Genomic DNA, 72,089 nt, shown 5'->3' on the forward strand with positions numbered 1-72,089 from the left:
CCCCAGGATGCCATTGGCCTTCCTGGCCACAATGGCACAGTGCTGGCTCATGGTCATCCTGTTGTCCACCAGGACCCCCAGGTCCCTTTCCCCTATACTGCTCTCTAACAGGTCGTTCCCCAACTTATACTGGAACCTGGGGTTGTTCCTGCCTGGATGTAGGTCTTTTCCAACCAAAACGATTCTATACTTCTACGAACGCCAGGAGGGGACAAGGCTGTTTCAAACCCCTCCACAGCCTCTAAGGGCTGTTTTTAGTGTCAGAGGCGGTAACGCCGGCTCCCGGCTTCTGGCGGTACTGAGGCCCCATCTAGAGCATCGCCGCTGTACTGCGCACAACGCCCCGCCCCACCGGGCATGCCCCGCCCATCGGGACACGCCCCGCCCGCAGTCGCCACCGGCCGTGCCAAAACCCGTCCGTGGCTTTTAAAGAAGCGGAAAAGGGTAAAGGAGCAGAAGCCAAAACAGTCTGCACAGCAATGGCCGCGCCTCTGCGGTTCGGCAACGCTGCTTCCATTGTGGGATTGCCAGACGTGGTGTAGAAAAAGTTAATATTGAACCCGTATTTTCAGACAGTAAGTATAATCGCTTGGTTAACTACACGCAGCTTCAGCTGGCGTCATCAAGCAAACTAATAGAACTGCTGACATGGGATACTAATGAAAGAATTAACAGATTACAGATTTATTAATGTCAGTTGACATGGTTTCCCAGGAAGTCAGACTCTCAAACAAATCTGATACTGTTTTAATGAGATTAAGCATTAGACTGATAATGAAGATCGTTGTTGAAATAGTGTCTTTACCAAACATATAACAAAATCCTGCATTAAGAAATAACTCTAAATAAAATCAATGTAACACATGTTAAATGATAATTCTTAAAACTGGTTAACAACCAGGTCATAAAAATATACTACAGTTGAAGTGTTTTCATTCCAAGCGATTGCATATTTTGTGAGCTTGTAGAGGGATCTGGTTGGGCATTATTCTTTTTTCAATAAGCTTATCAATGCCCTTGATGAAAACATAGCATTACTGTACGTAAAATTTGCACACAAATTGCTAATGTGAAAAACAACAGAGGTGGCAGTTGTGTTATACAGACAGACTGATCATTTGTGGAGATTTAAAAAACGGCCAGTTTTGTTAATGCAGATGTGAATGCAAATGCAAGCTCATGCACTTAAGAACAAAAAATATCACCAAATTTCTAAATCTGGAGCTGAGTCCTAAAATGCAATAGGGCATGGAGAAAGAACCCCATCAGAAGATATCCCGAGGGATTAATCAACAGCACTTGGGTGTCATAGTGAAAAGCCCTAATCAAAACATCGCATGCAAGAGAATCTGAATGATAAAGTGTCTTATTAGGACCAATGAAGTCAGCCCCAGCACCCCTTGCATATAAGATGCGTTTGGGTATCGCAGAATCACTGAATGGCTGAGGTTGCTGGGACCTCTGGAGATCACCCAGTCCAACTACCCCCTTGCTCAACCCAGCTTATCCAGAGTAGCTTGTCCAGGACTGTGTTCAGCCAGGTTTTGAGTATCTTCAAGCATGGAGACTCTAAAACTTCCTTTGGCACACTTCTTGTCTTTGATCACCTGCACAGTAAAAAGTGTTTTCTTATGTTGAAATGGAATTTCTAGTATTTCAAAGTGTACCCATTCCTTCTTGTCCTGTCTCTGGGCACCACTGAGAAGAGTTTGTTTCCTTTTCTTTACTCCCCACATTAGGTATTGATAGGCATTGATGAGACCCTCCCTGAGCCCTCTCCAGGCTGAACAGGCCCAGCACTTTCAGCTTCTCCTCGTATGTCAGATGCCTCAACCCCTTCATCAACTTCATGGCCCTTCACTGGACCCACTCTGGTATGTCCGTGCCTCTCTTGTACTGGGGAGCCCAGAATTGGTCCCAGCACTCTCGATGTGCCACAGCAGTGCTGAGCAGAGGAGAAGGGTCACCTCCCTCACCTGCTGGCAGCGCTCCCACTCCTGCAGCCCTGGGTGCCAGTGGCTGCCTTTGCCACAAGGGTCCATTGCTGGCTCATGTCAATGCTCATATATTGCACGATATATCCCAGCATGCACTTAGTTATAAGTGATGCTGACATGATCAGTACTTAATTATCTCCCTGGCACAGGTGCCCAGCTATCCTTGTCACACAGAGGGTGGTCCAGACTGGAGAAGACCTTAGAGCTAGGATGCAGTTAAAGCCACAAGGTTAGCTAATTTCAGCATCCTGCTTCTGAGAACCATTCCGGCCTGCTTCATCACAATTACTTCACCAAGTGACATGCTGTCAGAGTCAGCCAGGCCTTTCACATCATTGCCATGGTGTAACAAGGACACAAAGCACCAGTTCTGGCAAACACTGGTCATTTAGCGTGATACAATTCCACGTTCCCCAGAACAGCAGCTTCAATCACCAGTGAAGGTGAATTTGACTAAAAAAATACCAGATTTATGCCTCCTTCTGAGGCTCTTGTAAGAGCAGTTCCCTGCAGCAGTGGGGCAGAGCAGACAGCTGGGGGCACTCACAACTTAAAACTCCTCCATCTCTGCTCAGTTCATCTGGGTGAAAGCACTTCCACTGCTAAAAATGTGCACTTTCTTGCTTAGAACTTGCTCCAACTTCTAACCAGTGAGGTTCATTGCACCTTTGTACTGCCAGACTAAAAGCCTTTTACCAGCAGGAACAACAGAGCTTGCTATCGAATGATTTTTTCAACTTTTTTTTTTTTGTATTGAATCTTCTCTTGGGTGCCTCCCCCTGTAACATTGAGTTTAACAGACCCCCAGTGATTCCTGAAATGTGTTTGTGAAGCCTTTTTAGTTTTTCAACACCTTTCTTCAAGTGTGGACCTGAGAACAAAGTGCTATTTCCTGGTGGTTGCCATGGAGTGAACTGGACCAAACCCCCAGTGATCAGCACCTCTTATCATCTTTTTATTACTTTAACTAAATGGACTTAAAACCCCAGTTACAAACTGACACTTTCTCCAGCTCCGGAACTGCAGTAAACTTGTGAGCCTGAAAGGTGCAGGGCAGAAAGAAAGGAGAAGAATCTGCTCTATGGTACAGGTGAATCCAGGCTTTTCTGGAGGAAGCGTTCCCCACCGCTGCCTTGTCCCATCTTCTAGTGGCTGGTTCACCACACTTCAGGTGGTGCATCCAGCAGGGAGGCAGTTCGTGTCACTGTACTGGGCTACTAGAAAGTTCCAGAAAGAGATAAAGCAAATGAGAGTAAAGCCTACTTCACCTGCCCTGTCTGCATGGGCATCTCTCCCTTTTTATTGGTGATACAGGTTCTCCAGAGGACTAGCCCCTCAAGCCCAACATGAACCTTTGTACACATCCCTTGTGCCATCCTTCAATCTGTCTGAGCAGGCCCAGATTTTTTCTTAAACTATTTGAAATATCCCTCCCCTGTTTGTTCACCCACAGTCCAGGGTTGGTTCAGTCACTGTACTTTGCTTTTCTGTTGACTACACAGTGATTGATCTCATTATTTACTAGGTCTTAGGAGAGGATCAATGGTTTTGGTTATAAAAACAGAAAGGGAAAAAACATCCAGAAAGCAGTTTTCATCAATCAAAGTACCCTTGAAGCTCAGTATGAAGGCACAACATGAATAATAGAATATTCCAGCCTTTTTATTGCCAAAAAAAGTTAAACCACTCCAAATCCTGAGAAGATGGAAAGGATGTTGGTTTAACATTATTTAATTCCAATAAAGAGAATCCCAGTAAGCTGATGCATACATTGCAAGAGTTCATACACTTCACACTGTAAAGGTTCAGACTTACCCTGAATAGGATTTGAACAAATTAAGGTAATTAAGTCAAGAATGCTGCCTCCACATTGCCGTCCTTACCAGTGGTGCCCAAGGCTCCCAAGGCATAGGTTCTGCTCAGAGGCACCTCAGCCTTTGCAGTGACACAGCTCAGAGTGTATCTTACGGATAACCTCTGTCTGTCTACACTCCCTTAACAAGCTTGGCTCGGAAGGCACATCCAGAAATCCAAGGACCCAAATCTCAACTTTCTCCTCTGAGTGGGCACAAAACCCTACCTCCTACCTGCCCAAAGTCTGTGATATGTAAGACTGTGGGCTGAGACGTCACTTCTCCCTCCCCACAGGAAGCATTCCATTTTGCATAACAAAAAAATAGAAAATGTTGATGATACAATCAGGTGCCTAGGAGTGGTGTGAGTTGCCTAGGTCTCTTTCTGAATCTAACGCTAACAAGATGTCTTTATATTTTGAATGAAGATTATGTTTGAAGGGAAGATTTTTCTTCATCCCTATATGACGCTTGTGTAATTGGGACAATAAAAATGCTTTCAGAGCATTTGCATTCAACACTGAGGCCAATGTTATTCTGATATTACATCCTTTCTTTTTATTCATTTCAAAGATACATTTGGTGTTATTTCTCTACAACATAATTTATATCACTAAACTCTACAGACACAGAACAAAATTAGTTTGCTGTCCCAGCAACAGAAATGAATTTCAAAGCTAAAAGAGATGGATGTTCAGAAGCAGCACACATTGGTTTTGACTAAATAATATGCATTACCTTTCTCAAATATTAATACACATATTGTGAATACAAAAATGTGTATTATGCAATAGCAGTAGAAACAAGTCCACAGATACCACATTTGTCCTTCAAAAAGCAGTTTTCTGGAAAAATGTTACTAAAACCTACTAAGAACAAATGCAGCATTTAACATAAAACTGCCAGATCCTGAACAACCTGTGTGAAATTTTCCTCCCAGTAGCATATGTATTCTGGAAAAAGAAGTCTTTTGCCGAAATGTCTCCTTCAAATATTTTTTTTCCTAATCAAACATTCAATACTTGTTTTCTCAGCATCTTTTCCACCTTCCCAGGCTTTACTGAGCTGTTTTGTTATTTAAATTGGTTATAAAATACTTGTTGAAGCTCATAAGCAATAATTATCTTTTTTTTCATCTGGGACCTTGTTAAAACATACCTAAATCCACAACATGAGCAGCTGAAGTTTCATATTGTAGTAACGAAGCATCTTATTTTACTACGTGGAAATGTTAATTCATCACTTTGTAAATTATATTGCTGTGATTCACCAACAACCACTTTTGTTATTCACTTCATATTTCTCCACAAGTCAGTTGTGAACTCAAATTCCAAGCAGGTTTACTAAAAGAAAGAATTTTAACAAATTCGTAAAATCCCAGAAATCAACTAGTGGTGTGAGGTATATGTAAATGTTTCTTTCATTGCACTATATTTTCCCTTTAATATTTCAATATTTCACAGCCTTGGCAAATTGTAATGTTAAAAACAATTCCCCATGAACATTGTCCAACATGCTGCTTTCACACATCTTCAAGTTCAGCTGAGTTCAGGGAAGCCCATTCTCCGCTGCCTGTCAGAGACACAAAAGGGGTGTCAGGAACGCCATAATAGCTCCAACGCCACCACAGCAAGAGAATGCTCAAGAAAATCCCCTCAAGGGGGCTGCAACTAGTCATAATATGAGAAGTGACACCAATAGACATTCTTTCAAAGAGTTCTAACACTAAATTTTAAAAGGTAAGCGGTCACTTTTCAGGATTTGACTCAGGAGCACTTGAGTAAAGAAACAGTGAAAAGATTTCGGGTCACTTTAGAGTCCAGGGCATGGGAGACAAACTTTGAAGGAGATAGTGGGCTTTGTGTTTCTCAAGGTAGGTGAGCATGTGCTAAGAACAGCAGCCGGTCTCCAACAAAACCACAGCTTATTATAACAAATGCATTACGAAGTACAAGGAGACTGAATATTTATAGCATTGAAACAGACTGACATTTAATTTTATTTGCATTAGAACTTAAAAATATTTTGATGATACAATTGCAGACAACTGAGAGCAAATGGAAGCGTGTGCTGATACACAACTTATCTTGTAAGCAGGAGAACATTCCAACATGTATTAAGGAAAAAACCTTCTGTTGGACCCTAACTACACCCATACTCATGCTCTAATCAGAGATCTTGGTCACACCTTTCTAGCAGTAGAGAGAGGGAACAAATATCAACCTTGCTACTGGGAACAGCAGCCTGAACTGACACTGTTTGCTACCCAGATCTGCAGAACCACTTTGAGCCAAAATCTCTTTAGTGTCAGTCCCTGGATTTTGAACAAAGCTCTTCTGCAAGTGCAGATGCAACTTACTACCTGTGGGGTATATGTAGAAAGATGCGTATAAATGTTTATGCATCTGTTCCAAGGTGCAAGGTAGTATCACATCATATAGACTTATTTTGAGGGAAAGCATCAGAAAATGGGAAGGCTGAAAGAGCCAAAAGGGACCTTTATTGGTATTTCTTACTCAATCTGATGCTTTTCACCAGCCTTTGCTCATTTGCAGAAATTGAGTGTCTAAGACTGAATCTCGCTGGCAAGTTTCACATCATGCCGTACTCCTGGTTAAAATTAGCCGTGTGTCACTTTCTTTCCTGCATTTATATCATCGTGCATAAATCCCCACTTCTTCTCCAAGTTACGGTGTTCAAAGCAACACCATGAAGATCTTCCCTTTCTGAATCACAATGTCATCTTTCTCCTGGTGACTCAGGGAATCTGTTTTATTCAACACATTATATACAGTCATTGTAATAGTTCCCGCCCCATATGCCATAGCCATTGCTACGCTGAAATGGAAATCAATAGCATTATTTCTGTGCATCAGGGATTTCCCATCAATATTTCTGTATAACAATTAAATGAGCATGGGTGCCACTCATCTGAATAAGCCTGGGGGCTTTATCCTTGTTGGTGCCTCTGGGAATGTCAAACTGTGTGACACTATGACCTGATGTAGTTTTTGAAGGTTTCCACCCTCCTTGCTGAAGCTGCCCTCCCCAAAGTTAAGCTCTGCAGCCAGGGCTGTCCCTTTCAAGCCTTCTACCCCTCCCCATCCAGCTCTTGAATGAAACACTATGTTTCAGCGACCTTCCCATCTAAGCAAGCACTTAAGACATCAGACTCCCCTTCACAGAGACAGAAGAAAACTGCAAAACATTATTTCTTGCTCAGGTGACTCATAGATTTGTCCTGTTCAAGGGAATCTGAAATGCCACCCCATTTATTCGTACTGTAGCAACTGTTACACAGAGGACAATACCTTAAATACATTACTTGTAGGTTTTAGATCAACAAACTTCCATCAGTTGATTCCTATGCTGATATTGCACAATAACTTGATTCCAGCTCAGCAGCTGATACAAATATGTTAGCATTATTCTGGATGGAGCGATTGATGGAAAAATGTGGTGAGATGTCATTCCTTCTAAACAAGAGACCTGTATTCAGTATAATTCAATACCTGTGTTCAATACCTATATTAAATATACAAACTGCCTAAATTCAATACCTGTACTACCTATATTTAATAACTAATGATTAGTTAGTTGCTAACCAAGCCCCAAATGGTTAGTCATGACAATTAGTCTATAAATTATCAAAACAAAAATAGTCCGTTCCACAGTTTAATGCCTTTTTTTTAATTGCTTTTTCTGCTTATAATTTTCCTAGCTACAGTGGGCATGGAGATGGATTATGAATCCCTTTCATCCTATTTACAGCAGCAACAGCATTTCAGATTCCAGCCTGGCCTGCTGCCAGATACAAGCAATACATTTCCTCCAGTTGCAAGCAATAAAATGATTCTGTCTTTGTTATTCCACATTTCCCTGGATCTTTTTGAAGGACATCAATGATTCTCTGCCAGTGTTGCTGGTGATGAATTATATGCTTTAGCTGTTTAGCACAAGAGTGAATTATACAAAGCCACAGGAGGATGAATTTTAAAAATATCCATGAGTTTTTATTGTTTTTTAAAACCAATTTCATAATAGTAATGCAAATATAGCAAAAATATAAAGTGCAATTAGGGAGACAATCAAAATTAGGAAATGCACAGACTGGTTGGGGTTTTTTGTATGCTTCATGCCTGTTTTCTGGGATTTCAGGATCAAAAAATTAAAAGCTCTGTTCAGCTCTGGAGACTCCATGTCAGGTCTATGCTTCCCAGTAGCTTTTGTGCTTTTGAAGCATCTGTGCCCATCTTCTCTTCTTTTGCAGGAGTTTATGCTGACATTTCATTATTGCATTCCAGCCTGATCATTAAATTACATTTTCAAGAAATTTGATCAAGCATAATCAGAGTTCTAATGCACAATGTCTAAGTCAATTTTGAGAATCTCTCAATTCTGACTTTCATAATAATTTTTTTTCCTTTTCCATTGAAATGGATACAATTCTTTCTCAAAAAATGTGTATTTTGGAGGGATGGCAATCTTTTAATTTCAAGCACATTAAAACTTTGTCTCACATACTTCTTTCTATTTTACTGTGAAGGTGAGTTTCTTTGCCTGAAAACATTACCTTGGTTAAGAAAACTGGTACTTTGTCCTGTTGCCTACTTCTTTCTTTCTTTCTTTCTTTCTTCCTTTCTTCCTTTCTTCCTTTCTTCCTTTCTTTCCTTTCTTTCCTTTCTTTCCTTTCTTTTCTTTCTTTCTTTCTCTTTCTCTCTTTCTTTCTTTCTTTCTTTCTTTCTTTCTTTCTTTCTTTCTTTCTTTCTTTCTTTCTTTCTTTCTCTCTTTCTCTCTTTCTCTCTTTCTCTCTTTCTCTCTTTCTTTCTCTCTTCCTTTCTTCCTTTCTATTAGCTGACAATGAGTATTAATTTTGAACACTTGGAACTGCAGAGAGGCAGTTCTGTCAAGTGCAAGTCTGTCTCCCTCTTCTGAATGTCCCATTTATGCCTTCCCGTGCAGGCAGGTTATAATTTTCATATGAAATATTCTGGTTTATTCTACTCCACCTGAATTCTGATATCACTTTCATCACTGCCCTATCATAACATATTCCATCAGTAAGTTAAGTGAGACATGCAAGATCTGCTATTTGTTTCTTTTTCCCTTCCTCTCTCCAGAAAGTAGTTTTCTTGACTACATTCATTATTAAGGGTTAGCAGTAGGGAGGAGAAAAACAAACACAAACACAACCACAACAAAACAAAAAAGCACAGCAGTAAGTCAGAGTAATAAAAGCCAAGGTTTAGAAACTTTTCTTTGTGGAATAAAATACAACAGCCTTGATAAATTGGGCCTGACCTTTAATTCCAGCTTACTTGCTAGCTTTCCACAGTACTTTCATCCTTTTGTCAGTATAATCCATTTTGCTTTAAGTTTTGGGGTGGTTTATAATTTGATACCATTTCTCTTTCTTTCCTTCCAGTTCAGGGGAGTTTCGCTTTTAATTTATATCACACACACAGACTGCAAGTGCAGGGATATATATATATATATATATAAAAGTATATATGCATAAAACCTGTCATATATTGGTTATTCATCCAGCTTCCCATCGTACTTAAATATTTGAGCAAAGAGTACTTTTTTTCCCTTGTGCTTTCATCTCTGACCAGCCAGTGCTGCATTGACCTCATTAATGTTTATAAATATGCAAAGGATGAGTGTCACGAGGAGAAGAGCCAAGCTCTTCTCTGTGACAACCAATGATAGGACAAGGGGCAATAGGTATAAACTGGAACACAGGAGGTTCCACTAAATATGAGAAGAAACTTCTTCACCGTGAGGGTAAACAGAACACTGGAACAGGCTGCGCAAGTGGGTTGTGGAGTCTCCTACTCTGGAGACATTCAAAACCCACCTGGACACGTTCCTGCGTAACCTCATCTAGGTGTTCCTGCTCCAGCAGGGGGATTGGACCAGATGATCTTTTGAGGTCCCTTTCAATCCCTAACATTCTGTGATTACTCCCAGATGTCTCTCTGACCCAACACCTCGTTTCCAAACCCCAGGTGAGGGTGAGTGCCTGTGGCCACCAAAGGTTTCCCTCGACCCTACTCCCTGCGAGGTGTGCTGAGGGTAACAGCACAAGGCAGCACGCTGCCCTTCTTCCCCCATGCTCCTCTCTCATCTTGCACTTGACACCTCCTTCGATTTCACACACGGGTTCCAGCAGAACCAAGATGGAGGCGTCAAGGCCGGGCTACGGAGCTGCCGGCCCCGGGACGGCCACGACCACAAGAGCTTCCCCGCGGAGTGGGTAAGGAGTAAGAGGTCACACGGGGCAACGCCGGGCCCGGTTCCGCTCAGCTCGATATTGCTCCACTCGGCTCAGCCCGGCCTCAGCCGCCAGCCCGAGCGATCACCAGCCGTTGAGCTTCTCTCACGTCTCCCCTCCAGCGCCTCAACCAATCAGCATCCAGAATGTAGCCTCCCACCCGCAGAGAGAGACGTTTCCTCTCGACCGCTACCAATCAGCCTCCGGCAGCCGCTGCCAGCCGTCGAGTTGGCAGGACGGGTAGCCAATGGCCGGCGAGCAGTGCCCAGCTTCTCCTCCGCCCCGTTGCTCGGGCAGCCGCTGTCAATAATCCGCGCGCCGCGGCGGCGCCTTTAAGCGTATCGCGGCAACCGCCGGCGCGTCCGCTGGGCGGGCGGGCAGGTACCGGCAGCGACACTGCTCGGGGTTCGGGCCGAGGTCGACGACGGTACCGCGGGGCGGAGGGAGGAGCTGGGGGGGGTGGTGGTGGTGTTTGTGGGGGTTGGGAGCCGGCCTGGGCCTAGGCTCAGCCTCCGGGGTGGGGGGGTGTTGGGATCCGCGGCCGTGGATCCCGACGCGCTGTGTGGGCCGGGCTAACCGACCCGGACCCGGGCAGGCAGCGGGGACGGCGGCGTGGCCCAGGCTGGGCCCTGGGGCTCCCGTTGGCGGAGCAGCGGCGGGATTGTGCAGCAGCGTCCCGGGCAGCCGTGTGCGTCAGGCCGCTGCTGCCGGGCCCCTTTCTTCACAGGTCATTTACCATAGGGTTAAACGATGGCCCTTAAAACGCGCTCTCGTGTGTAGTCCTTAGTTGTTTTAAGAACTGCAAGTTAAAATTAATGTTCAGTGTGTTCTTTGAGAAATTCTCCCCAGTGAAGGGAGGTTGCTGGGTTACACTTTGGGAAGCGGAGAGCTGCATTCAGGAACGACTCGGTAAGTCTGCTCACAGCACGGGGACAGGTGGAAATGTGGACAGTGGCACGAACCTCCTCGATAGAGGATTTAGAAGCATAATCTCTTCTCCTGCTTGTAGGACTGGCCCATGTGTTACCAGTTTGGACAACCCTTTCCTTATCTCTGACCTGGGACCTTTCAGCAACTGTCTCATTTTGAGGTCTGCTGATTAAAGTAACCCTAAATATTACTGTCACAGCATCAGATAAATTTAGCATTGATTTTTAAAACCGTACAGCGTTTTAATTCACCAAAAGCTGGTAAACCTGAAAGAAACACACACAGTTACGTCAGCAACTGCAGAAGGCTTCCCTAATAAAATATTTGCTCTTCCCTAACGCCTCATCAGTGAATGTGTTTTGATGTGACACAAGTAAATTCTTGCTCCTCTCTTCTCGGGAAAAACTGCAGTATATGGATGTGAAAAACATGTGTGAAGAAAAAGGAGGGAGACAAATTTATTTTGAAGCTATTCTTTGTTTTTAAGTTCAGCACTTTAATAATTTGGATTGATGCTTTTGTACTTGTCTGAAGCTGGCGCATGCTTGTGCCATACATCTCAGAATAGGTGGAAGAACTCAGTGGACCATTAGAGGTCAGCATTTCTACTAAAGAAGTGTCAAATGGTGACCAGTAAAAACATCTAGCTTCTTCTGGTCTCTGAAGGGCATTAAGATTGAAAAGGACTTAAAAAGTTTTATGGGTCTTGCCTTACAGAGCTAAGCTCTGGGTATACTGTGAGACAAGAATCACTGGGTTATTTTCCTTTATTGCTTAATACCTTAATCCAGCAGTTCAATTTCTGTTTCTGTGATTTACTTAGGAGTGTTAGGAAGACAGTATTCCGTAACTGTTGCAATTATTTAGTATTTTCTATTTTGTCTGTCATATCCTTCTTGACTGGTTTTTGTAATAAGCAGCATGTTTTCCATACAAAATATGTAAATAATAGCAATAGTGTAAGTTGCTGAAGTGAAGGAGTATGAAATTCTGAAAACAAAACTGTATCTAAAGTTTGTACAATCCCAAGACTTACCTAGGTTGTTATATACTGATCTGATCTTGATGCATTATACTTCTGAAAGCACATGTGGAGCTTTTGGAGAGAGGGGGTTGTGGTGTGGTGGTGGTAGTGGTGAAGCTTAGTAGACTCATTGTTAACCCACAGTGTGTCACTCCTTACAAACATATTAGATATACCAAGGAAAAATAGATATCTTTGTGGATCTTACACAAGTTTAACTTATTTTATAATCAACTCGAACTAGTTGGTAACAATTGAGAAGTCAATGAACCAAAGTATTCCTTAATTAGACAGTCCTTAAGCTAACTGAAATAAAACTCAAATATCCTAGTGATTCATTTGTTCTCAAGATAAATTGTGTGTTCTTTATGTTCATCAAATGACATTATAGACTGAGGGAAAACTGAATTTGGCAAGACTCGACAGACTAATGTTTCTTGTTTTGTATGTAAAATATTATGATATTACCAGTTGATAAAACTGAAAACCATTTGAAAATTCGGAAAATGTTTTGGTGGTTCCTCAAGGGAGCTTTTATTGGTTCACCTTTTTCAATTTGTTTTCAGTCCATTGCTTTTCTGAGTACTTCCAGAACACATCAAAAATTACTCTTCATTTATGTTGCTGTATATCAAAATGATACTTAGCAAAATACTCCAAAAAGTGGGGAATATCCAGTACAGAAGTGATGTATAATTCTAATCCTCCAGTTCTTACAATTTGTCTGTTTTAAATACACAGAGCTATGAAAAGCATTCTTCGAAAAGATTATCGCCTCTTCAGTGAATACTTGTGAGACTGTAAAATAACTGATCAGCTTTAAGTCAGTAAGTGAAAGTGAGTGTTCTTGTTTTATGTATGTAATTAGACATCTTGATGATTCAACTATAGGCATTTATGTTTTCCCTAAATGCAGTCCAGTTTGTTTTCATTCATATTTGTTTTCTTCTCAATAAAAAGCCTGTGCATGATGATTTCTTTCTGGCCTTCTGTGTGCTGAAGGCAGACAAAATTTGGGTGTATCTTGGGTATATCTACACTGTGGAAGATATTTGCCCCATAGAGTAATCCCTGCCTCCGCCCAGGGTGAGGTTAACACCTCTAGATGTGGTGGTGCCTCTAACACTGATGTGCCCACCCGCTCCAGCAGTCCAGGACTCCTCTGGATGCCACACGTGGCCCTGGGACAGAGTTCCAGCCAAGTAACAGAAAGCTGCTTGAATTCCCACCAGTTTGGTTTTGGCCTGTTGTTATGAGCAAAACAGGGAACACACCTTAGATGCAGAGCCAACAGTTGATTGTTACTCTAATTAAAATCTTAACAGTCTAATCAAAGACTTAGTTCAGATACAAAGACAGTTCAAGTTATATACGGTTACAGTGATATAGGCACAAACTCTAGTACCAAACCCTTTCTCTCTTGTTATTTTTGCCCACTCGCTCTCCCCCTGGGACCTGACTGGCTTCAGCTGGGAGAGGGAATTCTTTATAGCAAGTCATCAGCATCCCAAATCCTTCCTGGGCAGGAAGAGGATGGTGATGGTTTCTTCCTCCTTGCCTTGCATCCATTTGGGTTAATTTTTATATGCTTGGCAACACACTGTGCACCTATTTTCTTCTTCCATTCCATTCAAAGATTCATGATTCTACATTACATCTGAATTTACTACATGTAGTGTGTGCTACATATGTTGACTACTTGTTCTTTGTTCTATGTGTTGCCTATGAAACTGGTTTTACCCAGCTACCAAGACTGCATCCCCTTGATGATCAGTAATTACCCCAGGTGAGCTATTACAGCTTAGGGTGGCAGTATCCGCTCGTGTTTGTGCTTTCAGCCCCATGCCTATACCCTCTCTGATGCATTTTTGCACAGGTTGTAGATAATTCACTCTGCACAGAATAACTGCTTGTTATTGCTGTCTGTTAGTTATAAACATACATGTTTATGTAACTGGACAATTGTACAAAGTTAAACAAAATGTTAAAACAAATTATGTAAGTTCCCTAGTTGTTCACTAATTGTGTTGCAGCTAAATAAGCTATAGCAAAGTTCCAGGTTCCCAAGATGAGTTTGGATGAAGTGTGACAAGTTTTGTGGCCCACGTTAACTGGAAACAAAGCCTGTGGCTTCAATGACAACACCACACTTTGTGTGGGTTACGAATGCAACTACTGTTTTTTTCAGTCAGGATAGTGGTGAAATGAGGTCTGTGTTACAGCCCTCCAGAGTACTATTTTTGTATTATTTAATATTTTAATCTAAATATATTACTTTATATTTTATTTTCTATTTGTTGTATTCTCTGAGATTCTGTTCTGTGGATACAGACCTGATGTAGTCTTGCCTGTGTACCTTCTAGAGAACAAATTGTCCCCAAAACTTTTTCCTGTGTTTTGACTTGGGCTTGGGTTGCTCTTCAAGGAGCAAAATAACACACATTCTGCACAGGTGTTTGTGAGGCCAGAATTTAGGAATGGAGCTGTCTGGGAGCAGGGATAAACCCTGATATATTCTAATATTCTTACGTGATCTTAGTTTTGCACTCATGACCATATCTGAGGGTCTTCATTACACTTAAAGACTAAAAAGATAACACAATTATGGCTAGGTATATACTTTTGAAATATCTTTAATAACTGCATAATTTCAGAAGAAAAATAAGAACAATCATTACTGATCATTTACACGTTCACAATGACTGATACCTTCCAACATGTATTCATCAATCTCTAGGACAAGTCATCTCAAGCATAGCTTGTCTTCTTTCTGGTCTTCCCATTGTAATTTTAGTTTTCATCAGAATCATCTCTGGCATAGGTTTTAGGCATCTGGTTTATTTGTACCACATTGAAAATATTTAGATGCTTATACTTTATTTTGGAAAGTTACTCCATAAGTAAAGAAAAATGCTTTTCGCAATAATTCAGTATTGGTTTCCCAGCAGCTTCCCAGTTCAGGAATCTGTTGGGATATTTATTCCTCTAATTCCTTCTGTATAGATTATGATGGCAAATGGATTCCAGTCCCTGGAGACAGAGTTATGCTAACAGTGAACTTGGCCAGAAAGCTGGAATTTGTAGTGAAACCTGTCTTGGCAGCTGACATTTCTGTTCTGCTTGGCTATGCAATTCTGCATGTATAGACAGTGGAACAGAGGGCTGAGAAGCATTTATTTTATCGGGGAAATAATACAGTGAAAATTTACAGCTCATTTACAGGGATGTTGTATGCCCTGCAGTGTAGAAGAATTTTGACTGAAAGCTGCTAATAGGCAGGAGCTTAGAAATGGGCAGGCGTTTATGTCATTGAACAGGCAGAACTGATGGGCTCTGATGCAAGTCCTATTTATTCACCTGTTAGGGGCTTGAGGTCTTGAAGTTGGATAGGAGGGAGGTAGATGGTGAAATAAGCTTGAGAGCTGTGAAGAGTGGTGAGAGAGACAGAAGACATGGGAGGTTGAGCAAGGACAGTAAAATACTTTCTAAACTGATGAGAAAATTCTTTTGACTGAGAACATGAGGAAAATTTTGGATATATTTGCTCCATTGTATTCTCAAGAAGTATCTCCAAAAATGAGAATAAGATGATTTTACCTTGAGTTTAGGGGACTTTCCAGTTTAAATCGAAAGACAGGCTGCAGCATCAGCCCTTCTCATTTTATACCTGCTGCCGGTAGAATGTTTATCATATACCAGCAGTGTGGTCTCATCACATGGAAGAAACTCAAAAGGCTATGTTTGCATTTTCCTACAAAGCACATGGCACAAATGTGTGTGCTTTTGCCAGTTCTTGAAGGCACGAAACCCTAGATGTTGTAGGGTGGGGTTTTGAGGACAAAGACTGTGATGTGTGGATACAGTCTCATTAGCAGTTAGAGACAGAATGTCCTCCAGACGAATGGGACAACTGATTTTCAAGTCAATTATTTAACGTCATCAGGGTGTCAGAAATTGAGATATGGAAGATTCTGCAAATACTATGTTAATTCTAATCACATGAACAAGTTGTTAATTTATCTGGTTAAAAAGTTTTAAAATATGTTTAAATTAGTTTCCTTAATAATGTCAAACTTTCACTTGTCATTTGTTTTCCAAATATTTCTTTTCCCCTCTCTACCCTGGGAGTAATTTCTTATTCTAGATTTAGCTGTGTTAATTTTCTGATTTCTCTTTTGGAGGATGAGGTGCCTCAAACTACTGAGTGTAATCCTAGTAGCATTCTTAGAGTGATGCCTGTCACACTTAATATAAATAACAAGGGTAATGTAGCACAACACATGGCATACAGTTATAGGAATCCTGAATAATTTTACAGTATTCTTGCCTTTTTTTCCTAACTAAACAGCAAAATCATTTTCATTTTTTTTTTCTCTCTAAATTGTTACAGAAAAACGTATTCTGAATGATAACTACTGCTTGCTGAACTGAACTGCAAAGATCTCATGCTTTGGAGATGAAGATGATAAACCCAAGGAAATAATCCAGCTGCTGCCATTGTGACAACTGAAACGTCCTTTGTGTCAAAATGAACAGTCTTTGAGAAAAATCTGGAAAGCAGCTAAATCTGAAAAATGGGAGAAAGAGTAAGGAGCCCAGATTCTGAACATGGCAGGAAATCAGATGGGGATAAAAATAGTGACTCCTATTATTCAGATGAAGATAATGCATCTCATTCATCTGGCCAGTCGCCAACACTCAGCTATCCATCCACAAGCCAAGAAAAAAGAGATTACAAAACACAAACTTCAAACAGCCTTGTGCACTACCAAGGTAGGTAGATAGCAGAAATTGCTGCTTTGTAACTACTCCAAGGAGTTAATTATCTTTGAAAGCTGAAATAAAAGTGGGAAGCTACCATTATGAGAATCTATAAATAAGGTTCATGTGAATTATGCTATAGACAGCAGGTAGACTGTAACTGCTCTGTTGACAACTGAAATTAACCCGTTCCTGCATAAGGAGGATTTTTGATTATTTTCATAACTTTTCTTTTTTTTTTTTTTTTTTTACAAGTAAATGTGGCTGTTATACTGGATTTCTGTTGAATCATGCTGATACTCTCTTTTTGTCTTTGATAAAAAGACTTCAGGCCAAGGACTCAAGGCAAGTCACAGAACCACAGAATGGTTGGGGTTGGAAGGGACCTCTGGAGACCATCTAGTCCAACCCATCTACTAAAGCAGGTTCACCCAGAGCAGATCACACAGCAGTGTGTCCAGGCGAGTTTTGAATGTCTCCAGAGAAGGAGATTCCACAACCATTCTGGGCAGCCTGTTCCAGTGCTCTGGCACCTTCATAGTAAAGAAGTTTCTCATATTCAGATCGAACCTCTTATGTTTCAGTCTGTGCCATTGCCCCTCATCCTGTTGTTGGGCACCACTGAAAAGAGTCCTTACTATGCAGTCAGTAAAAGAGAAACAATTGTTAAAACTTCACTGGCAAAATACCCCTAAAGATGTCTCTCTTGCAAAAGTCTAGTTGACTAAGCTTTACAGTGTAATACTGGATACTTGCAAAAAAAAAAAAAAAAAAAAAAGAAGAAAAAAGACCACTAATATGGCAAGAGAGAGAAAATGTCTTGGGTGAAAGTTAGATGCATGTGGAAATGAAAAGGAAAGTTTTTCCTGGTCCTTCCTTGAGGGTAAAATATCCCCAATTTGAGACAAAGCAGCTCCACTTTGAGCTCCTTCACACACCTCACCTTCAAAAGCTGCTGTCTTGGTTGAGATTGTGAGGAAATAAACAACCCTACAAAAAGGGAGAGAATGGTTATACGGGTCCTGCACTGAAGTAGGGATGTGAAGCCTCTCTGACACACTTTGACAGCTTGTTCCAAATAATTGCACACGTTTTCTGGTGATGTCAGAGCATATGCTGCCTTTCAGAAGCCAGTGCTCTGTTTCATTCGTAAGTGCTTGATTAGCCTGTGAATCATTTGGTCAACATCATGATCCAGAGTGTGCCAGAAGATCTAAGGGTAACTGTTGAGATTGTCCAGGGAGCGTATCTCTTCATATCCTTGACCGTGATGTTGTCCTGGTGCAACTCGTGTTTTGCTGAGCTTTTCTGTGTTCAGAAGTGGCATCTTCTCTGTATCAGTCGTGGGTTAGCTTTCTCAGAAACAAAAACTGCAGTTCCATATGCTATTTAATTTGGAGGGGAGAAATATATGATTAGTTCTTCGATTATATAGCCAGGATTGAACATAATTATTACACGAAGGTATTGTGAATGTCATGTTGTTCTTGAAAGACACTAGTCCCCAATTTAACTACATGGTCAAAAGTGAAAACTTGGTATTGGAATTTTCTGTTCTGCCAAAATGTGGAGAAATTCTTGAAGGGGGTGGAAGTATAGGGGCAGTGGGAATTCCCTTAGTTGGTGATAGAAGTGGCATCATTCCTGCAGTGCATGTATTAGATAATCTTTTCACACCTGAATGTGCCATAAGTGTTACTTGTAAAGGAAAAAACACCAAAACGTTTTTATGTTTGCCCAAGCTGTGGAAAAAATGAGCATCAAACAGAAAATGAAAGAGTATTTGTGCAAAATGTTTGGAGGAAATTCTAAGAAAATATTATACAGCTGTTATTTTTGCTGTAAAATATTCGTTGTAGAATAGAAACACCGAAAAGAAGGAAGAATTTGTTGTCACACACACTCACTGTCTGTGTGTCGGTAACTGCGCTATTGCTGTATCCCAGCTTTCAAGCCTGAATTATAAGCTGCTGCTCAGTATGTTTCTTCCAAACACTGATGTACCTTAATGAATTATGCACACTCTATATATTCAGTTGCTTTAAGAGATATTTTTTGTGGATTATAATGCTTCATTCTTTGAGTGTGGCTTGAGAGGCAAATAAGATAGAAACAAAATGTGTAGCATTTTTCTGTGGGGATGGTAATAAAATAATAAGATCAAATGGGAATGCGAGTGATGCATACTAGTTATCAAATAAGGATACTGTGTGGAAAATAACTTGTGATACAAGAATAAATTTTTCAGGGAGAACTGAATTTTCATGGGATTTATAATTTTGCTTCATAGGCTTTTTGCATTGAGTCTTGAAATCTGCTGTTTTGTCTGTAATCATGGCAGCTGGATTTGAAAATACTACTGCATTTGTCTTAGAGAATTACGTCTTGCATAATACATAACTAGCTAATGCTCAGCTAATTGTTGCCATTTTAAAAGCATTTGATAATATTGTATGCATAAGAGTACAGTATTTCTAAAACATTTTAATAAACATCATCAAATATTACCAAAATATTACTGCTATTTCTGATACTATTTGCAGATTATTACTTTACAATGGTACTATATTAATGGCTGCAAATATTACCTCTTACAGTAGATCACAAACATAAATTCCATTTTTTTATCTATCAAAAGCATAAATGTATCATAGATATGCTTTTTATTGTCTGGTTTGAAAGCTGCAATCTCTGCTAAGTATTGTAAAATTGTTTCAGGCAGAGCACTTTTCCAGGGAGGATGTCTGAATAGACAAATTGCATTGTCTTGTAGTAAACGTGCTTTTTATTTTTCCTCTCTTAGCCACAAAGAAATTGGTTTCCAAATATGCACCGAGCAAAAGAGGGACGCAGTGGGGTTTCTGCTCTCAGAGCCTCACTAGAGATTCTCCTCCGAAAGATATAGATCTTGTTACAAAAAGAGTTCTTTCTGCCAGGCTGCTGAAAATCAATGAGCTCCGAAATGAACTGACTGAACTCCACATCAAACTGGATGAGCTGCAGAAGGAAAACAGGGCACTGAAGAGGCTTCAGCACAGGCAGGAGAAAGCCTTGAATAAGTTTGAAGATACGGAAAACGAAATCTCTCAGCTCCTTGCTCGGCACAACAATGAGATCAGAATATTAAGGGAGCGCCTAAGAAAATCTCAAGAGAAAGAACGTGCAACTGAGAGACGGCTGAAAGATTCGGAAGATGAACTGTACAGAACAAAAACTGCCTTGCAGAAACTGAAAAAGCTGTCTGCAGATAAGCACCTTGCTGAGAGAGATGACCTGGCAAAGAAACTGGCCTATGCAGAGAGCAGGCTAGAGGACAGTGAAAAAAGAATTAAGGTGAGATGATTTTTTTTCCTAAGAAATTTGGCTACATATATTTTTTATCATAATGAGCTTAATGAATTGCATTTTTTTCACCATTGTGGAGCAAATAGAAAAGAATGTATTTATTTTTTAAATATAAGTAGCATGAAGTAAAATATTTCCAAGGTGATATGTAATCACCAGTAACATACCTGGTAGTCGTGCATTCAAATTTCTGCTTACAAATTAAGTATATTTTGTCAGCATATATATTGTGGACTTGTGCTTTTAAGTGTTTCTGTAACTGGTAATAACATTTCAGAAATGCATGTGGCTATAATACAACTTTCTGCAATCTGATTTATCCTCTTGGAGGGGAAGCATTTGTTAACAATTTTCTGGGTATTTAGGGAACTGTTTACTAAAATTCTAAAACAACACATACATAGTAATTCTTTCTCAATTTTGTGAAATGCACTCATGGAATGTTTGATTGTCCACTATTCTGCACATCTGAGAGCTGAGCTGGACAAAATTACAGCATTTTTTTAAAACCAAAATGAACTTTAGAACATTTTACAGGTATCTATTTTAAGAACTTTGTGCAATATATTTTAATTTTGTTCAGCAAAAATGTTTACATTTTTGTAAACATATCTACATTGCAAATATGTCTAAAAACTCATTTAAAAATAATTGTGTTAACACTATTAAACTGTTGGTAATAGCATGCAATACTATTTTTTAGCTGAAATTATGTTGGTCATTAAAATGGTGTTAAAGTTTGATGCCTATATTAGTAATTAAATGTAAATTACATTACAGAGACAATAGAAAGAATTAAGCTGGAAACTAAGCTTTCATAAAAAATAAATCCCCAAATACCAAGATATAGACTGCTGAGTTACTCAAATCACCTCGCCCTGTAGTGTCACCATCTGGCATCTGTAGTTTTATGATCAGATACTTCAGCGTGTGTGGGACTGGATAATGTTAAAATGAATCATGCTCTAAAAAGTAAGGGATTTTCTTCTACTTTTTTTCCTTCTTTCATCATCTCAGGTTCACATAAAACAGCTATTGCAAGGTGAGGGTATGTACATGAAATCACAATCACAAATTTGTTTCTAGTAGAGAAAAAAAATAGTTTTTTATCATCTTCCTTCTAATCCTACCCTTTCAGGGAGGTGTCCTGCTCCTTAACCATCAGTTTGAGATTTGTCTGAAGAGATTTGAAGGTCCACTGTGCCAAAAGCCTGGCAGAAAGTAGTGTGTGTTCCCATTATGTCCTCAAGTCACCTCTCAATACTCCAGAAGGATGAGCTGCAGCATCTGCAGGTGCTCTGTCTGCCCCCTCAAAATTAGGATTAAGGCTTTAAAATGTATTCAGCATTAGAGTAAGGGTGGAGCAAATATATGAATCCAAGATGCTGGTTTACTGTAATTTTACTTAAATAATGTGACTATTAAAAAGTGTTTCAGTTATTAAAAAAATATTTTGTCTTAATTGAAGGATCTGGAAAAAAATCTTGAATTGAGTAGTAGCAGTTTTCACCGAGAGTTACATTCAAAGAAAAAAAAGATATATGAGACTCAAGAAGAAAACAGAGTTCTCCAAGAAGAGCTTAATCAACTAAATCAGAAGCTGAAGGTAAAATGGGGAGCAATACGAGTTGCTAACCATGTTCTGGCATTTTATCTTTGGAATTATCTGTAATCAGGTTGGAATAGTTTACCAGTGACTGCGCTCTCTGATGTGTATTTAATTATATACCACATGTGAGTTCTTTTCCTGCTTTAAATTGAAATGTTCTGTGCTCTGACCTTACAGTGTTTATAGCAGGAATGTCTCTACGTTAATCATTATTCTTGGCATTAGTCAAGAAAAGCAGGATCAAGTATATAGCCAAGTGTTGTGACTAAACCACAAGATCCACTGGAAAATGAGGTTTTGAAGGCTTGTTTTTTAAATTTAAATTTGCAAGTATATACAGTACTTTATGTTACTAATGTACTTGCATTACAGTAGGCTTGTGTAAAGATTAATTTCACGTGTTTGTGATACCCATCTGTGTTGCTAAATTTGTGCAAAGGTTTATTTGCATCCCCCATCCCATTGTTGCCCAAATTCTAAATTTAAGAACCGAAAACATTTTTATGTTCTACCTAGTGAGTAGAAAAAAAAAAAAAATACTTGCACTAGAGTACTTAGTTTCTAGGAGAATTTGCTTGGAACCCTAAGTCTCAAACTTACTTTTATAATTGAGATGCGCCAGTTTAGCAGCTTACTAGCTATAAAGCAAGTCACAATAGCATCAATAACTCAAAAACTTATTTGTTTAGAGTGTTTTAAGCCTGATTTGTTAGTGAAGAGTTTAGTGTTTTGAAAATATTTTCATTATCAGATGATTTCTGATAACTCACTGTTCATTTTTTGTATTTTATTCAATAAATGTTCTGAAAGAAGAATATGCCTCTACCCCTATGATGCAGTGGGTCTCTGTTCCACGGTACTGACGTGCCCTGTGACAAGTAGCATTGCTAGCATTGAAATGTTTAACTGTTTACAATGCTAAAAATTCAGTTGTGCAATCTATACATACATTGTAAGTCTTATTCAAGTTACGGAGGCATTGGCATTTAGTTTAATGCAGAGATGCTCTTTCTGCTAATGATTTTTTGGGGAGGGAAGTTCTATCTGCTTTCTTATAGTATAAGTAAAGTTGGGAATATGATTGTTCTTAAAACACAGGCTGTAACTATTGATTACCTCATTCTGTTTCTATTTACAACATGTATTTTTAATTTAATTTACAGCTTTACTAATGACTTGTAAATGGAATGTTAGTAACTCATTGTTATACCTACCTCTTTCGCTCACAGGAAAAAGAAAGAGAGCTTGGAGCAAAAAATATATATGCTAACCGTATGTTGAAGCTATCACCAAGAAAAGACATGGATCTTATACAAAGAAAAAGGGGTAACTTATATAAATCAATAAAGGCAGAAAAATTAATAGTGACACTTTTAAATTATTCTACTAGGTTATATCATACCATTCAGTGTCTGACGCTACCACTGCTTGTTCAAGAACGTTGACTTTTTTGCACTGCTTTCAACACAGCACTGCTTAGAAAGAAGGACACATTGTTTGACTATTGTATAACTGCAGCAGAACCAAACCCAGAACTTTACCAAACAGCGCTCTTGACTCCTTTCATACCAGATATTCCTGGGTGAAGGAGGAGGGGGAGATTGTTTACTAAATTAACAGATCATAGATAATGTCTACATGACAATAAATTACAGAGTCTTTAGAAATATGTAAAATATGTAAAAGTTCACTGCTGTGAATATTTTGGCAATGGTTTTGATTTATTTTTTACTAATTCAAATATACTGTCTGTCAGATGAGCTGCACTCTTTTTTTTCCTCAAAGAGTACATATGTCCCAGAACATTATCTTCGGAAAGTATCAGTGCAGTGATTTGTTCTGGTGTAAGAAGGCAGCCTCGGGCCTTATGCTGCCCACATAAATATGCGTGTATGTTTTTGTGTGTCTGTGTGTACTTAAACTGTTTTCATTGAATCAGTAGAATCTGCTTGTCAGAAGAAACAGGAATTTATAGGACTGTTTTAAATATTTAACGTCAGCATTTTAAACAGTTTGTCTGCTGCTTGGATACTCTACTATTACTCCATTTTAAGTTTGGATTTTTAAAAATGTCCTTCTGTAGAGATAAGCATATGTGTTTCAAAGATGCAATTAAGTGAATTTTAATTTTATGGGTTTGCTTCTCTACATGTAGCTTCTGTGACAAGCAGTAAGATGAGTGAAATATTCTTGGGGAATTTTTAACCAACTATTAAGTATACTGTAATGACTTTAGATCTTTAAGGCTTTAAGGTCTTTATTTTTTCAGCAGAAGTTTTGCGTGCCATTTTTTCTTAATTAGATTTTACAGGTGCTGAAAACAGCTATGTGAAACTTGTCAATACCGATACAGTATATAATGTGTGCTGCAAATCATTAAAAATGAGAGATGGGTATATAGTGAGATATTTTCAAGTGAAAACATGATTTAATTAGTTTGTATTTTCTACAGCCAACAACCAAACTATTAAAAAAGGAGCACAGCTCACCAAAGGTGTACAGACCAGTGGGTACTTCTCACCAATAGAATTCCTTCCAGAATCAGAATTTGTCTGTGGTGACACAGTAAACAAGAAAGAAGGGATTCTTCCTAAAAGAGTGAGTTCCATAAAAATTTGAGACTTGCTCCACATGACTCATCTGTCAGACTGAATGTATAATGCAGAGTTTATGTTTTAGAAAATATGTGTAAATATACAAATACAGATATATAGAAAATGTAATTTAGAAAACACTGTGATCTTTAAGAGAAACTCTGCCCTTCCAGAAATATCATACTCCATTTTTGTGATACTTAGTTCATCGTATTCTATGTCTTACTGATAACCATTAGCTCAGTTTGTTTCTTTTTCTGCCTCTGTCATTTCAGTGAAGTTTTTAAGACTTCATTTTGGTTTTGTCTCCTTTCTTTATTTCTAATGCTTATTTGAGCAATCTATTGTAACAGTACTGGCTGCCTTTTTTTCTCTTTTTGTATTGGTCTTAATTATGGTTTCTTTTACTTTCCAGACTTATTTCACAATGCATAAATCTAACACTTCCTCTTATTGTCATAGTCCTGGTATTTCTTCTGTCATTTTCCCAGCTTTGTTGGTTTTAATTTCCCTTTTTATTATTAAAAAAGTACCATTAGAAGTATTGCTAATACTTCCGTGACCTCAGCCTAAAATAAAAGAAATTCAAAAGGTATTAAAAATCGGAATGATACAGATTATGGTACAAATTGTACAGATTCTGATTACATAAGGCTGGGACTATTTGTCAGAAATAATGCTCTGATGATGGTCTAGACTGGCTTCCTGCTAGGACTGAAGCTTTTTCATTGTTGTTTCATTCATATGTTCTCTCTTCCAAAATCCTTTCTCTAAGTATAGATGTAGTTTAATGTATACATTCTTCCATATACACTTTGGTATGTGAGTTACGGAACTGTACAGTTGGTACAAGTGTTGCTCATAGAGTCTAACTATACGTTATCGTAAAAACTTCTCTAGTTTGTGTATGGCCATTGCTTTTATGTAATGTAGATTAGGTTGGGGTAGCCTGTACTTTCATCTAAGTCAAGCATTTTAAATACTTTGCTGCTATCTCTTTATGAAGTTTATTTTTTTAACATAATAATGATAATCTTGTACATGAAGGGAAAATAAGTGAATGTGTTTTGGCTAACAGCTTGATTTTCTTTCTTTGTGAGGTAGTACCTGTTTCTCTTATTTCTAGTAGAAGAGTGTATTTTAATCTAGTCACTTACCTTACTCTAAAATAAGCACAAGCTACAAAGTTAGAATCCACATGTTGGATTACTCTGGTTTCCACTTCATGGCCACTACTTTTCTGTATTAGTCATTTTTACTGCTGGCATTAGAATATTTTCTGTAGGTTTTTTCCTTTTAAATGTGTATGTATACTCACTAGCTGATTTTTTTCAGCCAAGATTAAACCTTTCTATTTCACTGTTCGTTGCTTAATACTCTATAAGTGCCATCATGGGACTTTCCAAATCAACAACCCACTCCAGTAAAAAAACTCTGTTTCCACAAACCGATTAACTGTTTGCTTGTTAGAAGAACGAGCCTTCTATGAAAGTCCTTGAAAAATACTTCTGATTTCTATGGAGAACTATCCTAACACAGTGGTAATTTTGCTTTGGAACCGAAGCTTTCCTGAAATGTTTAGTACAGAACAGAGCTGCTTGTCTATTAATTTTGTTTCAGGTACATAGAACTATGTTAGAGACGATAAGATTTGAGGGCCCAAACCCCTGGCTTGGTTTAGGTGACTTGCTCATTTTTATGTGTAGCAGGAAGAATGTGATTTCAGAATGACACAGAAGTTCAAATGATTTTGTTTGTTTGTTTTACTGATTATTTTTACTCATCAGTTTCTGTTTTATATCAACTTGTTTCAGGAAAAAGAAACTAAAGACAAAGCATGGAAAGAGCAAGCAGACCTCCTAAGACAAGACCAAGACAGGGAAAGGGAAGAGAAACTGAAGCATTTTCAGGAAATACAGGCTTTAGAGGAGAGGGTTCAAAAGCTGCATGATGGTAAGGAAATGGGCAGCTGGAGGCTGGAAAATACACCATAGAATACTAATCAAGTGAGGCTGCTAGTTTCTTGTGAGAAGAGCAAAATGATTTTGCAGAGATCACTACAGTGGAAAATTATTTTCAGTTACATTATGCAAAGAGAATCAGAAAGAAATACGGGATATAGAATAACCTATGCCCTGTACTCAGCTGTGATTAAGTATGCAGCAGCAAAAATTGCTGTCTGTGAAACGGTATTGAAGCCGGAAAGATTTTGCTTTACAAAATAAGGATGACATAGCAGGTAAATGCTGATGTTATCTCTGACTTTCTAGATGTTATTGAGGTAGGCAGTAGGTTTTTACATTCTGCTTTCCTTAATATGGCCTGTTTTTTCAGTACATATATACTTCACTTGTATAATTTGAAATTGTAGTTTCTCTTTTCACTAGTGGCTATGTGAATCATTTGGTGTGGCTATTTGACAAATGTCAGTTTCTACCATTATTTTAATACTGCTTTTTTATTCATTTAGTTTCCACAACATCTTAATGATTTTTATTCATAGATCTCTTAATCGAAACTATTTCAAAATAAATTCAATTAATTTTAATTTAATCTGAAGTATTTATAAAGATGGACTGCATCCTGTCATGTTAAAATACTCTTTCAGTCAGTGATTATAGTCAATGAACAGTAACACTTATTCTAGATGACAAGGAAAAATTCTAAAAGTCTATAGCTGCTTTCAGAGGTAAATTCTGTGTAAAATCTTCGGCCTCCACTGGCATCAGTGCACAACCTACATAAGCCAAGAATGTGCTGTGTTATGTGTCTAAGTAAGATGGTTTGACCACCTTACCCATCTTACAGCATAAGCTGCTATTTTCCCCACCTTACATTCAGAAAGGTAGCTCCTTACTTAACTTTGGATAATGCTACGCTATTGAAAATATATATATATACTTATTTATTTATATATATTTATTAACTGACCTATTGCAGTTATTTCTGTAAGCTTCATCTGAAGTGTAATAGATAACATGGAACTTTGTGAAAACATCAGTCCGAAATTTGGATAATGTGTTCGAAGGGGGATGCCAGTATGTTGAAGGGGCCAAGTACTCATATTCAACTTTTGGCCAAACACACGTCTGTTGTCTTCATAGAAAAATATTTTTAAGAGAGAAATATTTGATAAGCTCTTTTTTTCTTATACACATAACCTTGCAGGTTCTGTCTACAGGTTTATTAAGTAATAGTTTTTCACCTTTGGTGTCCCATCATAGCTGTGCAAACTGACATCTGGTATTTGCACAGACACTCCCACTGAGTTCATGTGCTGATGCACAGAACACTTGTGTAAAGGTGTTTTCTGTACGCAGCAGATGCAGTATATTTTAAATCATTCCCCACTTGGAACCGGTAATGACTCCCATGACTTTATGGCCTGACAACTTCACAGGAATAGTTCCCTTTATGGAGGAAAAAAAAAAAGCCAAACATATATCCCAGAACCATTCTTATGTCAGTAGTGCTGACAAAGAAGAATGGAGCACTGTGTAAGTGAGAACTATTAAAGTCAGTGATGTTGTATTCATTTTCATTCAAACCCAGGAAATGGGAAGGCAATTGGCAGAAATTAAATTCCTCTGAAAATTCTAAAACATGGATAATGTCCTAATCCCTTTGGAAGATGACAGTAAACTTTTATATCTTAGCAGAGCACCTGGTGTGAATTTAGTTGTAATTTTTGAAGAATTTATTTTTGCAGTAGGAAAACCACATTATGCATAGAAGAGCATATTAAAAACTCCATGACTTTTGCTTGCGTTATTTTCAAAATAGTCTTTTAAAGATATTTTAAAAATATTTAAAATAACGTTTAAACTTTTTTCTGCAGAGTGGGAAAGGGAAGAACATGACAAAATGAAAAAAGAAAGCACCTTTTTATTGGAAAAAGAAGAGAAAAAGATGGAAACTCTAATCCTCAAGCCTGGAGTAGAGAGAGAAAGCACTGAAATACTGGAAGAGCGGCGAAAAAGAGAGTTCCTGCTTGCTAAAATGCAAGAAATTGATAGAGAAACTCAAAATGTAATGAACATGAAACCTGCTTCCCAAGCACCACTCATAAATACAGCAAGAAAATCTGATTCCCTGGAGAAAAAAGAAAAAACTAATCAATTCTTTGAGATTCCCAGGAAGGTCACTAATGGATTTCCTGGGGATGACAGCCGGGATGATGCCACAAGAGAACAAGAGCAGAAGCAACGAAATCTGAGGACTGTAGATTTAAGTAGCGAGTTAACATTTGGTAGTTATGTACCTTCCTTTGGGAAAGGATCAGGGAGACCAAGTTGGCTTACTGAAAAAAGTGACAACTTAGAAGAAAATGTTAAGGAAACTGCAGATTTCAATAGCAGGAAAGAAAAGAAGTCGAATTTAATGGAACAACTCTTTGGAAACAGTGCCAATAACATCCTTCTTTCTAAAAATAACGATACAACACCTTTTGACATAGATTGGGACTCTGGTAAGACTCTTCTTGTTGATAAAAACAGTACACTCAAAGTGAAAGAAGACAGTGAGGTTTTTGGTGAAGGAAGAAACCTAAGCAGACACCGTTTGCAACACGTTGCAAGCAAGCTAGGAGTTAAAACCCTTGGTTCTTTAGAAGATGAAATTGAAGAAGTAATCTTACAATGATCATATTATTTTGTTTTATATGTAAATACTGAAAAAATATTTTCATGTAGCATTTATTAGATACAGATTTGAAACATTTCAAATATATTGTAAAGCCTTATGAAGGAATAATTTACATAAATGGGTTTATGTATAGAGGAAGGATGCACTTTGATAGAACAGCCTAACCTATATGCAGAAATTTCTTCTGAAATGTAATATTCAAATACAGGTGTTGGAGATCTGGCAGTGACTCTTTCGGCAGAAAGGCAGAGAAGGTGTCCTGAGGGACCTTGATAGATGAGGTAGGCGCTGGCTGGCGGCTTCAGTCAATCCAAGAAGACACTTTTGCCCCAACTTGGGCTCCAGACCGACTGTCACTGTTGCTGTGTGCCACCATCTGACTTGTGCAGCTGTGACTCGGGCCCAAGAGGCTCGGTAATGCGGAGCTGGTATGGATGCCAGAGGAAGGGAAGGACTTGCAGAGGCTTAACAGTCACTCACACCCTTTGCTCATGCCTTCTCACGTATCCTTCATGCTCATTCTCCCTCTTGCTCTCTTGTGCGCTTGCTCTCTTCCCCCCCATCCTTCTCTCTCTCTCGCTCTCACCCTTTGCTTGGTCTCACCCTCTCTGTCTTGCCATCACTTTCTAAATTTCTGAGACATACTGAAGTGTAGTGGTATGTTAAGAAAAACTGCACTTCTCACAAGGGGGCATTATTATCTTACTTATTGCAGAATGAGTTGGCTAAGAAGGTGGCAAGCTTTTATGTGGCAGCGCTGGTATTCAGGCCAGCTGGTAGATGAGCACATCTACCTACCCAGCATAGGAAGTGTTGGGCTTTTTCACCTGTAGGCTGCTCCACACTACACTGTTTTTCATTTGGAGTACTTCTAGGCTTCAGATATTTTCTTTTGCAGGCATTCAGAGCGCCTCTTAACTGTGCCAGGAGAAGGCATGTGTAACATCAGTGTCATGAAATGATTAGAAGAGACATACCTAGGACAAAGGCTCAGGTGGAAGGAGAATGTTCTACACTGCAGTCATGTTATCTCAGAAGAACATCAACAGAAACACAGTTAACTCAGGAACAGCTGATCTCTTTTCTGCATAGGTTTTCCATAGACCTTACTACCAAATTTGTCTAACTGTTCTTATATATTCAGGTTATATTTGTTATATAATGCCATTTTTTAGTAATTTCTGATTTTTCTATGTAAAATTCCAATAATTACGAAGTATTTTTTAACAAAATAGTTTCATTAAATTACTTGAGTAAAATTTTTGTGTGTAGATCATCTTTAACACAAAGTTCTGACTTTTTATATCATGTTATTGGTATTGGGGTGGGGAGGGAAGGTTGGTAACAACATTGCTAATGATATTAATCCCTGCATGGTACCATGTACACAAATTAAGAAGGTGGGCAATGAAGGAATTAGTAGAGGCATTCCAAAAAATAAGCTGAAGGTCATTCCTTACTGGAACAACAGATTTTGACATGCTGCTCTGATATGCTCCCTATGAGTCTTATTCAAAACATACTAAAATACAGAGAAAGATTCTATTGATTTCTAGATGCTTTGAGCCAAGATTTCTCTGAACACAATGGCTCTTCTGAAATGAAAGGCTGATGTCTGCATCATGCAATAGCTTTGTTTGCTCTGTCATTCCGAAAGAAAATTAGTCACAGATCCAGACCTAGTGTGTGGGACCATTCTCACTGGTAACCCTGTAGCAAAGAACAATTCATGTTCACCTGCTTGCTTACAGTCCAAATTATATAGGTTATAGTATTAGAGAATTCAGCTGGTTCATTTTGCTTGCAGATGGTCAAACTATCAGGATGATTCTGACCAGCAACAGTGAATTTAACTGTCTGTGTTACTCTTCTGCAATGACTTCTTTGGGAGAATACTCTGGTGGTAAGAGATGATAGAAGTCTGAGGTTAAACACTGTGGGTATTTGTGAGTGGATGGTTATTTGTCTTAATTTTCTTGTCCTAATTGTGAGTGACTGATGCCCTCCTAGAAGACAACGCTTTGCTCCTGAAGACACTCCTGGGGTGGGTTGCCTGTGTTTCTTTCCTGTGGTTGAGGATTCTAAGGCATAGAACAATTATGCAACTGCTGGGGTTATTAAGGATCATGTAGTAAATGGAGGGTTGTTTTTTGTTTCTTTGCAAGGCAATCCATAAACATCTGGTGAATTCTAACTATCATGCTGAACTGATGTGCCCTTCTGTTTCAATTACAAATGTGTAGTTTCTAAGCTGTTTCACGTAGTCAGCCCCTTCTTAAGTTCACAAACGTTCAGTCTTGTTACCAGACCCTTCCTGAAGCAAACAACTGCGGTGACTTGCACAAAAAACAAACAGGTATGTGCATTAGGAAGGTGGAAATAAATTAATCTGCTGGGAACAGTATCACAGATGTAGTTTTCCTTTTCCCCTCATTGCTGTTTATCTCTACAGCTTATTCATTTTTCTTGCTGCACTTTCTAGTTTTAGGCTTTCTTGTATGCCAATACCGTGACAGTTACAGTGTGTGAAGCCAGCACTTTGTGAGGGAATCTTCATGGGGGAAACCTTTGGGTCCTTCTAACATCTGTAATGCACGTTTCTGCGTTTGAGTAACAGTTTTCCGCTGACTGGAAGCAACTTTTGCAAGGTCTTGAAAGGGTCTATGGACTTGAGGATTTGGCATATTGATCCCCTGTAGTCCTCATGACTCCTGGTCTCAACTACTGTATCCAGGTAGTCTGCATGTTGCTTTTAGTGGTGGCAGTATTTAATAGAATTTGATTGACTGCAAAATAATCTTTGTGGTAAAAAAGAGGTCACAAATGTTTTTATGATGATTTGTGTATGATTTTGATGTTTATGTCCAGTTGTAGACTCTGTTTGATAGACGTTCAGATCATATGGCTGTTAAATCGGTTGTGTTTTGCTTTCCTTCTGAACCACCAGAGGTGATGGGAGAAATTCCTCCATTCCAACAATAAAAGATGACTGGAGTTGTGTTTTAGTGGAATACTCAGAGAAGATTGTTACTGCCCCAGGAAAACTGATCTTCCAGTTCTGATCCCCAGGAGAGTGGTCACCAAAAAAAAGTACTCAAGCAGAATTTGATGAAGGTGGTGAGGTGTCAGGGCTCACCTAACAGAACAGGAAGTTTTAAGAATAAAGATTTTGAGAGAGGAGATGAGTGGTGAAGGGAGCATAGTTGATCTCCTGTAATTCAGGAGAAGAGATATAAGCTGTAGGAGGTGAACTTGGGATGCCCTTCACAACGCTGAACTGAAGCCTGAAGAACACTTCGGTGGTCAGAAATGTGAACTGGGAAATGCTTGAACTTATGGAATATTTTGTCTCAGATCTGTGGTATCTTTGGGCTAGCTAAAGAGTAAAATAAAAAGTAAAATCAGTGATTTTTTTTTCAGAGTGCTAATAAATACTGTGTTTCCGACTTTGCTTCACCTGTTGCATACATGCCTAAAGATGTGAACTGCAAATCTATGATGCTTTTAAAATGGGGACTTTACTTGGAGAGCATGTGATTAGGCTATTTGGTACACTCAGGTTTGTTGCTGGTGCTGGTACAGAAGGTCTAACCCAGCTAACCTGGAGCCTATTTGCACCATTGGGAAAAGGGAAAGAATATCAGATCTACCACAGTAGGAATTTGTTCAGGGAAATATCCTGGGGCAAATAGCTACAAGAGCATCAGCAGGGCTTGGATTTCGCTGTACTTGTGGCATAGAGAGTGCTTCAGGTGAGCCTTCGCTATTGAAGAAAATAGTAATAAATTCTGTGTAGTGCTCTGTCGAGGGTTAAGATTGCGGGGTGACAATCAAACCCTGTCAGATGTATTGTTAACCTCCTCTCCCCCCCACTTCCCCCTTTTGCCCCTCCCTCTCCCCCCTTCCCACTCAGGACAGGCGATCGGGAGGAAAAGGACAACAGAGAGAAGAGAGTTGGAAAAGTCAAAGATGTTTTACTAATGCTACTAATAAGAATAGAGAAAATAATACAAAATATACAAAACCAATCTTGTAAGTCTCAGCAACTGCAGAGCCAGCACCCAAAGTCCTGGATTAGACTCTGTAGCCAACCGGAGCTGGATTCAGTCTCTCACTAGGCCTCAGTTCGCAGGGATGACCAGCAAGGTCCTCTCCTAATGTCAGCCATGAGGAAAAAAGGGAAAAGGGACAAGATCCTCGTGATCTCCCACTTTTATATGAAGTATTCACGTGAATGGAATGTTATACACCATTGGTCAGCCTCTCGGTCATCAGTTTCTCGTTGCCCCTCTCGCGAGATGTCCATCCGTGCTTATCAATAAGTTTGCATTCCATTGCTGGGTTTAACCAAAACATGTGTTGGGTTCTCCAGGAAAATGCAGCTAACATGAAGGCTTTAGCTGACAGGCAAATTCACTAAAAGAGAAACTTGTTTTTAACAAAACCAGGACATGTTCGAAAGCGGACACCAGCAAAAATCGACACGGCAGAAGCGAGCACCTTCAGGAGAATCGTGCTGCCAGCTGCAGGAAGAGAGGTTTTGTTCCCGGAGCTGCATGGCTTTGCTAAGCCTGACCTCTTCTTCCGAGATAATAACTTTAAAAATAAGAGATGCCCTGAGTAACATCGCTCATTTAAAAAATTCCCTTTTGTTGGATCAAATTTAACATAGCCTCCTATTTCGAATTATCTCTTTGATTAGCTGCAAAGTTTTGATGTCTGCAGGAGAACAATTGCATCAGTGTGCACTGTCAGCTGGGACTTGTGGCTGCTGGGGAGTTGCTAGGATACCTCGCTAAAAGGTACGATTCACTTGATTAACCACCAACCCAGTTTGCATGAGAAATATTTTTCCTGTCTTTTGTTTTGTGCTGGCTTCAACTGTGCATTGGATGTGCATGCGTGTTTAGAGCAAGCTACAGGTTGATTGTCATGTGTGTCTTTTGCCTGATTTTGATGTGCAAAAAAAGCCTTTGTGCTCCATGGCAAAGAATCCAGGGCGTTTATAGTAGCAATTCCAGTAGTCTGTAAGATGAGCACTGCTTCCAGAACGGAACATCAACCGTAGAGAACCAAGGGAAGGTCTGACTTTGGATACACATCTCTGGCATATAGCCAAGGCTTAGCTTGATATCTGTGAAGATGCAAGGAAATTTTCCATGTCCTATGCATTATTTTCTTTCCCTGCTTTGAGCAGGGGGTTGGACCAGATGACCAACCAAGGTCCCAACCAAAGCTGTTCTATGATTCTGTCATCCTTGCCACATCCCACTGGTGTTAGTGCTCCCTTCCAGCACAAATCCTTTGCACAGGGCTCCTTCGTGCTACTTGCACAAAGTTGCCTCAGCCGCCTCCTGTGTGTCCGTCTGTTCTTGGATATGACAGCATCGTATTCAGGACACAAATCCTAACTCCACTTTCTCTCGCTCCACAATAGCTGCTTTGTGCATGCGCATCCTTCCAATACCCTTTTTTCTTCATCTTCCTGTTTCCTGAAACATTGTGTTCAAACTTTGTCTTCACCATCTTTTGTTGTCATTTCTGTGAATCTTCCCTTGTCCCGCAACCCTCTTTCTTTTCTTTCCCTCTAACTTTCATAAACTCCTTTTGCTGCTCCCACTGTGTCTTTCTTATTGAATGATCATTACTCATTGAATGAGTGCCTTTCTTATTGAATGACAATCACTCATTCACTCTGTCTGAACAGGCTTCTGCTTTTCATCCCCTAAACACCAGTTACCTTCTCCCTAATATGTCTTGAGCTCCTTTTCTCTCCTACAATTGCTTCGTCACTCTGGAGCTCCTTACCAGCCACGCTGTGCTGTGTTTCTTCTCATCTGTGGGTGGGAGTAGTGTTGCAAGAGAGTAGGAAGGGCCTTGTAGGAAGGGGAGATGACATTACTTTTCACTTTTACTCGTACACCCACATATGAGCACTGAGTTGCAGGTACTCAAGTGGTCTGTCTGGTAGCTGGGCACCAAGACACTTGTACCCAGTTGGCCTGGTCAAGGATCATTACAGCAACCCGGAGAACAAGGCTTGCCTGCTTTGGAGTCCTCCTCACACCTCCTGGTCACTGCTTTGGCTGGGGAGGGTGGCTGTCTTGGGAAGTTCCCTTAAGGAGCTGACTTTTGTATGTGTCCTGTCCCACCTCTGTGAGTCTCTAGGATTTCCTCACTCTCTCACTAACTCTGAGCTGCCAAGGGCTCCAGCCTGTTCCTTATCTTCCCACCATCACCCTTCAATGGCTTAAGTCTTTATTTTAGTCTAGCTATAGGCCACCCCTTCTATTACAAGTAACCTGAAAAGCTGTACGTTGTTGTGCTCAGATCTAGATGCTGCTCTTACAACACTTGTGCCCATCTTCCTGCTGCTCCCTCACCCCATACCTTCCCAGTCATCTTCCCTTCACACCAGTTGTCTTGTTTCCATTGTTGTTATCTACACTGTGATATATTGGGAGTCTGTGAGACCTGGGCTATGTGCTGCTGCGTTTTGCAAAGCTTCTAATGAGCTGTTAGCTTCACAGCTTGCTACTTAATAATTCTCCTGGTAGCAAGGACGGATAACTCAGGTGCTGTAATTCACTCGAGATCAGTTAATTACTAGTACTCAGCATAAAGAAATCGTGTTTGGATTGGCAAACTGAACTCCCATACCTGACCCGCCTCTTGCTGTAAAGCTAAAACTGGCTTTGAATTCTCAGTCAAAACAAGCACTAAACTAAGCTTTAAACTGCCTGCGTGAACCAAGCACCCGACCCCTGGGGAGCGGTTCTTAACTGGCAAGTGTTTGTTTGCTTGGTACATGGTTTTCCTTGTGTCATCACCAATCTTACAGGATAATAGCAACAGTGCTTGGGTTTCTTTATAGGTTCTCTAAACCTATTGGGCAGAAGCCACCCATGTGGAAACCCTGAGAACATTAGAAATACAAAAAGCTTTCTCCAAGTCACACTGGTTGATGACGGAAGTTAGACTAGAAATTTCCTTATTCTCATGCATTACAAGGCACTGCACTTGTTTTCATGTGTGCATACAGACACATGGTGTGAATTTCGGGGTTAGTCCTATGCAGGGACAGGAGTTGGACTCAATGATCCTTGTGGGCCCCTTCCAACTCAGGACATTCTGTGATGCTATAGGCATCCTCTTTCCAAATCTCAGGTATTCTAATGAAAAAGGTCTTCAACCAATCTTCAGTCCAGGAATGGGTTGCAATGTGTAATTTCTTCTACTAAATAAATGCATAAATATAGGGTGAAAATGTACCAAAAATTCTAATGACTTCTAAAAATCCTGTCTCTTTGATTGTGCTGTTTGTTTCAAGTGAATGTGCCACATCCAGTGGCACATGGATGGAACTTTGTTTTAACTCATAAATCACAGCATCCTTATGATAATATACCTGCAACCCAAAGAACAACCACCACAGTTAAACCATGAGCAACATCTACATCATTCACTAGAAATATTTAATTCTAAGCAATATTAATATTTTTGTGTTCTCAGTTATAAATTACACTCAGATCTAGAGTTCCTCCAAAACCTAATCAAGTAAATCCTCATTTTAATGAGTGGCAATCACAAAACCTAGGAGTACTTGTCCTGACTTACTGAGCAGCAAAGCATTGCAGTGCCTATTGAATTCAACACAAGATTAATCTTCCTGGGCAGCAGAGTGTTCTGAGATAATGTGTAGTCCTGTAGAAGATCTGCACCATCAGTACATTGGAGATCAATAGTTTTTGCCCTCATTTGGCCAAACGATGTTCTTTGGCTGGTGCAATCAGCCAGAGCTCAACTGAAAGTTTGAAACAGAGTATGTGTTATTGTCCATGGTACTTCGTATTTCTTGAAAGAGAGCATGTTGAATTTTATAAGCAAATTGCAAAGTAATGGCAGATTCCTGTTGGCTAAGACTGATAAAAATCACTGCTTAAAGAGCCTTGTTTATTCAGACATGTCAGTCCTGAGCAGCTCTTGTAACTGCTCTCTATGTATCTGCTGCTCTTTTGTGTTGTCTAGCTCAGGATAAAGTTTTATGAAATATATCATGGCCCACTTCCACTTGAGCACACTGTCTTGCTAGTTCAATGTTGGTTTCTCTTCTGAGCCATGATCTGAGGTCTTTTTCTCACACTATTTACCTATGATATGGGACAAAGATGCCTTCTTACCACAGACTAATAAACATTTGAAAAAAATGAACTTTGCGCAGGATGTCTTTTCCAAATTCAAAAGGGATATTAAGTATTTTGTCATCTTACTGATAATTTAAATTATTGCACAGAAGTAGTTCATGGATTATTTGGTGGCTGTATAGTCAGTGGGCACAAGAGCTGTCAAGAGCTCCTGTGTATCACAGGAGTTTCCTTTAGAGGGCACCATTGACTTCCCTGAAGTTTACATAAATGTCTGTTCTTACTGTTAATGAGGCTTGTTATCCACATCTGGACGTTTGAGGTCTATGTCTTGAGTATTTTCGCTCTAAATACTTGAGATGCCATGGGCTACTGCGCATGGTCTACTGTACACAAATACTTGATATAAAATACACCTTCCATTGATTTCTCAAACCTTAGCTATGATAGTTTTCTTAATCATCAAGCAAAACGTTGGAAGCAACAAACACTCCAGGATGCTGAACTGTGTATTTTAATAGCAAGGACCGGAAGGCTGAGCTTCAAGCCACAGAGGCCAGCATACAAATCAGCCTTTACTCCCACCGTGTCATCTCAGAGATGCAAGTTTTTCCACCTTGTATGACTCCTATCATGAAGGAAATTGCTTTCAGATTTCTTAATCTTTTTTTTTTTTTTCCCACGTCTTATTTTTTAATGAAGCACAGAGATGAGAGAAGTATAAAAAGTGCCTACCATGGCCTCCCAGCTTGAGGGAATGCAGGATTTAAGAGAGGTCCACAGTCAAGTAAGCAGGATAACTAGGTAAATAAATGTCTGCTCCGCAACAAAAAATTAGCTTAATTTTAGAATTTATATGACAGAAGGATGTTTCTCCTTTGTCCAGATAATTATTGTAGTTTCATGGAGATGAAGGAATATCAAACAAATGGTCATTCAGATGCTTACCTTCTCTCTCTCTCCTTATTATGGTTACTTATACACTCTTCCATGCAATTGCATCAATGCAGTCCTGATAATGTAGGTTCATATTTTATACTTACATGCCTAATTAACTGTAGAGCTGGAGCAAGCCCATCTCTAACATTACAGATGACTGGGGACTGTTCAGTGCATTTGCAGCCCATGAACCAAATCTTTGATCACGCTCATAATGTTGTCTTCTTTCATTGACTTAAAAGGTACCTGTAGCCTACAGCGGGAGCAGACTGACCGGCACAGGCAGAGCAGGAGGACTGGGTTGAAGTAAAACCAAGAAAAAGAATAGCTCAGATGAGGGTGGAAAAGCCATCCTTTGGTGGCTCACAAAGCATTTTTGCAAGCACCATGGGCAGCAGGAAGAGCTGTAGGGCAGCCCAGCAGAAGTCCTCAGGTATGCAATCCCATGAATCTTACCAGCCCATCACTTACCTCTTCTTTCACCTCTGCCACAGCAGATTAAACCTCCTAGATGGACCTGATATTCAGGAAACACCACATAAACTTGTGTTAGTGGAATTCGCTGTTACACATTGATCTCCAAAAACTTTCAACCTTTCTGTTACAACACATTGAAAACAATGTGGTTTTTTTTCCTAGTCGTATCAGCAGAATCAAGCTGGAAAAAAATCTAATTCTCCCAAACTTCTAGTTTATTTGGGTAGTCCTCTACGGCAGCCATGGTTACATGCCTGTGATCCTAAACCTCAGGGAATTGCATGTCATTTCAAGGCTGCTCAGTCTCTACAAATCCCGTAAGATTTTTAGCTTTGATTTTGGAAATCCAGGGTGTTTTCCTATGGTTGTCAAGAAAACCTTGACATTTAGAAGTTAGAGGCCTCAAAAAACACAAGTATATTTAGGAAATAAAGCATGATAAAATAATAGAAGTTCCAAATGAATATTTCATCTTGTACTTCAAAAAAAACCCACACACACACCAAAAAATACCACCACCAAACCCAACAACAAAAAACCCTGAACAAACAAGCAAAAAACCAACAAACTTCATTTTCCTGACAGAATATGACAACTCATTATTTTGGATTTGCTCAGAAAAACAGTTAAAGTCTCCATGAAGATAATCATGAGTTTCAGGCCGGTTTGTGCTGTTACACTGAATGCTGTATTCTTCCCATATAAGAGAAAAATTAACCAATCAAATCTAATCCATTTATGTAATTATTTATTATCAGCACCTCCACCTTACAGGAGAAGAACAAGTACACAGAATCTGACTCTTCCAGAGCTGCAAGGAACATTTGGCTAACTGGTAGCTTGAGGGAGGCTTTGCCTCCCAGTAACTACACTGCTTGGTCCAGTTTCAGACTTGAGGAGTGCTGTGTTTTAATCTGAGCTCATACGAGAGTCAGTGAGGCTAGTGACAACCTCTCCGTAACCACAACTTCCTTGCACCTTTGTTCCTCCTTCCTCCAAAAGGTGAGAACAGTGATGTGTCTCAGGGAGGTGCTAGTTAACTTACAACTGTTTGTAACCCTTTCTGAGATCTTCCTTTCAAAGCTCAAGGGTCTAGGACACCTCAGAGTTAAGATCATGCCAGTGAAGTACAACCTAAATTTAAAGGAAATCGCTTACCTATTGATCTAATATGTTCTTACCTCCTCTTTTTCAAAACCATTTATAAAACATGCTTAAACCAGGTTTAAGAGCACTCAGGCACCTGACCTGCAGAGAAAGCAGTGGGTAGTAGATCCTGAAATACTTCTGACACACCAGAAGGCTGTGCTGTCATCCAGCGAGACCTGGACAGGCTGGAGAGTTGGGCAGGGAAAAATTTAATGAAATATAACAAGGGCAAGTGTAGAGTCTTACATCTGGGTAGGAACAACCTCAGGTTCCAGTGTAAGTTGGGGAACGACCTGTTAGAGAGCAGCGTAGCAGAAAGGCACCTGGGGGTCCTGGTGGACAGCAGGATGACCATGAGCCAACACTGTGCCATTGTGGCCAGGAAGGCCAATGGCATCCTGGGATGTATTAAAAGGGGGGTGGTTAGCAGGTCGAGAGAGGTTCTCCTTCCCCTCTACTCTGCCCTGGTGAGACCACTTCTGGAATATTGTGTCCAGTTCTGGGTCCCTCAGTTCAAGAAGGACAGGGAACTGCTGGAGAGAGTCCAGCTTAGAGCTACAAAGATGATTAAGGCAGTGGAGCATCTCCCTTATGAGGAAAGGCTGAGGGAGCTGGGTCTCTGTAGCTTGGAGGAGAGGAGGCTGAGGGGTGACCTCATTAATGTTTACAGATATATAAAGGGTGAGTGTCACAAGGAAGGAACCAGGCTCTTCTCAGTGAGAACCAATTGTAGGACAAGGGGTAGCTGACTTTGAGGGCTGACTTGGGCTGCTGCCTTTGCCAAGGTCCCAGCCAAGCATAGAAATCCCTGGATATTTATACCCTTACAGACTATTTACCCACCCCTCACACCATGATTCAGTCCAATAGAAATAGTTGAGTCTAGGAACTTCTTGCTTCTCACTGGATGCTTTGCACTGACTTCAGACAGGCCTTTGCTTTGTGCAGCTGTACATACAGTTTACAGTCCATAGACACTTCATGCCAGCCTTGAATGTGGTGTTTTCTCTGAATGAATTTTATTTGTTCAGAAAACTGTAAAAGAGGACTTCTCACAGGTGTCCATAGTAGTCTGTAGCTGCTTTGGTTTCCTTTAAGTAAAGGCAATAAATTACAAGTGGTACATTCTAGTCAAGAGGCATTTTCTTAAGCTAAATGACTGATATTGACAACATGGTCACATGTAAAAAAAAAAATTGTTAAAACACTTTGTCAATGAAAGAACAGCACACTACAAAAAATACTAGTCAATGCTGGTCTTGAGCTTTGGGGTGCTGTGGGGCTCTGTGGCAGTATTGGTGCTGTGGGGCTCTGTGGGTCACTGTGGGTGACTGTGTAAGTCAGTGTGGGTCTCTCACCTGCAGGGGGTTCAGCCTAATCGCTTGATTAGGAGCTATATTAAAATTTTATGACAATTACTAAAATATTTCATAATGAAATCTGTCATCCAATCTATTGCTGGTAACTAATGGGACTTGCAGATGAATGTACGCATCCGATATACAGCCACAGTCCCTGATGTTCAGCTTCACAGCCTAACTGCCTGTTGTACCTATCTCACATGAGAGCAAAGCACTGATATAATGAGCAACAACTTCCCATTGTTTCTACTGAGACCAGAAACATTATTTTTCAAATAACTGGTGTCAAACATAGTGCTCATAGAAGCCCCTGCTCCTACTCAGTGTGCCATCTCATGTACATTTAAAGATTGTGTTAACCATTTAAGCTATCACCTTGTGCTGAAGCTTTGTCGTGAGCTCACCATCTACAGTGATTCCTCAACTTCTTTTCTTTTCCCCAAGACATAACCTCTGCTCCCATAAGCACAAATTATATTCTTTTTCCAGGTATGTAACTATTTGGCTTCACTGCGACTTCTGTTGGCTCGTTTGTTCCCAGTTTGTTGCATCTGCTGGAGAGAAGACCAATCCTTTTTGTTATTTAATCATCCTCCAATTTTTGCTTTATCTGCAAACTTTATCAGAAGTATTATATTTCCTTCCCGTTCACTAATAAAATTTAAATAATGTGAAGAGACATGGCAAGACACAAAAAATGTGCTTCCTTAGTGAGGATTCCCCAGGTATGGTTAAGTTTGAGATCGGCCAGTTAACTGGCTATACTACCTACTGTTTTAGTGATGATTCATCTAAAATATAATGTATAGTAATGTAAATTTCCTACATATATATACTTTTCATATATTGGATTGGCATTTATGCATGTGTCAACCAAATCTGTGACATGACCAAAAAGGTACTGAGTTGCTTTGGAAAAATCTGGTTTTCTTATTTTCTTCCTGGTGTTGATTGTATGTCTCTCTTTTCCATTTTTAATAATGAAATCTCATATCTACTCTTTTGTTAGATTTACTAGAACTGGTATTAGGTTGGCAGAAGAATGGTTAATTTTTTAACCCTTTTAATGCCTTCTACATTATTGTACATAGCTACATATTTTTTCTTCCTGCTTCTCTTATTAAAGGCATTTTTAAACTCCAAAAACTATGTCAAAAGAGAGTTGCCATTGGCATAAACCAGCCTATCGCCTTCTTTTCAGTTTGTGACCAGGTGAGACCACCAGAGTGTTCTTTTCTATAGTTGGACATGACAATCTGAGTGAAATCTCCAAAACAGACAGAGCTGTATGTATTTGTATACTGAGTTCATCTATTTCCAGAGAGCACCCTTTAGTGATGATTTGTGTCTCTTCATCTTGTGGATGACGGTCCCTGTCGCTGTGTCTTTATACTGATGCTTCCCCACCTTGACATACTGTTGTTCTCTTCTTTCTTCTTCAATTTCAGATGACTACTGCTCTCATCTCTGTTCTCAGCATCCTTTGTTGCTATTTACAGAGTGGGAAAGTTGGTTTGCTCTCTTGAGACCTACTTTGTTAATCCTGGCAAGATCTCATTTGTTTGTCTGAGAAAACAGTTGGGACCTCATTGTTTTTCTCATCAGTCCACAGTGAAGTTTTCCATTCACATATAAATGTCTCAGACACCTGATAAGATTGGAGCTAGAGATGGGTAGGAAACAGTTTCCCCTTGCTGCAAAATTATTTTCGATTTCAAAACCTCTCCTACCATGTTCTGGCACAAAACCAAGACTTTTCCAGGTATTTTATGTTCACACACAGGCTGAGAGAACTGGAGGTGGTTTGATGTATGACATGTGCATTCAGACTCTGCAACCCTTATCCAAGACGGGAATTCGGTCAGTCCTCTGCAATGCCCACGTGACAGCTTGGTGGAGAAGGATGACAAGGCAGGTATGGATGAAGAAAGCTACATTTAGGTACCTGGCTGCAGGGTATAGAAGATATCTGAGCTTCTTCTGTTGATGGATATCAATGGAGCCAGTTCAACTCACTCTGAAGAAGGCGCCTCATGTCAGGTCAGCTGAACTGTGTTGATCTGATGCTTGATACAGCCACCTACACGTTTGCCTTTGAAATGCCATATGTTACCCGCTTGGCCACCTAGCTTTGCAAGGGTGCACGTCTCTTGTAGCTCCTGTGGTCATGTCTACAACTCCTATGTAACTCTTGCATTAAATAAACAGCCTCAAATGACATTGGGCTGGGCTTTCAACCTGAATCTGCTACCTCCCAAGTCAAGTAAAGAAAGGATTTCTTTCTCTGTCTGGTAAATATGTGATTTATACAACATGGAACAGCCTGATAGGTCTCAGCTCAGAAAACTGCTTAATTTCTGATTCTATGAACAGGAAACATTTACAGATTTCCACATCTTTTCTGAGGTCCTTCCTCTAGATTCTTCTTTAATATTGGGGCTTTTACATTAATCTTGCCTCCTAGTACCTGCTTCAGACCATGGAGGGCCAATAGCATCCTTTTGTACCAGGAAAGCCATCTGACGCAAGTGAAAGGGTTCTCAGACCCTACATGTCAAAGCTGGGACAGAAGTCACAAAGCAGTTCCCAATGCAATGGCCCTTTCTTGCTGCAGCCGTTACATACAACAAGATATCTCAGCTTTTTCATACCACTTGCAAAAAAATCTTAGTGCTGTGTGAGGAACGGGCAATGACATGGACCAGACAGGGCTTGGAGGTGCTCTTTGTGCTTCAGGATGATGGAGGCTGCGGGACCAGGGCAGAGGAGCAGCAGGTGGGGGACTGACGTGGCAAGAGTGTCTCAGCATGAGGCTTTCCTGGGGAGCAGCTGGGTGAGGATGGCTGCTCAGGCAGACATCACTGATTCCAAACAGAATTTGCAAGGCTGTTTGAACACTCATCAGACAGCCCAACTGACTTATCAGCTTGCATTGCCTGGGTTTGGGAAAGGTGAAAATTCAAATTTAGGCTCCTAAGCCAAACAATGCCAATAACAACCTCAGATCTGCAACAATTTAGGAAGTAATGGCCTTAGTGCATCATGCAATGAGGTCTTGATCCATGACTAGAACTCCTAAGCAATAAAGTAATACAAATAATTAATAATAATAATGAGTTTGGTTTCATTACGTGTCTTGCACTGCATAAAATCCCCTGTGAGCAGTTACCGCCTGTGAGAATATTTAATGTCTTGCTGCAATTTGAAAATGTAGTGCAAATGACGGTGTAATAAACCAAAGAACTTCATCAACTTCTAATTGAAATTAATGAGAACTGAACTACTGCATTGTGCATAAAAGAAGAGACTACTTCTCAGCCTTAAAAGCAGCTGGCTGCAGGCATGGTGTGGCTCAGTTTGAATTATCTCCTTTTTCTACCTCAAACACTGTTTTTATTGCAGAAAGCTAGTCCTATTTCAGACAGCCAGAAAATACCACATGAAGCAAAAAGTTAGATTTTTCTCTTGATTCCTGCAGAGGTGTTTTCCCTAGATATGTATTGGATGTGTAACAAATTATGGCCATTGGTATTTTGGGAGACTAGGAGCTGAAAATAGAATCCTCACCTACCAGCCCATTTTCTGCAATAGTATTTCAGAAATTTATGCATTGACCAAATCTTGACAAAAAAGGCTCTGTTATTTCAAGGTCATTTTATACCTCTGCAGCAGAGGTATGAAGGCCAGAAACAGCATCAGGCAAGAGCACAGTGCACTGAGGCATGCTGGTGTGTCCTAATGGCTGTGGAAGCCCTTTTCCCCTCCCCTGGCAGCAGAAGGGAAAAACAGAGATGGTTGGTACTGGTCATTGCATTTTATTACCATGACATAACACGGGCAAATATGATTCTCCATGCTAACATTTGGCACCAGTACAATTTCACAGACCCCTAATGATTGCAGTGGAGCACAGCTCAAGCCACTCGGCTTCAGGTAACTGGAGTATTCCTTGCCTTCAGAGCCATATGTAATACTTACTTTTCTAATAACTTTTTTCTGTAAAACCTTCTAAAACAAAAGTTAATATTATTATTATTACTATTATTCTTTACTAGTTTGCATAGCTTTGCAAACCTTTAAGAATGTCTAACTTGCTGTAAGCTTCATCACAGCCATTTAGATAATTCCACATTACCATACTGCAGCTGTTTGCCTTTCATCTTGTGGATCACTTGTGAAGAGTTGCTATGTGCTTGGTGACAGCAGACACAAATCAGGAGGATTGTACTTGGATGCGTATCACTAAATTTCAACAAACAGGTTTACTGGAGAAGTCATTCTTCCTATGAGATCACTAAAGGCTGCTGTTGTCCATAAACTATTCAGAAGACCAGAATAAAGGATCACTTAGAGTCTTCAGCTGATAACACTTAATGTTATGTTCTGTTGTTCCTTTGTTTCTTATTCTCCCACTTAACAGGGTATTTTTTCACAGTGCCAGAAAAAATTCTGGTCATGGAAATCTACTTTCAGGATTGTCGGAGAAACAGGATATTTAAATACTAGATCTGCCCAATACCTACAGAGAGACCTAGAGGTTTCTAAGTTTTTGATGGCTGCAGCATAAATGGATGGTTAGTGGGTGACAAAAGCATGTCACAAGAGCCTCTAAGAAGTTGAGTTCAAGCGAGTGTCAGTCTTCACCTCAGATACTGTTGTTTTATTTCTTTTCATAGCAGTTATGTACACTGCTTCTAAAAAGAATTATTTTTTGTCAACCATCAGCCTGCACCCTGGGTCTAACTGAAAGACTGTGAAGTCAATGCAGATTATTCTGAGCAAAGATAAAAAAGATTCCCTAGAAACAGGATAGAACTTGTGATATTTTGTTATATTTTACTTCATCTGATGCAAAGACACAAAAACTACAACTTCTGTTTTCTGAAAGTGTGATTAGTCTTCATCTTCAGAGAATTAGAAAACAGTACCCAGAGTCCGTGTAATCTCCAAAATGTTTACCCTCTTGGAACTAGAGATACCTTGTCAAAATTCCATCTTTCATCATGGAATTTACTACTTCTTGGTGGAGAAGGATGCTTTCTGCAGCAGTATTTATGCACTAACAAGGCATGAATCAATTTACATTTTAATCATAGGGGAACCAATACCATCAATTGGTGAGAGTGCTTTTACTTCGCCTGAACTCGCAGTCACTGAACTGATCCCGGCAGATTTGCCTTTACAGTGACACTTGCTTTTACCATGATATCCCTTGAGTGCTCAGCCTCCATAAAAATAAATAAATTCTTCTGAAACTGTGCTAAATTCATTACCAATGAGCCTTCTTTCACTATCTGAAATTCTAAATAAAAAAGACAGGTTTATTTTAAGCTTTTAACAGACTGTTGTAGTTAATCGTGTATATCAGGCAAGAGGCTTGGTTGCTAAGAAAATCTTTGGCATGTTTCCATGGGATTTGTGTGTTATTGACAGAAAAAGTACCAAATGATAGGAAGTGCATCTGTTAACTTGAATAGTGAAACAAAAAAAATAGAACTATTTTCTACCCAACATTTCAGTTAATGGAAGCCTGGGCCAAAAATAACTTACTTCCGATCAATTTCCGGAGTAGATCTTTGGCTTTGGAGTCCTGATTGAGATTAAAAAATAAAAATCTCCATTTCTATGTATATAGAACATACAGACTGCTGGTTGTCAGTGGTTGCCCTTACACTGCTGCACAGAGGTTCCTAGGATGAGCTCAAAGATAGAATAAACAACCAATACATTAGTTTTTTTGCAAAACACCCAGTGTGGTTGTTACTTCCAGGAGGAATCTCAGCTGCATTTACATCGAATGTTCTCCAGTGCACAGTTGTCTGCCATATGGTCAGACAGAACTTTCTCCATGTTTTTTCCATCTGTCCCGATTGCCATTGTCCAAAAGAGGAGAAGATGGCCTGAGATGAGAAGACTAGGACCTTCTTTAAAAAGTGCTACTACTGCTTGTCTCAGGAATGGACACAGCAGTAGGCATCCAGGGGTCTAGCTGAATTAAGCCTGCCTAGAGGAACAAATGCCTTGAAGTGGGTCTTAGCCTGGAGCTCAAAATACTGCCAAGGGATGTTCTGCCTTCTTCGTCCGAGATGGACAAAGCCAGTGGTGGAGACAGCCAGGATCCCAGCATGGATGTACCAGCCTTGCACAGGCCAGGGTCTAGAGACTGGCTGACCAGGAAAACCATACATAGTCCACTTTGAAACTTTTTTTTTTTAATTTAAATATAGACTAGAGTCACCTGGCAATCAGGAATCAAGCAATGGGATTAGATGCTATTGACATGTTCTCAGCAACTTTAACTTTAGTTGCTCTGTATTTAGACCCTTGGCTATGCTCCATAATCACTACATGACCCCATAACTTACAATTTTGGAAAAGGAATAAGTCCCATAGGTCTACAGACCAAATAAAACAGTAGATGTATTGTGGGATGATATATTATTTAGCAGGGTAGCAGAGTTCAATAAAGTAGTGCGCTGGCCAAGGAACCTATTCAGAGAATGAAGTTTCCAGGCGCACTGAGAACATTGATTTACAGCGCAATGTTCAGAAAATCCTGTGGAAAACGAATTGTTTCCTGAGATGATAACTTTGTTTTGACTTCTTTAATTCACGTTGGTTTTAGGTATCATTTTTATGTCTGGACAAGGAAAATCAACCCTACAGCTGAAGCCTACAGCCATTTTGGCATCTGTGTTGCTCAGTAATTGCTTCCTACAGTGTTTATTTTCCTGGTGAAAGAAATTTTGATTTTTAGTTCTCATTTAAGTTAATCTTCATTATTTCCATTTAAACACAGGAGGATTTTATAGGCTGAAGAATGGGTTCCTACCTCTGATTACTGTTGAGCTAATTAAGCAGTAAAACATTACTGGACAATGAGGGAATGATACTGGAGGTAAGAAAATTTAGAATATAAGTCTGTTATAATTCAATAACAGCACTGGAGAGAATGATTTGTTTGTTATGGGAGATAAGCAGTCAGGGTTTTTTTTCTGTTTTCTCTCTGCTTCTATTATTTTATTCACTGTGTGACTTTGGACAATTCCTCCTAACTTCTTGGTCCCTCAGTTTTCTCTTTCTGCAAAACAACAAATCAAATCGCCTTGCTAGAATGCCAGAGGAATGGATGCAGTGCTTCATAAATACGTAACGAGCTCTATTTTTTGCTACAGGGCAGAATGGACTCATATATATGTGTATATTTAACATTTGCCAGTGTTCTTGGTATTTTTTCAAGATACAGCAATAAAAGAATAAACTCAAAAGGTACTATGACATATCTCATTGAGTGTCAGAGGTTTGTATCAAATATTTGACTGAAGGTTCTCTATTATTCAGCTTTTAAAGCAGCACTGAGGCAAGGCACATTTGCTCAGCCTGCATACCCCTAGAAAAAAGTCAGATATACATTTTTTAAAATATCTTCATTTACTTATGAGAAGAATATCTATATGCAACACTTCATGTTTTGTGCCTGCATAACATATGCGCAAAGCATATGTTTTATTTTTTTTTCAGTACAATATTTCAAATTTAAACAAATTAGCCCAAGGCATAACATACTATCAACCACTTTTTTCTGTATTTTAATATATGCCAGATTGCAGAGAAGCATTGCTAATGAAAAGGGCAATCATAAACCTAAGTGTATTTGATTTACTCCTCATTAAGGACACAATATACCTGTCTTGTTTATGCAGAATTTCATATAGTGAAAGAAAATGAATTGGTAATTATCTCATCTCATTATTTTTTCACGGATTTTTGTAACTGTTGTTGTGAGGGCTTTTTTGAGTTGCATGTGTGTTTCAAGCTTTGTTATTCAGGGCTCTTCTCCTTACACTTGCCCAATTTCCGTGCTCCGTAACCAGGGAACATGAACATCATGGTCTCTCAACTACTTCTATGATAGCTACTAAAGATAACTAGGAAGAGCAAGTCAGGAGGCTTAAATTTGCTGTTCAACAGTCCACATTTTTAATCCTGTGGAATGGTATCTATTATGTAAATTGAATATGTACTCCAGTAAACTCTCTTTCTACCACAGAAGGCTTAGCTTAACATGGGATGTTATTTCTCTAGTTATAAACATTCTACAGCAATGCAACCACCAAAGGTGATTGCACTGCTAGATATATCAAATTTTATGATTAAACCGCTTTAACTTAATTCAGAAGTCTTAAGTCTGCTCTTGAAAATCTTTTCACTGAAGGGAAATTCAGTAATTAATATTATTGCATGTTATTGAATACTCAGCTGTTGCAAACAAATGTGTAAGTAATTTGAACCGAAATAATTAACAGACTGCTTGCTTCTTTTTTTATTTTTTTTTATTTCTGTGCTGCAAAATGGCCATTGCTAGAAGAACATTAAAGACGAGCCCAGGTTTAATGCTCGCACGAAGCAATACCTCTAAGTCTTCTCCCAAAATTTATTTGGATGTTCCTTCCTCTGTCCACAAGAACTCTTCCATCACTGGCAGTGCTGCCTACAGGGCCCTCATGTCATAAATCTTCTACCTGTCTGACCTGCTCATACAAACCCTCCTCAGTTTGTCTCAAGTGCAGTTATGTGGGATGGCTCAAGCAGAATTTATTTAGGTGTTTGCCAATTTGATTCCTGTTGTCAGGAATGGCTTATAAGCAGCTTATAACATGGTTGGTCCTGTTGGCTGCCAGGGACACTGTTGGCTCATGTTCAACTTGCTGTTGACCAGACCCCCCAGATCCATCTCCTTAGAGCATAGATAGAACAGATTCATATCCTAAATTCTATAGAATGTTGTTTTCATTTACTTTTCTTTTTTTTTTTTTGGGATCTGGTCCTTGAAGTCTTGCCTAGCATCCCATAAAGGTGCTGCAACAGAGCAAAGAATTCGAATTCTGTGTCCAACTCTCAGACTACTTGACTACGTAATTTGTGTTTCAGAACAAACGCAAGTCCACATTTTTTTAATTGAGAGATGCATCAGTACAGCAAAATAAACTTTTCATACAGGCTCCCACAGACCTATTCTTGATTTATGGAGTTATAGTAGAAGCCAAGCCAACCTAATATCATTCATGAGATATCAAGGGAATAAATTTTAACTGCTCTGTTGAAGCGTTTTTCTATTTTGAATTTTATGTAAAAAAAAGAGAGAGTCTACTTCTACTTATTCTAGTGCAGATGAGGAGATCTACTGCAACAACGGTAAATCAAAAGCAGCCTGTGTTTTAAACAGTCATTTCTTAACATGGTAGTCACTTTCTCATTTCTCTGTGTTTCTGGGTTATAATTAATCTTGAAAAGAAGAATGGTTTAAAATTTAAATGAACACTAAAATCTATAAAAATATAAAATGAAGCATCCAAAACCAGGCACTTGACAATTACATTTATCACTGCACATTGACTGAGCAAGATACTGCATTAGATACAGAAGGACAATTGACATCAAACAGGCATTCTACATAAAGTGCAACAATACATGTTAGAGAAGAAAGGCATTTGGGGGGCATTTGATTAATGTACTTTTAATTGGACTTTCCTGCCTCATTGGTTTTATTCTCTCAATTTAGCTCAAGCTGCTCAAATACATAAATAGCCAAAGCACCTACTATAGTTAACAAAATGCACTGTTTTCAAATTACCAGATTTGTCAGATCATGTATAAACAAATAGTATATTATGCAAATGTTGTTGAACTCCTGCAGAAATATAAACAGACAAAGTCCAATATTCACAAAAAAAAAAAAACCAAACCAAAACCAAAACAAACCAACCAACAAAAATATAAAAACCACCCTCCTCTTTGAAAACTATTTGAGACACTTGACCTTTTGTGGTTTGTTTTCAACTGTAATTTTAATTTTAGTTCTCTTTTTCATTAAAAATTTGTAGGATGCTCTGCCAATGTCATTCAAGCTGGAATTTGAGTGTACTAAGTTATGCCTCCCCATGTGATGCTCTCTGGTTGTATAAGGTATGTGTGAGACCATATTTATATCACAAAATTCAAGCAGCAAAACTGAAAAGTGAATATATATTGAATGAAGATTGCCTACAGCAAAGAAACGCAACAGAAAATGTTAGCTTCTATTGCTATAAATAACTTTGAAAAGATTGTAGGATTTTTAAGAATCCAGTGCTATGTGCTATAAATCTAGGATGTAATTTAAAAATAATATTTAAAGTGCACAATTGCTAATGAAACAGATTAAACATCTAACAACTGAGAAAACCACATAGGTAATTTGGATTTGACACTGACATTCTCAGCAAATGTGAATGAAATCTGGACAATAAAGCACATGGACAGAAATGCCATAGTCAGAGTATAAGTTGAATGAACAATTTGTTGCACAAATATTTGGAAGAAAAAGAACAGATTGAAAACTGTGCATCTTCCATGTTTGTTTGAGTGGCCATGTAGTTGCACAGGATTAAAATATCAGTTAGTGTAATATTTAATATCTTTTTAGCGATTTTGCACTTTTATACACTGTTCAGTTACCATGTTACAAACCCCCAAAAGCTCCCTTTCCTCACTGAAACCTCTTTGATTTGCATTTGAGACTATCTACCTCTTTACCCTGGGAGCACCACCTACTGTTGAATATCTACATGGACAGTGTCTGCAGGCAACTGCTACCAAGTTTGTGGTTTCTTTTCAAATTTAGATTAGAAAAAATACACAGCTTTTCATTTAAAACAAACATGGAAAATTAGAGACACATTCCACAAGTCACCTGTGTATTGTATGAGCCAACAGAGAAAGAAGTGATCCTTTTCCTCCCATAAATTAGAAAAAGATTATTCAGGAGGAATCAAATATTTGTTGTATTACATATTTACTACTCTTCGCCCTTTCTTCACTACATTTTGCTGCAGAGAAGTGTCAAATGATTATCTGATTTTCTTTATAGTGCTTTTCCATTTCACCTCACAAAGTCAGTCAAATAGACTTGAATAATTATCAAAATGAATACAGTCTCCCTCATTAAGCACTCACAAATCAAATTTTACGAACATTATCGAGGTCCATGAGTTTTCTTTACTTCACAGTTACACAAAGCTAATAGTATCTAAGATGTTACCATTTCCTCTTTGAGAAAGAGGATTTTTTTAACTGATACTTGGTTTGTGACGCCGACATTTCTGGGGAACACCTAGGTGACTTGCAGACTCACCAGGCACTGAGTGCTCATTATTGTCCCAAAGCAGAAGCTTCTCTAACATGCGCATTTAGCTAAAGAATTAATTGTATAGGGGAAGGAATTTAAATTGAATCTCTCTAGCTATCTTGCTGAGGAAAACACTAGTAAAGCAAAATAAATGTCCATTAGGAGGTAATAGCTGGAGTATGCTCCACCACTGCTGTTTCTGCACTGATTATGTAAAACAGCTGTCAGTCAAGAAATTCCTTTGGGAAAACTGCTCTTCCTTCTTTCCAAATTAATTACATTAAATGTGGTGAATTACATTAAGGAATGGGAGCATGGAGGAATGGCTGTAGGAAGTTTATTTCTATGCTACCAAAAAGTTTTGATCACCTGTTTAAATGGGGGTGCACAGCGTAACTGGACTTCCCATACTAATTTCTTCTCCAGCTGGGACGAATACAGGAAAGACCTGGACCCTTTATTTTAAATGCACACGATGTTGCTTTATTTTGAAGAAAAAAATCTCACCTGGTTACTTCTCATGGGGTATGAAACGATACATACCCTTGAATGATTGCCTGTAATATGCTTTCGGTATCAGCATTGATGAGCCTGACATTTATATTTATATTTACATCCTCTTCAGACCCACAATCTTTCAATCACATTGCCTCCATACATGTAAGATACCTATTCCTCAATGGGCCAGCATCCTGTAAGCTGAGTACTGGACAAGGATCTCTGCTGCATGGCCTGTTACTGTACATCTGGGGGCTTCTCCAGCCCCTTTTATTCCAGGTCTTGTGTCCAAGGAAGGTGGTATAGGTTAGTTTTACTTGTGCCTACAAAATTTTCCAACAATTACTTTTATCACTGAACCCTCCCATTAATTTACTTGCTACTTTACTTTGTGGTACAAGTAGTTCAATACACTGAAAAACTCTAATTGTATATATTTTTGTTAGCCATTACATTCCTGACCCCTTAATGGCCAGAAGCTGGATCTAAAGACATCATTGAAATGTGTGTCACTGTAGTTATATAACATTTATCAATATCTTTCCACATGGAAGCTGAATTAACTCAGTCAAGTTTGAGGCCAAAATGAGTAGAATTTCACAATGTTTATCTCTATAGGTATGTTATGGTTTGCCATTTTACCAGTTAGTCATTCCAAGCTATGCATGCCCAACATTATGGCATGAATCTTAGGTTATGAACTTTTCTGTTGAAGTTAATGAATATTCAGGAGAAAGGAATGGAATTAAATATTTCAAATATCCTCTCAGTACATTTGGAACTCTTAATATGAAATCAGACTATTCCTGCTAAAAGAGTTTTAAAAGAGTTCTAACACTCATGGTTTTCTTGACAACCGTGAGCAAGCTCTATAAATATTCTGTTGTGAGAGATGTCCAGTTTCTCTATATATAGGTCCCACCCTGCAAGTGGAGGTAAGTATTACAAGTGGGCTCAGTGTAATTATTCAACATTCATAAAAATCAGAAATACCGGAGAGAGTGGATGAAAATCCCCTTCCATTGAAGATAGTATATTGACCTCAGTAAGACAAGATTTCACTTAAAATGCAAGAAAGATGGTTTTTTTTTTACTATATGGCCTAGGCATCTGCAATATACCAGTAACTCTACCCATAGAGCTAATTTATATAATTGGAAATATTTAAAGAAAATTGCTATTTTGGTTAGTGAATTTCAATAATTGTACCCAGCTGTTAAGATTGCTTATGATGCACCAAAACCAAACTCACAAAGCATCTGTGATGAGAGATCAATCATTTCCTAATATTTAACCAAGATGTAGCCAATTAGAACACTAAACAGGATCACATAGATTTTCAGGTTGTATCAGCAATTCATGTTTTACAGTACATAGCTTTGATTATAACCAACATTTGTCTCACTAAGTTCTGTCTAAACATTCTCTCTGCTTCTCGATTCAAAACTGCTCTAATGCATTTCTAAAAATGTTCTAATTTACCTGTTTCTGCTGCTGAACTTACTGTAGCCCTTGAAAATAATTTGCAGTCTATTAGCTTCTGTAGCACATTATCTTTGCCCCTCATGTCATGTGGTGGGTGCTTATGGTACAAAGTATATTAATTTCAATATTATAAGTTCTTTTGGTCTGAAGGATCATAGACAGCTCCAGGGAACACAGACAACCACTTCAAACCATTTGAACAAGTATCGTCATTTTTATATGGACTAGAAAGAATGCTTAATCAACTTCAGATAGTCTGATCACCATTCACCCTCAAAAGGATTGGTGGTCTCTAAGTATATCTAAAATTTTGGTTATCAGGCAGGATTAATTTTGTTCCATTTTAGCTCTCTAAAATGAAGGAGCTTAGTCTAAGCCAGTTTCTAGATTTCACCTTCTCTCAATGAAAAGAGAATGTATTTAATACTGTCTGCCCTATAAACTTGTGCCGTGTTCATCCAGTAAGAGTCCAGCACTGATGAGGCCGCTAAGGGTGAAAGAGATGTACCCCACAGAGGGTGAGGAGATAAAAGCACGTTTTTCTTAATATCCAAACTAAACCTCTCCTGGTCCAACTTGAGGCCATTTCCTCTTGTCCTACTGCATGTTTTTTCTGAGAAGAGACCAACACCCTCCATGCTACAACCTCCTTTCAGGTAGTTGTAGACAGCAATAAGGTCTCCCCTCAGCCTCCTTTTCTCCAGGCTAAACAGCCCCAGTTCCCTCAACCACTCCTCATAAGACTTATGCTCCAGGCCCCTCACCAGTTTTGTTGCCCTTCTCTCAACTCTCTCCAGCACCTCAATGTCTTTCTTGTAGTGAGGGGCCCAAAACTGAACACAGGATTCAAAGTGTGGCCTCACCAGCACTGAGTACAGTGGGACAATCACTTCTCCAGTCCTGCTGAGCACACAATTCCTGACACAAGCCAGGATGCTGCTGGCCTTTTTGGCCACCTGGGCACACTGCTGGCTCATATTCAGCTGGCTGTCAATAAACACCCCCAGATCCTTTTCTGCCAGGAGGCTTTCCAGCCACTTTTCCCCCAGTGCTGCATGGGGTTGTTGTGACCCAAGTGCAGGACCCAGCACTTGGCCTTGTTGAATCTCAACAATATGGTGTGAGATGTATTCTGAAACCTGTATATTATATCAGTACGTTGCAAGTGTGAGACATGGTTTTCAAATTTCTCCATTGCTACTGTCCTTCTGGATATGAACATAAGAAATGGATCACACCAGTGATCCACCCAGCCCTGTACCCTGTCACGGAGCACAGCAGTAGAAGAGACTGGTTAGAGACTGCATGGGAGCTTTGCCACCTTCTGAATTCATTCCCTTACACATCACCATAAGCCACGCTCACTGTCACAGGGTCCATCCCTGCTAATTTTCTTCAGTATCTGTCTATCAACCCATTGCCCATTAATTTGTCCAGCACCTCTGGAAGCTGCTGATATCACGTGTCCTCACAAACCCCTGTGGCAATAAAATACAGAAGCTGACTATCCACTGTGTAAAGATGCGCTTTTTTATATGTGCTTTAAAATGCTCTACCACTCAGTTAATTTCCCTAGTTCCAGTATTGCAGGTTTTGGTGAACAACAGTTCAGTTTATCTACCATCTACATGGTGTTTTAAAATCCCCCTTAGCTTTCTCCTCTCCAGAGCTAAGAGTCCTGTATTTTTGCTGCATCTCTAGGCTCCAGAAAGGGAAGGACAGAAGGTTTTAAGCCTGTCTCTCTATATTTTATCCCATTTCCCTCTCCAGAATGGCCATCCTTTCCTCTCATTCCAAGTGTGATGGAAACACGGATACCACTGATGCTACCAGAAAGGAGTAGGTGCCAGGGGTTGATAAAGAGGTTTGACTTTTCCTGTGGTTGTGGGACATCCCTGCTGTTGACAAGCTCTTGCATATGGCCCAAGCTCAACCTAAGCTCTGCAAACAACTGTCCCCACAGGACTGCTTTTCTCACAGGATTTGTGACAAGGTAGTTCATTAAACCCATAATGTTGACATACATACAAGTGAGAGGCTCAGTGCACTCTTTCTCCATCCATGCTCAGACTGCCAAGGCTGTAAGCTACTCATGATGATGCTGGTGTAAAGCAGTATCTTCAAGGGTGATACTGAGAGCTAGTGAGACTCCTCAGCAATAGATCGTCTTTTGAAAGTCCATCAGTTGAAGATGGATGTCCCTCTTTGTCTTTACAATTGTTTTAAACTGCAAGTGCTTAACACTGTCTAATATGTACTTATTAATACATATTGGGCCAATTTTCTGCTTGTCAGTCTGGAAAATCAGCACACAGTCATCTTTCAGTATTGAGCTTTGTACACAGCTAATGGTAAGGGAAAACAAGGGACTATTAACAAACACAAAGAGCATGAGCTGACATTATTTCCTTCAAGCTTCATTCAGCAGGAATGCCCTGTCAAGTGGAGAACATTATTCCCAAAAGCATTTTGAAAATGAGTGGGTGAGCGTCCTCCATCATCTGTAATACTTGTTAAATATCAACAATGCTTCTGGGAGGGATGTACAAGGAGCATGGCTAAAGGACTGACACTCCCAAGCAAAGGGCAATACAACATTTGTAATTTTTTGTTTAGTTCTTTGTCAAACAAAGAACAGTTTAAGTGAGTTAAAAGATGGACAGAGCCTGGCCCAAGTTTACAGCTGAATTATATGCACATGGAAAAGAGAGGACAGAATCCTCTCTGAGCTAAACAATCTGCCTGTATTTGTCCATGAATCTGTAGTGCAGCATCTACAAAGGCAAGGGTCTTACAAATGTTTCCTTAATAGTTTCCTTAATTATTATAATTAATGAGCATCTAGTAGGTTGCTTCAGTCATAGGTGAATTCAAGTGCTGTGTTTCCATTCTTGCCTCGTCTTCAAGAATCCTGTAAGACAGGAAGTCGGGAATACAAAACAGTGATGTGGGAGTGGTCAGTGAATGCAACTTGAATGGAAATAATGAATGAAAGAATTATAATGATTTAAAATGTAGGTAAAATGCTGGAAAAAGGTACTTCTCCCAAGAACAAAGATGGCTTATTGTCTTACTGCCTGGCATTATTAGTTGTGTGGTGGATTTCTTCCCTTTTTTTGCTGGTCATAATGACAAGATAACATACACTTAATACAGGCTTTTCATTCAGCATGTATTGAGCTGCAACATCACATTTTAAAAACAGCAGAGAATAATGTATTACTAGGCAATCGAATATCAAATGATGAGCAAACAATTCAGGAATAAATTAAAGTCCAACTGAACCCAAATTGCTGCTTAAGCTGAACAAGCTATGAAAATATAATTATGTTTTGGGAGTTTATCTTGTCTTTCTGAATAACTCTGAATATTTATTTCACAAATCTGTTCATAAATTGTTGTTTTCTTGACTTTCATAAATCAATTAATGCAATATGACATGAGAGTATGCACAGTATAACAGTGCCATAACATTAGAGAAGCAAGTTCACGTTTCTTTTGTTAATGCAGCTCTAGAAAAAATACTCTAATGTTATAGACTACTAGACTACCATAGTTTTGCAATGAAATCCTGGTTGTCTGAATAAGACAACATCAAGGATTTGCAGCTAATAGTAAATCAATACGAGAGTGGAAAAAAATAGTGGAAGAAGTAGCTCGTTAGAGGGAGAGTTTGGGTCATGGGTTTTCAAATACTGGGGTTCTATTGTGTAATTAATCTTCCTCTTCCCAATGTAAAGCAGGTATCTGCTGGAAAACAATATCATCCAGTTTTTCTTTAGAAAGAAAAGTATTCATAGCAGGAGTCAAAAGAAGCAGGAAAGTAATTAAGAGATGCTATCAAGGTGGTTCAATGGGCTTTCTTCAGAGCACACCAGCAGAATTATTTTTGCTTGAAAAGAGAACTGCTTTTTTCCTATTGACAGTGTTCAAGTGCCTAAAAATCATAAACCCTAACTGTACAATCTGATCCATATCAAGAGTGTTATATGCATGAAAAATGCTTCTGAAATCCATGCTGCTGACAGGGGTCCATTAGCTGATCACCTGAGAGAACCTGCCCACCAAGGTTCATTTCTAGTTGATTAGCTCAGGCATGGAAGAGAGACATGATTACATTTGCAGTCAGCCCAAAAACATAAGCAGCATTGATGCTGTTAGTTCAAAACCAAATTATTTGTAAACAGAAGTGGAGACTCTGTGATCTGATCACTAACATCAAGAGAATGCAGTAAGCAATGCTGCAATTTTAGAGCAGGCAATAGCGCTCTGTAGCTTGCTAGCTGAATTATTTTCCTTTTAATGTCAAACCGAATGTGCTGCTAGAGGATGTTCAACACAGTAACACAGAGCACTGCTTTAACTCTTTGCTTAGCAAAGGCTGAGCTTCCTAAGAACATCACAGTGAACTCTTTCTGTCTGTATCTCTTCACTTCGGCAAGAGCTTTTTAATTTTAACCTCTTGTTTTCCATTTCACATACTATAGAATTAATGCCAGAAATGTTATTTTTTTTTTTTTTTCCTCATAGTCTGTCTAGTGATGGCCTGCACATGGCTCATTCTGGACCCTGGATCCTGAACACAAGGCTCTTAGAGAACAATGCCAGTTTTATTTTCTCTCTTTTTTCTTTTACAGTTACCAGTGAAAATATAAAATGATCCTAGGAGAAAGGAGAATAAACAACTTCATTTCTGCAACAGGACAGGAAGAAATGCTTTTTTCCTCTTCTTGGGCTTATGTGCACAGCATTGACAAAGCTGGAGACTTTCTGTGAGACATCAGCTTCTAGAACCGAACAGAGATGTGGCGGCTGTTGTTGTTTTTTTTTTTTTGTAACATGCATTTCTTATACTCATGTTTGTACAGAGAAGCCTTGAAAGCAAGACCTGGATGCATTCAGCAGTTTTAGAAGCCATTAAAAAAAAAGTCTCTGAATGACACAAATTGGGAGACTTTTACATGGTTTTGGTTAGAATTAATTGCAGCTAAAATATATGATTCTTATTCCAAACAATGATTTCACAAATCTTTCCTGCATCTTCAGACCTCCCGTGTCCACAGCAGTAAGGTCACTGTGGGCAGGAACTGGTTAAGATAGTCTTTTAAAAAATTGCCCCAGAGCCAAAAATGCTAAAGCTGATTTTACAAAAATCAAATCACAGGAAAAGGGCATGCTGTATCTTCAAGTTCAACATGGAGCACATGATGTGTGAGGACAGGCTGAGATGTGGGTTTGTTAAACCAGGAAAGATGGCTTAGGGAACTATTAGGGAGTTATAGAGAAGATAGTCAGTGTCTTCTTTAAAGTAGTCAGAAATAAAGGATGAAAGGCAACAGGCACAAATTTCCACAAAGAAATTCTGACTGGATAAAACAAGAAAAATAATTGTCAGGAGAATGGCCAGGCACTGGGCCAGATTGCCTAGAGTGGCTATGGAATCTCAGTCCCTGGAGATACTCCAAATTCAATTGGACAAAGACCTGAGCAACCTAAGCTAACTTTGAATTTTGGTCTGGCTTTGAGAAAAAGGTTGAACTGGATAAGCTCCAGATCTCTTGAACCTGAGTTATCCTACAGTTCTCTTTGTTTCAATTTTAATTTTGTTTAGCTACCCAAGCTAAACGTTTTAGTCTCCTCTCATAAAACAGTAGAAACGCCAACTCAATTTCATCCAAAGTGGTAGATTATAATATTTTCTTGTGTCAGTCAAGAATCTATAATGAATGTACTAGGTTCATGTAATGGTTTGTAAGAAGTACATTCTCCTGTTTACAGGTTGATATAAAATAGCAGCTCAGTAGATGGAGACACTTCACACTGAAATGTGCACACAGAGTCACAACAGAGAAAGGTGTTTTACTCCATGAGAAGTCAAGGTCAGCCAAGCAGAGACAACACCTGCTCTGGCAATGTGACATTTCCATCCTGAAAAGGTGAGGCTATTCTTAAACCAACAGGAGGAAAATTATCTCTTGACTTAGTGCAAGAAGATTTTAGGCAGGATGACTGAATCAGAATGGATTCCCCAGAAACCTCTAAAGAAACCCTATTGGTCATAGAGGTCAGGATGCTACACTAGGAGGTGGTTTCCACTGTGGGACATAAGATGGGAGAAGGGCAAACAAGGAGACAGATTCAGTGAAGCCAATCTGTGCTGGTAAGTAAGAGGTCTGGGGCCAATGCTTGACCCTGAGGCCAGATGACATGGATTAGCAAAAATTCCCACTGCTCAGGGCTAGTCCCCTTTGGAGAAATCAACCATGTCCACAGCAGAATACTTGGCACTGATCTCTTTTGAATCCTATGTGTTGCCCCCAAGATCCTAAGATTATTATTATTATTATCTGGGTCTTTTTTATTTAATCACAAATTCTCTGAAATAACTTCAGGACTGTGTGGCAGCCTATCACTATCATATCATTGGAATCTGAAACTGGAGGTTTTGTGTTGTGTTTCCTAGGAAGCAAAAGGGTACAAAGCCTATAGGAGACTTCTTTAGAGGATTCTTTAGGGAGTCGAACCTGATAGTCTTTTTCTAACTGCCTGCTAGAATTGGTTTCTGGATTGAGCTACTCCCAAAAGTGTATCTAGATTTTTACCTCGTGAAGAATAAGTTAGATGGTTAAATGCAGAGCCAGGGGTCAGTTGATAATTAAACTGTTATTCCTCCATGCAGGCACTTCCCCCTCATGCCAGCGTTGCTTTGTTTCCTTAAAATTTTAATAGGACAACCATGGGGTCTAGTGTTAAAACTCACTCCCTGGCCCTGTGTGTTTACCAGAACAGAAGTACCCAGTGTGTCTACAAAACACTATAGAGAAGGAGAGATATTTCTTCTTTTTTTTTTCTTTTTCTCTTAGGTGTTGATCTTGGTACCAACATATTAAGCAGTTTCTTTTTGTTTCTACAAACCTTTGCAATTCTGACATCAGCTTTACATTTGGAATTGATGCTTTATCTCACTTTCTTTTTACTTAAGTGTGATATCAAAGTAAATGGCTAAGCTGCATTGGTCCCACACTGCTCTTATTTAGCAAGACATTCCTTTAGATTGGCAAAGGGGCAATGAATCATTCAATTCAGATTTTGGCAACTGTCCAGCTTTCCTAGGATAGCTGAAGAAAAAGGGAGTGTATCCCTATGGCAGCTGCAAGAGCTGTTTTGCGAGTTTGAATCACAAAGTTCAGGAAAGGGATTTATCTGTTCCAGTGACAGCCAGAAAAGCTGTCTAGCCTGGTAGTATTATAGATACTGGTCCTGAATGGCCACAGGCAGCTTGTGTCAACACCTGTGTCTGCAGGTGTCCTCCCAGGTGACCTTCAGACCCAGTGGTACAGAGAAGCCAGCACCCACACTGTCCAAAATGAAACCAGCTGCTCACATAGACACTGCACAGTATTTGACTTGGGTCTCCCTGGGAACAGTGTAGGGACCCTGTAGGTCTAAAACATAATAATAATAACAATAATAAAAATAACAAGAATTCTGTGTGTGTCTAAGTTCAAAGTGAATGCAAGGCCTGTGCTGGATGGAGCCCACCAGAGTGGTGAAAGTACGTATTGCTTACTCTGGCGCCTGCCATCAGCCCAGTGGAGTTTAAGGGTGTCTTCAGCTTTCTGGACTAGTGTTAGAGAAATGTGAAGGCCCAAGGGAGCAAAACCTGTCAACTAGAAACCATCTCTGTCTGCAGGGAACAATCCCTTGGAAATAATGGTCTCTAGAACTACACCAGAGAATGGTGGTCCATCCAAAAGAGAGTTCAGGGATAGCTTTACATATCACACCGATTCTTCCTGACACATCCTGGAATCGCTTTTGACTGTTTCATGATCATATCATCTTGGCACCACACAGTTCCCCTCTGGTCACCTGATGACAACCTATGTAATAGCAGAGATTCCAGTTCTTTGTTCGTGGGTCTATTGGTTTGCACTTGGCATTGTTAAATGCCATTTCATCCTCAAACCCTTCTCCAATCCTCTTTTATACCCTCTGATCCCGTTTTATACCCTTGAAATTCAAATCCTTTTTTATGTTAACATTGCCTCTCAATATTGTGCCAGATTTAATTAGGATACACACATTTTTCTCATGACAATATATACTACATGAAAATATTAAATTAGAGATCAAGACAGACCAAAACTGTTCCTGGAAGAATTTTGCTACATATTTCCCTCTAACATTATGACGGTGTTTTCAGCACAAACTCCTGTAGTCTGTGTTCTAACTATCCTCTTTTCAGTTCTTGTATCTATCTTTTTCCTCATAAACTGATGATTCTCTGTGTGGAATAGAAAGTGAGCAAGCAACATCCAAGTTGATTAAAGCCATTGCATTTCAAGGGAAAGATAAAAAAGAGAAAATATTTAATATATGAGAAAATATTTTTTAAAAATTGTGCTGTTATCATATAATCTACTTTTCCTGAACACAAAACAGATTTTGTTCCATTTATCCCAGACATATTGCCAAAACAAACCCAGTAAGTTCAGCTTTGCTACATAAGACCCCCTCTTCTTTCTTTTTACTTCATTTTTTGTTTATACAGCTAAAATTAAAATCTGTTTTAATTATCTTTACAAGATCTAATTCATCTTAACTTTCAGTGATTCTTAATTTAGCTCTACATTTCTCACCCTCCAGGAAACTTCAGTCTCTTTTGGTATTTCTCTAAGGGTGTCTACTTATTTCTGATATCCTTTTGAGGTGGTTAATTGTCTGGCTTGATTCTGAACCTTTTCATAACAGTTTCTAGATGAAAATTCCATACTAATCTTTGCAGTTTTGCTTTCAGAAAAATCCAGTTCAAGCATTCCCTTCCACAAGCACTTCAGTCCAGCCTGCTTTATTATATAGCTTTCCCAGCTTATCAAAGTTTGCCCATTTAACATCCTCACTGTGGCTACAGATCACTTTTGTTAATCCTACCATTTCATCACCATTGTTCATCAGACAACAACGAGCTCCTTGGTGAATTCACTTGAGCTCTGTTAGTTCTGGCTATGATTTGTGTGTCCAGATGAATGAGTTTGAATGAAGTTGTTCTACCTGAGGCAACTCCCCTACATTTGCTTGCAGAGAAGATGAATGCAGTGCCCCTGGCTTTCCTGTCCTACCTGTATGTATAAACATTTGAGTGTTTTAAAACATAAGGTCCTGCGGAGGGAGTCATGTAAATGTCTATGTCTGAGATACTCACTGCAGGTTCCACTTACAGTCCCTGAAGAGGTACACACATTTTAAGGTTACAGCTCAGAGATGAATAGTTCTAGTCCTTCCAGTGACTAATTTTGGTTAGGGAGGCTAGGCAGTTAGCTCAGATGCAGGCATATACACTGGAGGTAAATACTGTTAAAGGAGATTAATTAAACTTAAAATGCTTATAAATACCTCAAGGGTGGGTGTCGAGAGGATGGGACCAGACCCTTCTCAGTGGTGCTCAGTGGTAGGATGAGGGGCAACGGGCACAAACAGAAACACAGGAGGTTCTATCTGAAAATGAGGTGAAACTTCTTTACTTTGAGGATGACAGAGCACTGGGACAGGCTGTCCAGAGAGGCTGTGGAGTCTCCTTCTCTGGAGACATTCAAGACCCGCCTAGATACATTCCTGTGCGATCTGCTCTGGGTGAACGTGCTTTAGCAGGTGGGTTGGACTAGATGATCTCCAGAAGTAACTTAGAACCCCAGCCATTCTGTGATTCTGTGAAACTCCTGCTGTGTTTTAATCAGCTGTTTCTGAAGCAAACTATTACACCCATTTCAGTGCTAATGAGGTTGTTGATTCTCTCTGCTACCGAATACCACTGCTGGACACAGGATAGTGGGTTACTGGGACTTTTGATATGGTACAGTCTGGTATGTTCTTATTGCAGACATTTTTCAAGATAATTATATCACTTAGATTTCAGTTCACTGATAATTAACAGTAGTGAGATTCATTTTCTAGATAATAACTAGTATTATCCCTCAATAGTCTTGTGTATATTAAATACAAAAGATAATGCTTTATCAAAATGAAGTGCTGGTCTGAATATCTGCCTTAAATTATATACTATTATTATTACGGGTTTTGTACAGAATAGTTTCTGAAGACCTCTACATTGCGTGGTGCATATAAGCTGGTGTATGTTCATACAAGGGTATCTACTAAATATAATTTGTCAGTTGTCACACTGAAGAAAATGATGTGCTGATAAACATACACATGTTTGTCTAAAACTGTATGGTTCACTTAATCTTGCACAGCCATCAAAAAAAAAAAGCACACAATTGCTCTCTTCACACTGAGGCATCCTGAGTAACCTTGCTTTCCTATATTCTTAGTTAGGAAGTCAATAAAAGAATAGAAATTTACAGTGTCTTCCCTCAAGCCAGGAATGGCTTTTCCTCTGACTGTCCATACAAAAAAATTTATGACTGAAAATACTATTCTAATGGCAAATAATACAATTAGGTATTTGCTTTTGTTTCATTATTTAATTGTTAGGTCCAACTTACTTTTACTGTAAATGTATGTCCCAGTGTGTTTTTATGTTAATCAGATACATAAAATAATAAATGATTTCTAAAGAAATACATCAACTTTTACTGTAAGGCTAAGGAGAGCAGAGAAAACTGCACTGACTGTTATATAATAATGAAATACCTTGACATCTAGACCACTTTATGATACTATTATATCTTCAGTCTGACATATAAAAGAACAATAATACCGATATTAAGCAGTATAAAAATATCTAGTATTGCTGACATTTTGACATAAGAAAGCTTAAGGTGATATACAGATAGTCAGTGCCAAAAGATTGCGTGATTTCCACATGCTCAGCTGAGGCGATAGTCTGGTGAGGTGGAGGTGAATTTCCCCTAGAAGGTGGCACGCAGCGATGGAAGGAAAGAGAACCACTTCCATTTCAGGAACGGGAAGTTCTGTATCACTAAAGTTGCTCAGAGACTGTTGAGCTGTACAGTCATGGCATTTTCCAGGTAATCACAATTTAAGCCCTCCTCGTCCTTGTGAATATTTGCGTAACTGTATTGAGTTTGCGTGGCAAGGTTTTGGTAGCGAGTGGCTGCAGAGGTGGCCTCTGTGAGAAGATGCCAGGAGCTGCCTCCCACTGCGTGACAGAGCCAGTTCCAGCTGGCTCCAAGAACCCACCACTGGCCAAGGCCAAGACCATCAGTGATGGTGGTAGCACCTCTGGGATAACATAGTAAAGAAGGGAGAAAAAAACTGCTGAACAACAGCAGCTGGAGAGAGGAGTGAGAATATGTGAGAGGAATAACCCTGCGGACACCAAGGTCAGTGCAGGAGGAGGGCAGGAGCTGCTCCAGGCACCAGAGCAGAGATTCCCCCGCAGCCCATGGTACAGACCATGGTGAGATCAGCTGTCCCCCTGCAGCCCATGGAGGTTCTTGGTGGAGTGAATTCCCACCTGCAGCCCATGGAGGACCCTGCCATGGAGCAGGTGCGTGCCCAAATGAGGCTGTGACCCTGTGGCCACATGGAGAGAGGAGCCCAGGCTGCAGCAGGTTTGCTGGCAGGACTTGTGACCCCATGTGGGACACGGGTTGGAGCAGTCTGTTCCTGAAGGACTGCACCCCATTGAAGGGAGCCAGGCTGGAGCAGTTTGTGCAGAACTGCAGCCTGTGGGGAGGACTCACGTTGCAGAAGTTCATGAAGGACTGTGGGAGAGATCCCACACTGGAGCGGAGGAAGAGAGTGAGGAGTCCTGCCTGGAGGAAGAAGGAGCAGCAGAGACAACGTGTGATGAACTGACCACAACCCCCATTCCCCATCCCCCTGTGCCACTTGAGGGGGAGGAGGTAGAGAAAATCAGAAATAAAGATAAGCCCAGGAAGAAGGGAGGGGGAAGGTGTTTTAAGATTTATTGTTTATTTCTTGTTACCCTACTCTGATTTGATTGGCAATAAATTAAACTAATTTCCACAAGTTGACTTGGTTTTGCCTGTGATGGTAATTGGCAAGTGATCTCTCCCTGTCCTTAATCTCAGCCCATGAGCCTTTCATTACCTTTTTGCTCCCCTGTCCAGGGAGTGACAGAGCAGCTTTGGTGGGTGCCTGGCGTCCAGACAGGGTCAACATACCACAGCAACATTCATTACAGTATTTAGGTTTGTAATATTTCCAGAAATGCTTTAAATGCTTTAAAATGCTTACTGGTTGTTTTTTTTTTTTCATCAGAATTGTGTCTTATTTTTTCCACAATATTACAAGCTCAACTATTCTCTAGTTTTCACTTGTGATGAGTAACTCTTCAAATCTTTTCTACTTATTGATCAGATAGAAAACGTTTAAAACAGCTAGGTAGTAAACAGTGAATAGCAAGTATTATTCCTAGAAAAACAAACAAACAAACCCAACTTAATTTTTATAAGCACATAGCTACATCAATGAGAAATAATCTTATGATTGCTGTGAGCATTTAAAACCCATTATATAAAAAAGACAGTTGGGGTACAAGAAGAGTTGTATGAAGCAGTTCTTTGGAATTTGGAAGATGCAGGGGTGGTCAAAACAAAATCAAATAAAGACCTTGATCAGGTTTTGTCTAATAATTGCTTGCTAAAAGCTGAATGTGAGATAGGACATAATTAATTGGATGCTTCCTCTTCATAACATAGTCCTAGAGTGCAGGCTGCGAAGGTTTAGGATGTCAAGCAGGAGCAGGATATTAACTTGCAGAAGGTATAAGAACAGAATTCTCACCTCTTCTAGCAGGTAAAATCATGTGGGACTTGATTTTTTTTTTGCTGACTTTTCCAAGTCCCAAAACCTGTTTTGGAAATAAGGAGCTCTGCACTCCATCTGCTATCCCTGGCTGTCCCACTTAGCCCAAATACTGTGAAGTTTCCATACATACTTGGCAGACATGAGAAATCTGTGTTTATTTTAGATACTATATGATACTTAATTCTTCCATAGCAAGGTACTGATCTAGAGATTAAAGGGTTAAAGCACTATTTTGGGCTTGTTAAACAAATACATGCACTATTTTGACTTGTGAAAAAAAATCAAACTTTGCTCTGCCAGGGAACAAACGTGATTTTGCATGACCATGGATATATGTAATGTTGGACAAGTCATCTACACTTTTCCTTTCCTTTCCCTTTCCCTTTCCCTTTCCCTTTCTTTTTTTTCTCTCTCTCTCTTTTTTTTTTTTTTTTTTTTTAATGGGAATACCAGTGTTAGTTTGACTATAACAGATTTATGGAAGATATATATATATATATATGTTAAAGCTTATGACCATGCTGTAATAGCAGAACTATGTAAGTAGCTTCCAACTAGAACAGTGACACTAATATTCCTCCTACATTTACCCAAGCTATAGAGCATGTGGATGAGCCTGCAGGACTACGGCATTCAGCCGGTAGCAGGAATGAGTGACAGACGGATAGCAATATTTATCTACCTTCCTAATATTTATTTGAGATTTAGATAATATGAGAAAATAAAATGATAGGGTCTACACCTGGTGTGTTTGGGTTTTTCCACTGGGATAAGAATATCATACACAAGCATACACACACATATGCATAGAGGAAGAATTCACAGGAATAAGTGAGCTTCCTTTCTTTTATATCAGTTTCTCCTGTGCAGGGGGAAGTGAGAGCCTGAGAAACTCCATTTCCTTTAATTTGCCAGAAGACAGCTTTCCCCAAGAAAGAAGCTTTCAAGCTAGAAGGCAGAGCAGCTCTAATATTCACCCATCAGTAATCTCATGTAAGGATCATACATTCGAAAAAGAGAATGATCCTTTTCCTTCTCAGCATTTTTAATGTCAAACAGTACTGCTTCTTTGAAAACAGTCCTCGTGCAAGCGTGTAGGTGACTAAGATTGTTGACATTTTTCAAAGCCAACTGGTAAAAATCCCCAAATCTCAGAAAAACTAAATCCCAGGCATCAAGGCAATGATAGCCAAGATGGAGCTTATGTGGCTTTGCTGTGTAACATGGAGGGCTTCCTGTTGTAAAATTAAGTGTTAGTCTCATTCTTGTAAGTGATCATCTTAGGGAAAAAGAATAAAAAAGAGTAGAGACACAGGAAATGCATTCTAAACTTAATGAATGTTGAATTTCCACTGACTTGTGCTAGAAAAATGCCAGAAGATGATTTACAACATAATTAGCAGCTAGCTACTGGAAGAAACAACAGAGTAAAAGAAAATTTAGGGGAAAAGTAACCTGTTTCTTATCCTGTGCACGAGAAAACCCCATGGAACCTGGATCTTGTAACCACATGAAAAGTCACTCAAAATTTACATGTCATCGACTGCCGCTGTCAACAGCAAAGCGGAGCTGCCATTGACATTTCTGCCGTCATTCTGTGCTGTGAGCTGCAGGGCACTGACATGCTGCCATCCTGGATTTAGTGAAACTTATTCTGAGTCTGTCCCCTGTGAATGGGGAACTCCCCAAAAAGTGTTTGGAGCTCAGCATAGTGGCTTCCCCTCCCATAATTTATATTGCTGAGGGTTCAGTCAGCTGCAGTAGGTAAAAAACTAACACTTCCTAGGTTGAGTAAAACCTCGTTGAAAGAGATGAATGTAACAACTGCTCTTTGTTCAAGTTCATGGTAAGGAACTGAGCAAGGGGCCTCATACCAAAACACAGCCACTTGTTACCACCCTGAACAAATGTGTGCCCTGTCAGATCCCACTCAGGAATTTGAACTATCTGGGTGGAGGGCTTAGATAGGTGGTGTTTCTGTGGGTGCTCTTGTGGATGCATGTGGGTGAAACAAAGAAAAGGGTAAGGAAAAGAGAAAGGCAGGGGAAGAACCAGGAAAATAACAGTGGGAATAGGTTTACACTTTCCTTTTTTTTTTTTAGGCAGATGTGAACTTGATTTTTTGGTTGTGCCCACACTATCAGCAAAGGCCTAGTAGCTCCGGCTTACTAACCATGGCCACACTGTTTATGGTTTGGAGCTGACTCCTGCCCATCCAGAGTAAAGGCTCACAACTATACAGTTAAAACCAGAACAGAACGGAAAAATAACTCCAGGCACTGGGCTACATATACTTTCTGGCAAAATTTTGGTTCTTGATTTTGAAACTGGAGGACACTTTTAAGCTACCTGCACCGTAAGTTAGCTAATCCTTACCGCTATTAAAAGTTTCACTGACTTCAGTTTTCAGCTGTGAGATTTTGTTTTTCTCACTTTTTGTTCTCTGCCATCTCACTCATACTGTGTCACATTGGCTAAATCCAACTGATACGCATCAAATACTGATACGCTTACAAAAAAAAATCTGTAAAAAAATTTTTAAAAAGAGAGAGATCAATGATTTTGGGCTCAAAACCTGGATAAGAGATGCTCAAGTCCAAATTGACAATCTGAAAACTTCTGCTCATTCTGAACAAATTGCTACAAATCTCTCAGCTTTTTTCTGAAGGTAATTGTGAACCATCTCAGCAACTATCTCATACCTGCAGCAGCTGAGGTATCAAAAAAAGCTTGATGTCCTTCCATTTCCCTAAGAAGAAATAGGGAATACAGTCAGGAAGCTTGGTTAGCCTTAGAGAAACATCTGGGACCCGAGCTCTGCTTTGACAATTTCTGCATTTTATAAGAAACAGTCAGTGAAGAAAAGTCATGAACAGTTCTTGGAGCAAAAACTAAAAAACTAGATCTCCCCCTTCCTGGGTAAAAGCCCTAAGGCTGAGAAGCCTGGGATCACATCCTCTTTTCCACTGGGTGGAACTCAAAGCCTTTCTTCATTTCTCTGGTGCTGAAAACTTATTGGCAGTTGCAGCTCCAACAGGCTGCAGATGTCCAGAAATCCTAGCCAAAAGACCACTGATCTCCAGCTTGCAGATCTGCTCCTATTCTTAAAAAGACATTGCTGCCACATGGCCTGAGGAGAGATCCCTCTTATAATGTAACATGCCTAAGTCCCAGAGCAGAGCTGGAATTGCAGTGGACATTGGCAAGCCAAAACCTTAGGAGCGTGCCGACCACAAACACTCTCTTAGCGCTGCATTCCTCTGACCACACACAGCGTGTTCAGTTTCTCCTGAGAACACGTATCATTGCAAGGGCAACCCCCTCAGGTCTTTTCATGTCTTGATATGTCCCATGAATGTGTCTGAAATCTACACTGCAACAATCTTCTCCAAGGACAAAAGAATAATAATTCTGTATCTTGCATTTTGAAATGTTGAGCCTAAGTAATTCAATGAGAGGTTTGGAGTGTTTTTCCCTTAGTTTCCATAAAGATGGGATTTCATTCCTCATACACATCTCTTCGCTGTGTCTCACAGCATGATGGTCAAACCTGGCAATGTTTTTAGTCAGCAGCAGAGAGCATGTCTATACTATTATACATAGTGAAAGGTGTTACAGAGGACTACCAAAGAGAGTTGACTGAAAGCTGGCTGCTTCATGCTGAAGCATGAAGTGCATTCTGTGTGTTACAGCATCTCAGGAACACTGATTCCACCACAGAGGTATTACATCTGCATTACAAGGTAACAGTAATTCTAGCAAATTTCTTTCTCATAGTCTAGCTGCACATACACTTTTAGATAAGGTATTTAAAGGCAGACAAAGAAGCAGATGAACAGCAGATGTGTGAAGCTGCAGAGGTGGGCTTGAGGCTGTGACCCTACTCATTTCCTCTCTAGTGAAGAAGCCAGAGAAACCTTAAATCAACAACATAACTTTTTAATGTATATCTTATTCTGTACATAAAATATAACATGTCATGTCAACATATACTACAATAATATATTACAATATATATGGGGTAATGTATATTGTCTTATATTTTCTATTACATGTTATGTTCCATGCCTATTTATACATTTTGTATATTTAAGTATATATATATATAATTACATGTATCAATATAAAATTGAGTTTTCTTCTTAATTTAAGGAAATATTTAAAGATAAATGCCACCCAATAAAGCAGAACAACCTCACCTCTCCCTAGTCTTCCAAGACGTGTCTCTGTACGTGTTTGGCATATAGAGATCCTGGACAAAACACTGAGGCAGTTTAACTTTACAAAGTACTATGTAGAAGTGCTTCCAGAGTACATTAGCATACTGTGCTTCAGCAGCTTTGACTTCTTCTCTCAGGGGTTAAAAAGAAATTCACTTCATGAGTACATCTAGGCTCAGCTTACCAACTTATTTTAATACTTTAATGTCTTTGTTGGAAATAGTACTGGGAACACTCAGAAAACAATCACAACCTCTGCTGGCAATTAGAATGAAGAAAATTAAACCCAGGAGACACATCAGTTGTGCATAAAAAGCTGATCCCCATAGGGGTGATTGTCTCACCTATTACAGCATGCCAGAAACATCTTAAGGCTTTGACATCATCACCATATTGGAAAAAAAATTACTCTACAAAGCGGCAGTGTGTTTGATACATGTTGTAGATCTCTGAAGTTTTCAGTTAGAATGCTCTGACTTTGGCATTGCTACATCACTAAAGGTCATATCAGGCACACAGCCTAAGCTGTGGATAGTTGTTTCTTAAAAAAAAACCCAAACAAACAGAGATCTTCAGTCAGCTCCAGCTAACTCACTTCTCACTGAAGTTCTTCGCTGTTTAAATTCCAAATGCCGAAACTAGCAACTATGGGATCCATTCAGCTCTCCACTGAAAACACGTTACTGGATTTGCTGACTTCCACTGTTCACCCAGCTGGGCAGATTCCCCTAAAACAACAGTGCACACAATAGCTAATCATTTACCATTTGGGGATTAGAAGTAGCAATGTCAATTTTCAGAAAGATTGGTTTCTTTTTAGTTAGTAAGGCATTGGCAGAGCTAGTCATACAAGCTT

The 72,089-nt window shown here is 39.5% G+C and overlaps 1 protein-coding gene and 1 long non-coding RNA gene across 19 annotated transcripts; both read left to right on the forward strand.

Moving 5' to 3' along the window:
* The first annotated feature begins 485 nt into the window (after positions 1–485).
* On the forward strand, positions 486–8,199 carry LOC139827755 (uncharacterized). The gene is made up of 3 exons (XR_011738680.1): positions 486–575; positions 1,740–1,874; positions 7,572–8,199. It is a non-coding gene; the product is annotated as an uncharacterized lncRNA (long non-coding RNA).
* A 2,213-nt stretch (positions 8,200–10,412) lies between these two features.
* On the forward strand, positions 10,413–30,293 carry LCA5 (lebercilin LCA5). Of its 18 annotated transcripts, none has more exons than XM_071806838.1 (11): positions 10,413–10,554; positions 10,964–11,036; positions 11,137–11,217; positions 12,823–12,918; positions 16,472–16,854; positions 19,646–20,175; positions 21,656–21,793; positions 23,026–23,122; positions 24,249–24,394; positions 26,205–26,343; positions 28,229–30,293. In XM_071806838.1, the coding sequence occupies exons 5-11, from the start codon at positions 16,656–16,658 to the stop codon at positions 29,029–29,031; spliced, it is 2,052 nt and encodes a 683-aa protein (XP_071662939.1). In that variant the 5' UTR covers positions 10,413–10,554; positions 10,964–11,036; positions 11,137–11,217; positions 12,823–12,918; positions 16,472–16,655; the 3' UTR covers positions 29,032–30,293. The 18 variants fall into 18 exon arrangements, 17 of the variants coding, with proteins under 17 accessions (XP_071662939.1, XP_071662934.1, XP_071662937.1 ...); XM_065834945.2 differs by lacking the exon at positions 10,413–10,554 and adding an exon at positions 13,826–13,867 and having other exon boundaries at positions 10,647–11,036; XM_065834949.2 differs by lacking the exon at positions 10,413–10,554 and adding an exon at positions 13,826–13,867 and having other exon boundaries at positions 10,647–11,036; positions 12,823–12,908.
* Positions 30,294–72,089: the final 41,796 nt, after the last annotated feature.

Source organism: Patagioenas fasciata, chromosome 3 (assembly GCF_037038585.1).
Source record: "Patagioenas fasciata isolate bPatFas1 chromosome 3, bPatFas1.hap1, whole genome shotgun sequence".
Lineage (NCBI taxonomy): Eukaryota > Metazoa > Chordata > Aves > Columbiformes > Columbidae > Patagioenas > Patagioenas fasciata.

Bases quoted from the DNA above. Each gene is read 5' to 3' on its own strand.
- LCA5 (XM_071806838.1), top strand. From the start codon at position 16,656: ATGGGAGAAAGAGTAAGGAGCCCAGATTCTGAACATGGCAGGAAATCA. The intron at 20,176-21,655 runs GTGAGATGATTT...TCTTAATTGAAG, and splicing joins ACAGTGAAAAAAGAATTAAG to GATCTGGAAAAAAATCTTGA. The intron at 21,794-23,025 runs GTAAAATGGGGA...TTTCGCTCACAG, and splicing joins AACTAAATCAGAAGCTGAAG to GAAAAAGAAAGAGAGCTTGG.